This window comes from Acomys russatus, chromosome 1, assembly GCF_903995435.1.
Source record: "Acomys russatus chromosome 1, mAcoRus1.1, whole genome shotgun sequence".
In the NCBI taxonomy this organism is placed as follows: Eukaryota; Metazoa; Chordata; class Mammalia; order Rodentia; family Muridae; genus Acomys; species Acomys russatus.
Genome location: NC_067137.1, coordinates 81675759 through 81747847, shown reverse-complemented (window position 1 = coordinate 81747847; position 72089 = coordinate 81675759). Strand labels below are relative to the sequence as shown.

Below are 72089 nucleotides of genomic sequence, written 5' to 3'. Positions count from 1 at the left end.
CTTGTACAACCACTTTGGATAATCAATCTGGTGCTTTCTCAGAAAATTGGGAATAGTGCTACCTCAAGACCCAGCTATATAACTCCTGGGCATATACCCAGAAGATGCTCCACCATACAAGGACATTTGCTCAACCATGTTCATAGCAGCTTTATTCATAATAGCCAGAATCTGGAAACAGCCTAGATGTCCCTCAACTGAAGAATGGATAAGGAAACTGTGGTCCATTTACACAATGAAATACTCCTCAGCTATTAAAAGCATCAAGCTCTTAGCCTTTAAGGCATCACTCTATCCCCAAGAAATGATGCATGTTCAAGAAAGAAATGCCAGCTTCCCTGAATCTGTCATTATATATGAAATACATATGAACTATCATACAATTTCCTATGAGTATGTAAAATGATCATAAGTTGATTAAAAATGGTTCTCAGCTGCTCATGCTAAAGTCCCAGGAAAGGACAGAGAGTCGGCAGACTTTGGGAATACCTAAAAAGAGTAATTAAAATGAAGAGCCCTGGGATTGCAGTTTGGCATTCAGAAATGAGGTGGACAGCGGAACGAAAGCAGTCAATGTGGACAAGTCTCCAACTGGTTGCAAATGGCGACCATGGGAACCGCGATTTAGGCAGCAAGAGGAAGAGGACGACAGGAAGAAACATGTGTCTGTACATTTGTGGATTAAAAAAACTCTCCCTCCGCCACGCTGTGTGTGTGTGTGTGTGTGTGTGTGGTGTGTGTGTGTGTGTGTGTGTGTGTGTGTGTTCGGGGGGAGGCGGGAGAGAGAGAATATAGAGGTGTGTATGTGTGAGTGTGGGCACACACGTGCCGCAGCTCAAGCGTGGAAGTTGGAAGACAACCTCCAGGGTCAGCTCTCGCCTGTCCCATTGTTTGAGGCAGAGCATCTTGCTCATTGGCTATACTCTGCAGGCTAGCTGGCGTCAGATGCTGGGAGTCTTCACTCTTACCTCCCATCTTGCTGTAGGAGTACCGGGACACAGGTGCATCCAGCTTTATGGAATCTGAATTCAGATCCTCACATCTACCCACCAAGCTCCTCATCTACTAGCATGTCCCCAGCTTAAATGAGCAGCCAGGGCGGCAAGAGACACCTTGTGGGAGTTGACACTCTGAGGCATGAGACTTCCAGTGAACTGCTCCAGTGAGGTGGTGGCAAAGGTTTATGGGAGATAGAGAAACTTTGAACTCAGAGACCTGGTTATTCCTGGAGATCTCTCTGGATATTGAAGTCCATCATGATGAAAGTAGGAGACAGATAAAGAGATGCCAAGGACGTGACCAAGGCTGGCACTGAATAGCAAACAGTCACGGCGTCATCACTGGGTTAGGACTCCAGAGGGAAGTTCTGTCTTGGTTACTATGTCTGTAACTGTGGGCAAGATGCCAATCCCCTTAGAAGGAATCGTGTGATTTAGCCCCTTCTAGGTATGAAGATGCCCCTCTCCCACCATCTGGTTATAGTAATGTGAGGCAGCCTAAGTTAGCCACACTTCTCCCTCCAATTCTTGGCAGGCCGCCAACTGCAAATAGGAACATGAAACCAAAATAACAGCTTTACTACTGATGAAGCTGGGCTGGAGGCTGCAGGCTTGGAGCAGGGTTGGAAAGCACTGTTAGTGCCCTGAGCCCTGGTGCTCTGAGATGCATTGACCAGCCTCATCTTGGCAAAGCAGTTGGGTGAGCGCTGGCCTTTCCCCATATGGCAGGCCTTTACTCAGAAGGCAGACAGGAAAGAAAGAAAGAAAGAAAGAAAGAAAGAAAGAAAGAAAGAAAGAAAGGAAGGAAACACACATGGGCATTGGTTGCTGACACACTGAACCCTCCCCAAGGCAAGTCAAGTCCCCTTATTAGCTGTGACCACTCTCCCTCTCTGGCAGGAAAGGAAGGAAAGACAGACAAAGGTTTCTTTGCAAAACCATCTATTTGGTGGAAGTGTTGCTTTATTGTGAGGCAGGGGCTTGAGGAAAAGGAGAAAGTATCTCTCTCGTTATGACACACAAGCTGACAATCAAAAGGACACAGTTTCACATCATATCTCTGCAGTTGCACATATGTGTAAGACACACGCGGAGTTAACGTGGAGAAAAAGCTCTCTGCGTGATGACAGGATTCCAAGAGCGTTTTCCCAGGCTTTGCCAAATGTTCCATTTGCGACTTGGACCCAAATCAAAATCATAGGGTTTCTAGGCAACATCACCAGAGACAGGAAACAGGCCCCAAGTCCTTGCTAAAATAAGTTAAAACAAACAGATTTCTTTTCTCCCTTGCTCTGCCCTGTTCAGCTGAGGTGTGCATCACATAGCTAGTGGCCCACTTCTGCTAATGTGAGCAACTGCAACAATCATGATAGAAGCCAGGCTGAGAGTGCGTGAGGAAGATGCAAGCGTGATCTGTGTGGTCCCTGATTTCTGGCTCCTGGCTCTTTTTCCAGGGCACTGTGTTAGCTGACATTTTGCTATTCCTCACTCTGAGACTTATTTACGGGACTGACTTGAAAAGCAGCTAGCCAAATGGAACCCGGGACCTAGAACAGCTTTGTTTGAACACTGGAGAATCTTGTATAGATCCCGCGGGGTTGGTGGCCTCTGGCAGGCCTTCGTGGCAGGAGGGTTTTATTTGCATTCGGACTTCTTCCTCCCTGAGGTTATCTGATGGTGTTGAGTCCACTGTCAGGTATTTATGAGGGAGGAGTTAGTGGGAGGCTAAAAAGTAGGGGAGCTTCCAACCGACTTAGTCGTTTAGAAGACTCTGCATCTACAGTGTTAAAAATCTTTAAAAATCTTAGTGTGAATTAACTTCTGTGAGTCACATTCCACTAGCTGATAGCAGACTTACCACAAGAAAGGGGCGAGGTGACACGTATGTCACATGACAATGGTCTGAGGATGGCACGGGGCAGCAGGAAAGTGACTTTAGGAGTGACTGTCTCAAGGAAAAAAAGAGCCATGGGATAACCAGGAGATAGCCAGTCAACCACCATGCTGACTGAAGTGAGGTGCTTGAGGAGGCAGCAGGACCTCAGTGGTCCCTTCTGCTGTACCCACACTCCTCTGTAACAATATTCTGGTGTTTCCTGACACTCAAAATAGCACCGTGCATTCATGCCTGTTGATATCAGAATTCAACAGTTCTGTCCTGGAGAGGTAGCCTTAACCCCCACCCCCCAAACTCAAAGGCCAATTTAAGTACTCTCCTGGGCATTCACTAAACACACACACACACACACACACACACACACACACACACACACACACTCTCTACATACACGCATGCACCAGAAACCACAAGTACAAACACCAGAGAAAATGATGACCTTGATTTAAATCTTAACGTGGCTTAGAAGCTGCCAGAAATGCTGAGCAAGCAGTGGATATGCTAGCAGATGGCGCTGATTGATTTCAGAATCAGCTCGTGACTAATTCTCAGTTACTAAAGCTTGCGGGTGCTCCCTTCCTAGTATTCTCTATTCTGCCCCTCATTTGGGGAAGTTCTTCCTTTTTTTTTTATCTTGTCCTGCAGAGGATCACCACAGGGTGAGATGGGAGCTGCGGACCTGGGACACACTGATGACTTGGAGCTCAAGCAAACAGAACATCCTTGTAAAGAGGAAACCTTTCCCATAGCTTTAAGAAAGGACAAAACAATCGCAAATGGATGTAGATATGCAGACGATATTGCTGGAGCAAGTCAGAAAGCTTGTTGTGCATTAGCGGCTAAGCGTGCCTGATGACTTCTGAGTGCTGGAGTTGGGGAGGGGGACACCCATCTTCTGCCCGCAATCCTCTTCCAAGAACGTTTTTTTGGACTTTGCTGGTAGGTGAGAGATTAGTCCCCTGTGCTATTGAATGCGATCCAGAGACAGCTAATTAGTGAGTCCTGAGGCAGGGAAGTAGCTCGTGACAACGAAATCATTTAATGAAGTGCCCCCAGCCAACCCGGCGATAACATGATGTTCCATTGGCTGAGCACTTCAGCTAATTGCAGTTTTACCGTACAAATCCGACACGGCTTTTCTTTCTTCCACGTTCCACTGTTAAAGCCCATGTAGAATTTATCCATTTGTAGGACCTGATGAAGTCTCAAGAGACTAAACAGCAGGCTGCAGAGAGGAAAAGAGTGGGGTTGAATTTCTGTGTCATCAAGTCCCCTGAGTTATTTCATATTGTTTCTCAAATAGAAAACCATCATGCTATTTAGGCAACTCAGGCAGGAAATCAAATCTTACTCCTCAGTTCCAGTGATGTTTCCTCAATTACCTTATGTGGTCCCATGTAGAGTCACTCCCACACCAGCCCTCCTGGAATGTTAAATTAGCAAAGCACCAGTGTGAAGTGCAGGGCTGAAGCTCCAGGGGTTTTAGCTGGTTTCTAGGTTCACTAGAGGATGTCGTTCAAACCCAGCATTTTGGGTTACTTTGAATTTTTGCTTTTTGCCACATTTGACATCAGTTATGTTTAAAACAAAAAAACAAAAAAGTATTTCTAGAAAAGCAACAAGAAGCCCCATAACCATCAGCAGAAGTTATGGAAGCTTAACTTATTAAAGTATTTCTTGAGGTTTTTCTCCTCACTTCCTCCTTTCTTTCTGTTTCTGATATTACCATGTGGCCCCCCCAGACACCTCGGTCTCAGGGGTCTTTGTGGTGAAGAGAGTGTAAACACCAGATGTTTGTCTTACCATCCCCAAAGTTCAAGCCCTTTAATATGATGCTATGAGCCCAGAGAAAGTGATGAAGCTAAGACCGGACACAAGTTAAAGCGATTCCTAGGAAGTGGAAGAGGGCAAATGGCCAGAGCGCAGCACACTGCTCTTGCAATGCTGCCACAGAACACAATGGCTTCGCATCCCAGCGAGTGAGCCCTAATAGAGTGAGGAAAGAATGTCTGTAGCAGGAAAGCACAGCCCAGGAGAGGTTTCCACAGCAAAGCCTTTTATAAACAAAAAGAGAATGGGGAATTTATTTGGAGAGTCTCTTTACATCCAGGTAGGAGGGCACCCTAGGTCTCGGCATATTCCTGGTGCATGCTCACTCTAAGCTCTTAAGTTAAGAAGGAAAGACAGTAGATGCATTGGGGGCATGCTTAACTCAAGCTCATGAGGCACCTGTTTAAAAGAGTCACACGAACTGCTCATGATGGCGCGAATCTGTTATCCCAGCACCTGGGTAGCGGAGGCAGGAGCATCAGAAGTTTAAAGTCATACTTGATGACATAGAGAGTTTGAGGTCGGTTGGTCTATATGAGACCATGTTTCAAGGAAAAGGGTGAAGGAAGGAGGGGATGCAGGGACCAGCATCTCATCCATGTTCTTTAATGGGGAGTTACATTTAGTCCATGTACTTTAATGAGCGGAGGCTAGTATATCCATCTAACCGTAGGGAGGAGAAGGAATTGACTTACTACAAGGAGAGTCGCAGGACAGTTAGCACGGCTCTCAAGACACTCTTGAAGAAGTGCTACTTCACTAACCCCTTCCTCATAGCACACCAGTGTATACGGGAAGTCTGAGCAGGCCACGCCCTATAAAGCCCCAGTCTCCAGCCCAGCAAGATCTCGTATTTCTTCCATTACATTTTATAGTGTTACTATTGCCATGGAGGCATTGACCTCTGGCATATTTTCTTTGACCCCAGAAGAGTTAACCACCCCCACAGCTTAGTGAGAAGCTGTGGGTGATTCCAGACATGCTCAGATGACCCTCATGTCTTTTCTGCTCAGCTTGAGAAAGTTCAGGTGATCGGTATTTGTTTGGGACCCTCAAGACCATGCTCTCAGCACAAAGGAGATTTATTTGCCCTAGAGGGACGGAGAGGGCAGGAGATAGACGATGAGGGAGAAGGGAAAAGGAACAAGGGAACAAGGGCAGGGATATTTGTTCCAAAGAGGGGGACAAAGGGCTGCCTCTGGATGGAGAGGACAGACTGGGCCCATAGGCAACTGGTGGTTTATAAAGGTAAAAGGGAACCCCATGATAGGACAAGACATTTAATTTTATTGGGCATGTTAATTAGGTGAGCTAAAGGGGACTTTTGATTGCTGGACTTCAATACTTTGATAGCTGGACCTTCTTCGTAATCAGCTTCAGAAAGAGGAGGGAAGCGGGGCAGGGGGCGGAGGGTGGGGGGATGTGCAAAATATGAGTGGGTGGTCTTTTCCCAAATTACTGGCATTTTAATTTTTTCCCACAGTACTGAAAGCCAAATATATCCCCAGAGAGGAGAGTCTTGGATCCAGAGGGAGCAGTAAAGACAGAACACTGAAATTGATGGTTTCAGGAGAAGAGCGGTTCTTCTGCATTTGGCCCGGAATCACTAGGTTCCGAGCATTACTTATGAGCCATTCTTCCTGCTGTTGATGGGCGTTCTGTGAGCCAGAGATCCCAACCATGGAATTAGACAGAGTCTTATTTGTTCTCCTTATCAGGAAGTGTAGTAAGGAGGAGATGTTTACGATCATTAACACGGTAAAGAAATAATTGTGGATCTCAACTAGAGAAAGGACCAGATGCTAGTAGCAGTTGCAGGGAAGCCTGGCTGGGCACAAGTGGGAGTGGAAGTCTACCCTGCCAGTGTGCCTCTTGGCAAAAGAGGCTTCAGGGAAGCAAATTAGGGATTTCAAAGCTCTGCCTGCAAGTGGGCATGTAACACTTTTGTCTAAAAATAAGAGAAAGGAAACTAGTATCAAAGGCTGTTCTTCCTTTGTTCCTGTATTTTATAGTACAGAAAGATACCTACAGAGAATACACAGGTAAGGTTGATTTCCTTTAAACATAAATCAGCTGTCTGAGGCAACGTGAACAATAGGATTTTTGTCCTGACTTGGGATGCTGGCTACAGACAAACGTGTAGTCATAAATCAGATGGAAGACCCTTGCCAGATCAGAACAATGACAAGGGAAATTGTTTTGTGTTGATTTAATCCAACTTCCTTTAATAAATAATGTCTTGTGGCCACATTTAGGTTCCTTGAGCTCTCTTTGGTGATGTGAAGGGTAAGTCACATTAGGTGGGACCCCTCAGTCTTTCTTTTCTTTCCTAGGAATTAAACATAGGACCTTGCACTCATTCTAGAATATTTATATAGTGTGTGTGTGTGTGTGTGTGTGTGTGTGTGTGTGTGTGTGATGTTATACACGTAGAGATCATATACCTTGCAGGAGTCCTTTCTTGAATCATAGAGTTTCTGGAGCTCAGACTCTCAGGTCATGAGCCTTGGCCGTGGGCACTGTTTCCCCTGAGCCATCTCACTGTTTCTACTTCTCAGTTTCATAGAGCATTGTCCATTTTCCCCTGTGAAGTGACTGGTTATGCCACCTGAAGGGGTAGACTTCTCAGAGTGTTCTTATACAAGTTATGTATAGCCTTGAAACTTTGATCTATTTGGGAGGAGCCATTGTGAGTTGCTCTTTAAGTGGTATAAATGATAGGTCTGAAGAAGTGGACACAGTAGAACCCAGGCGTGCTGTGTGCTCTGGGAAGCAGCCTCCCTGCCTCGCCATAATGATGCTGGTTTCTTGGGAGATCTTATGGCTCTTATGGCTCTCGAGTTTTTGCTGAGGGGAAGGATGATTTCATTATCCTTGTGGATTTCCCCAAAGTACTGCTCCTGCCTCAGCCAGAACCATTACTTACGGTCTAATGTAAGTGCTAACGACTGAGGGCCAACTTCCAAAAATGGAGCTAGTCAATAATAAAACAGATGACAGTAACCAAAAGCACCACGAGTCACTCAGCACAGCACACAGAGAAATTCACGTTAGGAGCAGCACTCCCAGACATAGAATACAAAGCACATTTCATCTGCTTGGGGAAAAGAGGAAACTTGGTGTAAGCCTTTGTTACACTGTAACTTCTGATCTCCTTCATTTTAGGACTGCCAGTATCAAGCAAACGAAGTGTATTCCAGGGAAGTCTGGTTAGTAGCAGAACTTACTGTTTTCAAAACACATCCTGGACCATTTCTGTCTATAGAAATGTCTACCTGAAGGTCCACAACCAAAAAGGACACAGGTAACAGCAAGCGAATAGTTGAGATTCTAGGGCACAGTGGAGACTTTGCTCATCTGAAGTGTGTGCCTTTCTGACATCCCCCTCACACAGACCTTCCAGGTCCAAAGAGTGCCTCCCTGTGTCAGAGCGGGTTTTCACCTGTTTAACGTCACTGTCTCTATACAGCCCATGGTCAACTAAGAAAGCACTTTTAACTTTATCAATCCTTCCAGTCAATATGGAGTTGAGAGCCTTCCCTTTAACAATTAGACTGTCTCCCTTCCCCTTTTAAGAAACTCTTGCTTGGAGAGGTTTTAAACAAGCCCAGAGAGGCCAGTGCAGCTCTGTCATTTTATCGCAGGGCACAAGAAGAACTAAAAAGCATGGTTCAGATCGAAGAACAAATGAAGCTGATCACCCCCCAAACTAGTTGGCCAGGCTGTGACGTAAAGAATCTGCATAGTAAGACTTGTACTGTGTTTGACACAATTAGAGGCAGATTGCCTGCGTTCTGTTCTCTAGCACCGAGGCAGGATAGAAAGAGAGGAGAAACAAAGGGGACACAGGTAGGTAAGAACAGGATCTCCTTGTCCCAGAGTTTGGTGGAAGCCTTTGGTAGCCGAGAATCAAGCAGGACTAGCAATATTTTGGGGGTAGGTTGCCTACACAGAGGCAATGTTCCTTTTATACAGAGATGTCTCCCATAAGAATGTTAAAACGGGAAGGAACCATTCCTTTCTTCCTTCCCGGCCTTAAACTTTCAAATTCCTAAGAATCTCAAAAGATACCCTGTGCATAGGAAAAGGCATCTTGACTGCCTTTTGCAGCCTTTGTGGCCTATGCTGTTATCCTTCCTGCTGGTAATCTTCCCTGTGGTGTTCCTGGAGCCACCCCACAGTTACACTTGTCAGAAAAGAGGGAGAAGAAAAACTATGTTTCCCAGTAATCTTTTGAGATGTAATTTGAGAGTCACCAAAACCATCTCAACAGCCCTGCCTAAGATCCTGAATGAAGCAGGACCCGTCTGTGGGTATATTTAATTTTTTTCCCTGAAAACCTCTCTATTAACTCCTACCCTTAAATCTACACAACTGTCTCTTTTTAAACCTCTGCTCTTGCTTCTTATTCATTCATCTTGAATATTCCTTTCTTCAGTGAAGTCAACCTGGCTTGAGTGGAGGTCCCTGAAGGATATAAGAGTGCTTGCCTTGGGCTGTGCTTCCTGCTGCTCCACCACTGACACTATCCTGTGTGGACTCTTGACTTAAACACCCTTTGTTCTGCCTACGTGATCACACAGCAGGACTAGACTCTGCTGGGCCTAAAGCGAGCCTCTGCCAACTGCTAATATGCCTAGTTCCCCGGCAAACATTCAGAAATTGTGCTAGCTGTGTTTACTTGCAGCAAGCCAAGGAAGTAGTTTTCAGAGACATTTTAGGAAGAAAAGTGGCTAAAGTGAGGGTGAGCGGGGAATCACAGAGCTTCCCAGGCAGAAGCCAAGAGAAACTACACATGCCGGTAGAGGCCCTGGTCATTGCTGGCTCTAATCCTACAGAAATCTAGCAAGCAGTGCCTTTGTTGAGAGCAAGTTCTGATGTTTCCTTTGTCCCGTGTCCTCCTCGCCATACTTCTGTGTGCTCTGACATCAAACACTCTACATCAGTGGTTCTCAACCTGTGGGTCACACCCCTTTCACAGAGGTCACCTATAAAATATCTTGGATACCAGATACTTACTTTACCATTCATGACAATAGCAAAATTACAGTTATGAAGTAGTAGTTGGGCCGGGCGTGGTGGGTGGCACACACCATTAATCCCAGCACTCGGAAGGCAGAGGCAGGTGGATCCCTGTGAGTTTGAGGTCAGCCTGGTCTACAAAGTGAGTCCAGGCTATACAGAGAAACTCTGTCTTGAAAAACCATAAAAAGAAAAAGAAAAAATAATTTTATGGTTGGGTGGTCACCACAACATGAGGAACTGGGTCAAAAGGTCACGGTGTTAGGAAGGTTGAGAGCACAGCTTTCCATGCCTTACCTTGGTCTGAGGGAAGCTTTTCTGTTCATCACACAGTTGTGACAACTACCCATTTGTTGTCTTATTTTTAATACCATTCCTTATTTTTATTGAAAATATTTTTTTCATACAATGTAATCAGATCACAGTTTGCTACCACCTCCCCCCATCCTTGATTTGACTTTGGTAGGTAATATGTACCAAGAAATTTATCAATTTCTTCTAGATTTTCAAGTTTGGTAGAGAACAGATTTTTAAAGGACATCTTTGTGAATCTCTGGATTTCCTTAGTGTCTGCTGTGATGATGACTTTCTTTGTGTCTAATTCTATTAATTTGGTTCTTCTCTCTCCATTCTTTGGTTAATTTGGCTAAGGTTTTTATCAATCTTGTTGATTTTCTCAAAGAAACAACTCTGTTTCATCAATTCTTCATATTGTTTTTGTTATTTGTATTTCATCGAATTCAGCATGAGTTTGATTATTTCTTTCTCTTTTTTTCCTTCTTCCAAGAAAGAATTTTTCTGTGTAACCCTGGCTGTCCTGAACTTGATTGGTAGACCAGACTGACGTCGAACTCACAGAGATTCACCTGCCTCTGCCTCCCCAATGTTGGGATTAAAGGTGTGAGCCATTGTGGCTGGCTGAGTTTGGTTATTTCATTCTACTCTTTTGTGTGTTATTTCTTCTTTTTGTTCTAGAGCCTTCAGGTGTGCTGTTTAGTTACTAATATTAGACCACTCCAGTTTTTAGAAAAAGATTTATTTATTACTATGTATACACTGCTCTGCCTGCATGTGCACCCGGAGGCCAGAAGAGGGCACCAGATCACATTATAGATGGTTGTGAGCCACCATGTGGTTGCTGGAAATTGAACTCAGGACCTCTGGAGGAGCAGTCAGTGCTCTTAACCTCTGAGCCATCTCTCCAGCCCCCCAATATTTTTTTATGTAGGCACTTAGTGTGCTATGAACTTATCTCTTAGAACCACTTTCACTGTGTCCCTAAGTTTGGGTGTGTTGTATTTTCATTCTCCTCAATTCTTAAAAATTTAAATTTCTTTCTTGACCCACTTTTCATTCAGTAGTGAGTTGTACAGTTTCCACATAAGCTTTATGTTGTTTCTGTTGTTGTGGCTACTCAGGTTTCATCCACCGTTGTCAGGATGTAGGGTATTATTTCACTTTTGTTGTGTGTGGTCAATTTTGAAGAAAGTTCCATGAGCTGCTGAGAAGATGATTTTGGGATTGGGTGAAACATTCTATAGATATCTGCTAGGCCCTTGACTTAAGGTTTTACTTAACTCCAGCATCTTTGTTTAGTTTTTGACTGTACGACCTCTAGTGGCAAGAGTGGGGTACTGAACTCGCCCACCATCAGTGTGTGAGGGTCAATATGTGATTTCAGTTGTGGGATTGTTAGCTTTTTAAAGAACTTTGGTACATGTAGCTGGACTTGTACTATTTTGTCGTTTTTCCCCCCCACCCTTTATTTTCTTGTCCCCAGAGAAAAAGAAGAAGGAAGAGGAGGAAGAGGAGGAGGAGGGGAGCGGGAGAGAGGGGGGGGGGAGGAGGAGGAAGAGGAGAAGGAGGAGGAGGAGGAAGAGGAGAAGAAGAAGAAAAAAAGAGAAGATCCTTGAGTCTAATTTATTTCTTCTTGTTTTTTCTTTGCTTGTAGTGGTCTTTGCTATTTTGTGGAGTCTTCTTTTCCCACTCTCCCCGCCCCCATACCCCCGCCATCCATTTTACTTCGTCACCAGACAAGAGAGAAAAAAGGATAGAGAGGAGAGAGAAAGATATCCCTAAATCTAATTTCTTTCTTCTTGTTTCTTCTTTGAGCATGATTGCCAACAAACCACAATCAACTCCTTTGAAAACCAACAACTAACTACCGTGCCTATTGAGGCTGTAGCATTTATATACCCTCTAAAAAATTCCCAGATTTTCAAGAATCACACAATAGAAGAAACTATCTGCAGCTGGCAAAACCATGCCTCTGCTAGAGCATGAGGCAAGTCATAGTTATATGCTGTGAAGCAGCCCCTTTCTCCATACCTGGGATTAAAACAAAGCCATATTCTTATAATATTTCTGTTTTTTAAAGAAGCCAAAATTCCAGAATTCTCGCTACAGGTACCCTCATGTTTGGTACATAGATGTTTAGAATTACAATATCCTATTGGTGTATTTTTCCTTTGATGAATATGTAGTGTTTGCCCTCATCTCTTCTCATTAGTTTTGGTTTAAAGTCTATTTTGTCAGGTGTTAAAATAGCTACCCCTGCTTGCTTCTTGAATTCATTTGCTTAGAACATCTTTTTAAAAAATCTGTTAACACTAAAGTGATGTTTATCCTTGATGCTGAGGTGTAGTTCTTGGATTTAGCAGAAGGATGGGTCCTAATCTCTAATCCAATCTGTTAGTCTGTGTCTTTTGATTGGGGAAATTATATCATTACTATGAGTGCTATCAATAAGAACTGTTTGGGGGCTGGAGAGATGGCTCAGTGGTTAAGAGCACTGCCTGCTCTTCTAAAGGTCCTGAGTTCAATTCCCAGCAACCACATGGTGGCTCACAACCATCTATAATGTGATCTGATGCCCTCTTCTGGCCTTCAGGTAAACAAGCAGACAACACTATATAAAATAAATTTTTTTAAAAAAGAAATGTTTGTTGCTATGACGTTATTCTTATTTTTCTTTAGTTTTTGATTTGCTGATCCAGAATTATTCATTTCTTGTTTGGGGGGTGGGGTGGGGTGGGATGGGGAGGGAGAAGTTGACTTCTTCAGATGGAAGTTTCCCTTCAAGTACCTTCTATAGAGCTAGATTGATAAACAGACAGTTCTTAAATTTGTTTTTATCATAGAATGTCTTATTTTTTCCATCTTTTGTGATTCAAGGTTTTTCTGAGTATAATAGTCTTGGCTGGCATCTTTGGTGTCTTAAAGTTTGTAGAACTTCTGTCCAGGTCCTTCTGGCTTTTAGGTCTTTACTGAAAAGTCAGGTGTTATTCTAATAGGCCTGCTTTTCTTTGTTATACTAGGTCTTTTTTCCCCTATAAGCTTTAAATATTATTTCCTTGTTCTGTATATTTAGTGTTTTGATTATTATGTGTTATGAGAAATTTATCTCCTGGTCCTTTTTATTTTGTGTTTCACAAACTTCTTATACCTTGGTATCCACCTTCTTCTTTAGGTTAGACAATTTTTCTTCTATGATTTTGTTGAAAATATTTTGTGTGCCATTGACCTGGGTTTCTTTCTTCTATTCTTATTATTGATAGATCTGGTATTCTCATAGTGTTCCAGATTTCCTGGATTTTTTTTTTGTTGTTGTTGTTTAACATTTTCTTTGGCTGAGGTATTTATTTCTTCTACTTTGACTTTTATGCCTGAGTTTCTGTCTTCCATGTCTTGTACTCTGATGGTGAGGCTTACTTCTAAGGGTTATCTTTTAGTTCCTGAATTTTCCTTTTCCATTTTTATGTCAGTTTAGGTTTAAGTTAGTGATTCTATTTCTTTGTTAAATTCTACTTTCATGCCATTAATCATTTTTATTATTTTATTCCACTGTTTGTGTTTTCACAGACTATATTAAAAGATTTATTCATATCCTCTTTAAGGTCCTTGAACATACTCATAGTTGCTGTTTGGAGTCCTTGTCTTGTGCTTCAGTTATATTATGCTTCTTGAACCCTGCTGTGCCAATGTTACTGGGTTCTGGTGGGGGCTTAGTGTGTCGGTTGTTAATGTTGGTAGTTTCATGCTGGTGTCTAGGCATCTGAAGTTAGGATGATTGAGACCTAGGTGTCGAGAGTGGACCCTGTCATTGTAAGGTGGATGTTCTCTCTCTTGTTGTCTGTTGCCCTCTGTGGATCTAGGAAGGTGTGGTGGCTGTGGGTTGTGTGGCAGAGAGTGCTTCTGCAGGTTGGTGGGTGGCAGAGAGAAATAAGTTCATGGCAGAGAGAAATAGAAATGGACTAAGAGAAAAGGTTGATGGGGAACAGGAAAAGGCTAAGAAGGTTCTGTCTACACCAAGAGGTGGAGTCCCTAGGGAGTTAGAAATGTGGTAGAAAGAGGGTTCCTGAAAGTAGATATCAGTAAGACAAAGAATAATATGGAGCGACAGGAATCAAAGGGCTTGAAGGACAAACAGTTAGGAGCTTCCAGTGAATAGAGGTGAGGTGAGAGGAGGGGCCCTGTGAGCAAGTTGTTGCAGGGCTAGGGGTGTTACAGGCAAGACCCTTAAGAACAGGAAGGAAAGTGAAAATCACCTATCTGAGTTCAGTTCCAGTGTGGCCACTGGGGGTCCCAGGTAGAAATTCACTTTCACATATTTTAACTTTTGAGTAATGCTGGCTTAGCTTGAGTATGTAGCATTTCTTGGAGAAATGGTTTTCAGTCTTTCTGCAAATAGGTCTTTGGGATTCTGAGCTTGAGTTCCCCGAAACCTCCAGATTAGCCTTGCACAAGCTAGCATGAAATTATTTCTCTCTCTTTCTTTGATACTGGTTTCTTCAAGAAGCAAACAGGTGCTCCCATATGTCACTGGGCATTGGGCATGCCAGAAATACCATGTTGCCTTTCAGGATAACTTATCAGTACCTAAATGTTAGTCTGCCACAAATATGTAAATACATGTACATGTAAATACATACGCTTTTGAAGTTTTATCATGGCAAAGAGACCACGCAGGGTTATCACACAGAAAACAGGATGAGTGGTACTGCCAGCACATAGAAAGTGTTCGCTGAAAAGAATGTGCTGAACTGGGTGCAGGCCCATGCAAACTGATGGTGTGTTAGCATTACCAGTGGCTTTAGCTACAAAAGTGGAACAGAGAGAGATGTCTTCAGGCTTTTACAATGACGAATCACTCACTGTGAGTGCATCTGTGAGCATCTGAGTTCCGTGACCATTGTTCTCAGTTCCTTTCTTAGTTAACCAGATTCTGGTTTTGTTATAACCTTGTGGGTTTTAAGCTTAGAGGGTCTCCATGAAGATCCGAAGACCATGGGGCTTGGAATCAGGGATAAGTGAACCATGGAGGAAGAATCTTAACGAGGGCAACTTTGATCTCTCCTCCCCCTCCTTCTTCTCCTCCTCTTCCTCCTGTGCTTTCTTCCCTTCTTTTTTTCTCCTTTGGGAAGAACATAATATTTTTATTACTTTAAAATGTACTTAGAGACAGCATGTAGCCAGTAATGTGCTTTTTAAAAAGCAAAATACATGTTTAAAGTAAAGGTCTTAGAGTTTCTATTGCTGCAATGAAACAGCATGGACCAAAAGCAAGCCGGGGAGGAAAGGGTTTATTTGTCTTATACTTCCATAGTATAGTCCCGTCATTGAAAGAAGTCAGAGCAGGAACTCAAACAGGGCAAGAACCTGGAGGCAGAGCTGATGGTGCAAAGGCCTCGGAGGAGTGCTGCTTACTAGTTTGTTCCCCGTGGCTTACTTAGCCTCCTTTCTTTTAGAACCCAGGACCACCAGCCCAAGCATGGCCCCACCCACAATGGGCCAGGCCCTCCCCATCAATCACTAATTAGGAAAATGCCCTACAGCAGGCTCTTATGAAGGAGTTTCTCAATTGGGTTTCCCTCCTTTCAGAAAACCATAGCTGTGCCAAGCTGACATAAAACTATCCAGCACAGTAAGTCATCATAAGAAAGACTCTCTACCTGAGAGCAAATATTTTCCAAGGCCTATCGTGATGTGCTAAAATTGGCAAACTGTACATCAAGGAGCAACAAGGAGAAGGCTGGAGTGACGAGTCTCATAAGTAGGTGTACATAAGGAAGAATAGAAACCGGACTCTGCTCCTGGTGCTGACACAGGCTTCCCTAATCTCTTGCAAATTTCCTGAGTGATGAGATGCTAAGTCCATCTGGTATTCACGGTTTAGTCTTTGGTACCCGATGTGGAGTTCCTGGTTCTGTGCAATTTCTCCAATAAAAAGAGGAGTTTTAATTCAAACGAAGCCACTCTTGGTGGCTCCAGTTCTGGATCATCAGACAGACTAAGTTGTAGTAAGTGTTTAGCTCCACATCCCTTCCTGTCAACCTGCGAGAAGGTGACAGGGTCTAGAGACGAGGCTTATAATTGTTGGTGACAGTGTGGTGGAGCGTTCAGACACATGTGCGCTATGGGGCTGAGGAAATCTCTGGGTTGCTGAACACGGAGGATGGCATCCGGGGAGAGAAATGGAGGCTCCCCTTCCTGTCCTATAGTCCTTGGTTTATGTGGCTCTGTGCCTGGAGCCCTTTGCAACACCATCTATAGTAAACCAGGAGACACGTTTCCTGAGTTCTGTGAGCCATTCTACAAACAGTTGAAACAGAGGAGAGAGTCACAGGAAACTAATCTATAGTCACGAGGGACAGTTTGTGGGTAACTGACTCACTTTTTAGGCACCTGAAGTGAGAATGGGACCGAGCCCCTTGCTTGTGGGGTCTGCGTTAATGCCAGGCAGCTTTGCGACTGCATCGAGTAACAGCACCGAGTTTCCGCTGGCATTTCAACTGCTTAGTGTGGGGAAGCCTTGACAGGTGTTAGATGCTAAGCAGGAAATTTCTTTTACAGATGTTTTCCCTTTTCTTGTGAAAATACAACGCTGCCACACTCCAGTTTCAGAGTTCGATCATGAGAATCCACATGAGGAGAACTTTGTGAGGGTCAACAGGACCTTAACAGCACATTCTGTTTCATTAGACTTGGTGTTTCAAGAACACAAACAGCATTGCTTCTGTCTCGGTGAAATCTTGTCCAGCCTTTTCTTTCTAGACCATTCTAAGCTGAGAAGCCTATTGAATGTTGTCTACCTAGGAAGAGAAAAATAGCTGAATCTATGGAAACCTGTCACTAAGACCACACTAAGGGAGAATGCTTATATATAAAAGATATATAATAATATACTTATATCCATCTCTATCTATCTCTATATGTATGCTTATACATTCCGGATATCACTATGTAGCTCAGGCTGGCTTTGAACTCATGATCCTTCTGCTTCAGTTTCCTGAGTGCTAGGATTAGGAACAGATGTAAACACACCCACCTGTTTTCATTGTATTCTTATGTTCAAAAACTAAAACTTAAAAAAAAAAATGTCTAGTGGGTAAAAAAGAACATCAAATAGCTGACCTACTCAGCCTTGGGAGAAAGTTAAAGCAAGCCAGGTGGGGGCTACTTCCTGTAGGCTGCTTGCTGTAGGCTACTTCCTGTAGGTTGCTGGCTGTAGGTGAACATCTAGTTTGTTTCTGGCCCTTGTTCTTTCATAAAATTCTAGCCACATTTATTTGATTGCACTTAGGATAATTGCCTTAAAACACAATTGTTGGGGAGGGGAGCAGGAGGGACCTAGTTGGGGGAGGATGGAGGGATAGAGAACTGAATTGGTGGCGGGGGCATCTCTGGAATGAGCTAGAAGCCTAAGACAATGAAAACTCCCAGGAAATCTATGAGGCTGACCCTAGCTAAGACTCCTAACAATAGGCGTATGGAACCTGCAACAGCCACCTTCTGTAACCAGGTAAGACTTCCAATGGAGGGATTGGGACACCAACCCGGCCACAAAACCTTCAACCCAAAATTTGTCCTGCCTACAAGATGTGCAGGGGTAAGAGATGGAGCAGAAATTGAGGGAAAGGCTAACCAATGACTAGCCCAGCTTGAAACCCATTCCATGAGAGAGAGCTCAAAGCTGACACAATTAATGACATTCTGCTATACTGGTAGACAGGCTCCTAGTACCACTGTCATCTGAGAGGCTTCACCCAACAACTGATGGAAACTGATGAAGAGACCCACAGCCAAACATCAAGTGGAGTTTGAGGAATCCTATGAAAGGGGAAAGAAAGATTGAAGGGTCCAGAGGGGTCAAGGACACCATAAGAAAACCTACAGAATATATTAATATGGGCACATAGGGGCCCACAGAGACTGAACCACCAAGCATTGAGCATGCATGGGATGGACCTAGGCTCTCTGCACATGTGTAACAGTTGTGTAGCTCCCCCTTCATGTGGGACTAACAGCAGAGACAGGGGCCGTCTCTGACTCTGTTGCCATTAGATCCCTTTGCTGTAACTGGGCCACCTTGTCTAGCCACAATAGGAGAAGATGAGCCTAGACCTACTGCAAATTGACATGCCAAGGTGGGTTGCTATCCATGGGAGGCCTCCCCTTTTTTGAGGAGAAAAGGAGGACTGAAGAATGGGGGAGGGGTGAGGTGAGAGGGAAGGACTGCTAGGAGAGGAGTGAGAGAAAGCTGTGATCTGGATGTAAAGTACATAAATAAATTAATTTTAAAAATATTCCAAAAAGTTCAGGATTTTAACAAAAAACATGCAATTGTTGAGGATCAGTCCACATAAAACTTTAAGGTTTGGACACATAGTGTTAAATTGACCTTCAAAGTGAAAGGAAGGAAGGAAGGAGGGAAGGAAGGAACGAAGGATATTAGACTAGCTCTGCTTACTTCTTTCTTCATTTCATTTGCTTGGAGTGCTTTTTCCATCCTTTACCCTAAGGTAGTGTCTGTCTGTGGTCGCTGAGTACATTTGGCCCCCATAGACTCCTGTTTCAGTGCTTGGCCCATAGGGAGTAGCACTGTTAGGAAGTGTGGCCTTGTTGGAGGAAGTGTGTTACTGTGAGGGCTCAAGCTAGGCCTAGTGAGCTGCTGCCTGCAGACCAAGGTGCTGAACTCTCAGCTCCTTCTCCAACACCATGTCTGGCTGCACTTTCTTAGACCCAGCTTCCCTTCTAGACCTTGACAGTTCAATTGCTTCAGGCTTCTCCATTTGTCTTTGGCTCCTGTTTTCCAGAAAGAGGCTTTTAAAAAAATGCCTCCCTCATTGGATCTTGACTTCTCTCCAACTCTGGGAAGTTATTGGGTCCAAAGTGTTTGGTCTGTAGGAGTCAGGCCAGCAAGAGCTTCTCAAAGGGATTTAGCTTCCTGCCTTGGCTAGGAAAGTCTGGCTTTGAGGCGTTTGGTTGTGTTAAAGAGCCACTTTTTTTTTCCTTTTTTGCTTTGCCTCTCTGGGGTTTGTACATATCAGAAGCTATGAGCTCCTGACTTAGAAACTCTGGTTGCTCTCTTAATAAACAAAATTAAGAAATTGCTTTGTAGTTTTACTTTCTATGTAAGTTTGGGCTCACTTGGTACACCAAAGTGTTAGTTTTTTTTTTTTTTTTAGTAAAACTGTGTCTCTCAGTTTCTCTATTAACTGGGAAACTGTCTATCACATAAATAATCTAGATTCTTTTATATTTGTTTAATAATAAGCTTCATAGCACAAGAATCGAACAGTTAATACTTTAATTTTAACTTTCTAATTTAACCCAAGCTAATTTGGCTTTCTCCTCGAACACATCCCAGCAACATTTGCACTTTGTAGCTTTCCTGCTCCAGCTCCTTCTCCTGAAGTTTCTTGGACCTCTGCCCATAGCTGAATCTTCTGGCTGAATCCCCTACTTCCTCTTCTAACTCCTCCTTCCCTGGCTGGCAGGAAGTCTAGCTCTATTCTCTCCCCTGTTAGTGATTGGCTGTAACCTGCTTTATTGGCATATCAGGAGAAAATTGGGGAGCAGTGTTTATGCAACACTGAGACAGGAGATTTGCAACCAGATATGGGTGGGCACAGAAATCAGCATTTGAATTACACAATAACAAGGTGTGTATGTGTGTGTATGTATGTGTATATATATATATGTATATGTATATATACTGATCAGTACATATAATATTACTTCTATGTATATGATTTCAGCTCTGATCATTTGGTATTAGATAACCAGTTGATGCTTCCCTGAGGAAGACTGTTTACCCCCATCTCAGCATTCATTAGTTGTCTGTAGTTGAGGCTCCAAGAGAATTCTACACACTTTAAAAAATTTCCCTGCACACTTTGCCTGCATCTATGTTTGTGTACCATGATCAAGCGTAAGCCATTGGCAATCAGAAGAGGATGTTGGCTCCCTAGGGCTGGAGTTATACACGATTGTGAGCCTCTGATGTAGGTGCTAGGAACTGAACTCAGTTTCACTAGAAAATCAGCAAGTGTTCTTACCCACTGAGCCATCTCTTGAGTTTCTAGATTCATGTCTTTTAAGTGCAAGAAGTGTACCTGACTCCACATTTTTCCTACCTAGCTTCAATCGAGGGCGGCATGTTGAGCTGCTATAGACCATGGGAATGAACAAAGTATTTGAAATATGATGCAAAAAGAAGGTTGATGCCTAAATCCTTTCAAACTTTAAGAACCAAGTGTCCTAAACCATGATGCACCACTTATTCCAGACTGACATACAAGGGCAAAATTAACTTCTCCCTTCACTCAAAGTACTGTTACTATGGACAGCTGGAAACCAACTCCAGTTTGCATGTGTAAGATTATATCTTAGTGTAGCTTGGCATGCCATGAGTCTATAAATGCACAGGAATTAAATTATTTTTCCAATACATTTATGGTGAGAAACAATTGTATTAATTTAAACAACTTATTATTGTGTATTCAATGGACTAATTAGGAACTTATTCTCAAACTAAGAAATGTTATATGTATTTATATGGGTTTCAAGGAAACCCTTTATACAGATATTCTTTCCAACAGGAGTTTGAAAAGGAAAAGTTTGTTTCCACTCCTTTATAAAAGCAAGGTTTAAAAAAAATATATAAAAGCAAGGTTTGAATTCTCAAGCACTTTAATTGATTGCTTGGAAGATATTTTTTCCAAGCAGAAACATTTCTTTTTCAAAACATAGAGACCTTCAAATGCCATTTAAAAGGCCAAATGGTTTACATTAAATCTACATATTTGTAGTCCTAAGTTGAGAGTTCTTTTAGAATGCTCAAGAGATGAGTTTGAAAACCAAAACAATGCTAATGCACAAATGCTAAATATAAATCCTTAGAAACAATAGCCTGTAAAAAAAAAAAATAGCATGAAGCTCCCCCACTTAATTCCAAAATTTAAAAATCAACCTTTTCTGTTTTAGTTTGTACAAGTAGACACAGTGCCAACTCCAGCATGGAGCAGCTGCTTGGCTTTAGGTCTGGTCAGTTTCACTTTTTTGCTTAAGAACTTTGGCTGATCTCTCAGCATCCACTGGAACTCCCCACAGCTTCTCAGCTGAGATTTTTAAACGAAGGGCTTTGTTGCTTTTGTCTCATAGTAAGTGTGAGAAACCTACTGAATTCTGCTTACACTGTTGCCTCTAGTCTCAAGTTCACCCACAAAAATGAACAGCCAAAAGTATCATTGGCTCAGCAATTTTTGATTTTGAGGATTCATAACCTTTATAGGATAGCATGTATGCAGGGTATGAATGGGTGTTTTCTAGAATCCTCCACCCCGACATTCACAAAGGGGAAGAAAATGGCTAGAGGGTGATTCAGATTAAGGCTGACGGTCATGGAAGAGGGGAAGGTCATCAGTCAAACAGAAAGAAGGCCATCAAAATGAGGATTCCATTCTATGGAGATCAAATTTCCACTTAAGGCAACTTTTCTAACCTCTGGATCTTCCTGGGAAGCTGAGCTGGCACCGCTGGACAGACACTGGGATTACAGGAGCTCGGAAGCTATGCATTATTTATTATGCAAATATGGCCCCAATTCCTAGCTAGGGTCTTACAGAAGTGTTTGTATCTCATTTCACATGATAAGATAGATTGAAATCTTTACATTTACATTTCATCTTAGCCATCACATTGATCCTTTCTTTCTTTGAAGCCATATCTAGCAGAAGGACTGCAAGAAACAGCCTAAGACCTGGGTTAGACAGATGGCAGGCAGGCAGTCTTCTGACCTGAAGCTATCTTTAAACACCTCTCACCTTGAAGATGAGCAATAAAAGGCACATCAGTGAGAGTTCCGCCTTGCTTTCATTCTATCAAACGCCATCAATGAAAGTCGAAACCAATGCACACTTGCTAGTTCAGGCATTCCCAATGAAAATGCAGTTACATGCATTTCTCTTTTACATAGCCACATAGCTTTCCCAGTCATCTATAGATTGGGCAAATTTCCAATTAATACTTAATTGATTAACACATATTTCTTGGGAACTTGTTTGGAGGTTCTAGCAGGCGAGTGTAACTACTCCGTCTATTCAAGGAAGGGCATCCTCTTCACGCCAGCACGCAGCTCTGGGAGGCCAACACATAGAGAGTGGTGAGGGAGGAGGACAACCACTAGTTATCCAAATCAGCTTAATCGACCATGGAGAGAGATCAATGAGGTGACAGGTGCCACACCCAGATCACCTTCAACATCCTCTTCCCTCCAGATACATTTGGAAAACAATGAACTTGCTCCAGCTCCAAAGAGAATAACAATGTCATCAGAGAGCACCAGACCTGGGCAAGAGCTGTCCTAGCCTTGTAGTCACCTGACTACCTGACATCCTCACCAGTGTGGTACCCTAAGCATGACCTGTTTTCTCTGGGAGAGCCACTCAATGCTAGACACTAGAAAAGGCCCTCTGTGTCTCCTCAGGTGGCTGTTGTGGGCTTCCACAAGATGAAGACTTGAACAAACAAGAGCTTAAACCAGATGCTCTTGTCTACATCAAGGACTCAGCGTTGATGGAAAGGACCTTATGAGTCCATCTTTTTTTTTTTTTTAATCCTAGAAACATGGGGCACAAAACAACACTGGACACATGCACAAATGTCATGGACTTCTTAGTTCCCTTCATAACCATGTACCATCCATCCCTGTGTCTGACCTATCATCCCTTCCACTATTTGGTAGTGTACTAACTTAGCAGGCCGATAGCTTTTACCAAACCAAAAGAAGTGTGTTACCGGATAGTATCTGGAACCTACAGCAGAGATTTTCCTTTTTTGCTTACCCTTACCTCTATGATGTTTGTAAGTGCATCGACGTATGACTTTATTTTGTGATATACAAGTTCGTGTAAATGGTTCCACAGCAAAATACATCATTGAGGACAAACTGAATCCATATTCCCAATTCACTGTCACTCATATTTGGCCCTGAATAAACTCTCCTATTGCACTTGGCAGACAGAGGAAGGGAGAAGTGTGGTTGCAATTTGTTTCTATGTGAGACATTTTTTTTCCTCATTTTCTGTGAAATAGTTCATTATACCATTTCACTCTGGAAAACCTAAATTTTTAATTAAAATAGACACACATCATGGCTCATGTGCAAAGTCACAAAACACATAGTCGCTAATCCTTTACTTCCCAGCCTTCTTCTGATTACATGCCCAAGACGAGTACATGATCATCTTCTTTAAATACCACCTCCCCTTGTGCTCGCTTCGGCAGCACGTATACTAAAATTGGAAAGATACAGAGAAGATTAGCATGGCCACTGCGCAAGGATGACACGCAAATTCGTGAAGCGTTCCATATTAAAAAAAAAAAAAAACCAGCTAGTTTCAAAAAATAAAAAACAAACACAACAACAACAACAAAAATACCACCTCCCCTCTCTCAGATTCATTAATGTAGAGACTTAGTAGCTTTATTCATTTGATTACATTTCAGATAAGGGTGAAAGTAATTAAGAATGGTAGTTTCTCCTCAGAATTTATCATTTCTATGCTGCATTGAAGCAAGCTGTACCCAAAAAGGAAGTAACACTCATATCGCTTTTGGTTGAGTGTTCTACTGACCTGCTGTATAGTGAATTTTATGCAACTGCATTTTCCTGCAACATGAGCTCCATTGCAGATAGAGTAGAACTAGATAGCACCACAAAGAGATCTGAAGAAACTAGTAAATATTTGTTTTGAAAAACCATATAAATCTCTGGCTGTAATCTATTTCTACCCTGGTACATTTTGGTAGTATAAAGCATTTGTAATCTTTGGCATAGTGACTTCAGTATTCCCCATTTTAGGAGTTTCTAGTCATTTGAACGGTAACTAAAATGAGATTCAGTTTCTGATGGAAGAAACTGTTGGGCAGGTAACACTGAACTGATTGGATAGCTAAATAAAAATCAAAGCTCTCCCTCTCCCTGAAGAACTTTCCTGGGACTCTCTTTCCCTTGGGATCCTTGTCTGAATGTCACAGCCAGGTCTCCTCTGAAAGAGAGTTTGATTCACCTATGCTGAGTAGCACAGTGGGACCAGGAAAAGACCCCGAGGTAGAGAATCCTTTGAGCTCATCAAGTTAAGCAAACCAATTAGCCATACAGATTTTCAGACCAAAAGCAAACATTTCTCCAGCAACAAGCTATATGCACTCGAGTCACTCTTACTGCTTCCAATTCTGGAGTGCCCATGAGCATCCTAAGGATCCTCCTCTTTCAGAAACTCAGTCTATGCCTATTCTCTCTGCAAACCCCAATGGTTCAATGGATGATAAAATATGCTTAGAAGGCTATGGTGACTTTGAACCTTTGAATCACAGAGGTTATATATATATATATATATATATATATATATATATATATATGTTCTAATTAAATTCAGAACAAACGTCAACATCTCTAAGAAATAGATCTTAAACGTTGCTCAAAACTCATGCATTCAAAGCTTGGTTTCTAGAAGCAGGGCAGAGCTGGAGGAGGCAAATCATTGGCTTGCCCCCCTGAAGAGTGCACTAGGGTCCCAGCCTCTGCCTCTCAGGCTCTTCATGGGAGACTCTTGAATGGCCCAGGATGCTTCTCACCCTGGACACCGAAGGGGTTAGTGATTGGTTACAGCACGTTTAGATCTGGCTTCTCTCAATCAAAGGGGCTGCACATCTCCAGCGATGGAGGAGAAAAGGGATGTCTACAAACTCTGAGAAAATGTTTCTGTTAGGAAACCACCCTCAACTACATTATTTCAGCAAAAGAGTGAGAAGGATCTTGATTTCAGGGGTCACATGAGGTAAAGTCTTAGCATGCCGCTGTGACCTGTGGTTTCTGCCCTGGAGAAAGTAACATTAGAAACCCGATTTCCATCTCTTTTAGTGAAGTTTGGCAGATGGTGGCAGGCTTCTTGTAATGTGTTCCTCGGCCCAGTGAGCCACTCCAGGGGATGACGGATCCAGCCAGCGTATCTGAAAAACTCTACCTTCAGGCTCTTAGGCCCCATTCAGTGGCCCTGTTAACAAGCGTGTACTGGCTAGTCTATGCCAACTTGACACAAACTAGAGCTATCTAGAAGGAGGGAAGCTCAATGAAGAAAGTGTTTCCATAAGATTCAGCTGCAAGGCATTTTCTTTTCTTTCATTTTCTCTTTCTTTCTTTCTACTTCTTTGTTTCTCTTCCCTTTTTCTTTCCTACCCTCCGAGCTTCCTTGCTTTCTTCTTCCTTCCTCTTCATCTCTTTCTTTGTCTTCCTTTCTTTTCTCTCTCCTTCCTTACTCTGTTCTTTTACATTTACTTTCCATTCTTTATTTCCTTGGGGGGCTGCTACAGTATTTTTGAACTTAGTATCAATGGGCAAAGAACAACGCATTTATTTAAGTCATCAGTTATTTGTTTACACATGTCTATGTCTTTTATGTTTTCACAAAAGAACTCTAAATTCACAACTAGGAGAAATAAAATTTAAAATAAGTTTGTGCTACAGGATAGTAAACATTGTCATGTAGAAATTAAAATAGTATTCAATATTGGGATTGGCTCCTTCGAAAACACAAACAATATCATTCAAGCTTAAGTCTATGCCAAATGGCAAATTTCTTCTTTTCTTTTCCTTTTCCTCATAGACATTGTAGCAAAATCCACAAAAGCTATTTCTTAAACTCTAATACGTGAAGCTTAATTTTCCACATCATGGTACATGTTTCTCCAGTGTCTTGAAGTCTATAGAGAATTTTGTTATGCCACTCTGCCCAGCAATTCTCCTGCAACGTGAGACGGAATATGCTTGACCACTTCTCATTTTTCTGGTCATGTTGTTATTCTCTTGGAGAAAATTCCCAGGTGTAAACTGGTTGGACCATTCATGTTCTCTTACATGGTTTGTGTGCTGCTGGGGTTTTCATAACAAACTAGCAACAACAAAAAACAAACAACAAACAAAAACAAACAAAAAGCAAAAGAAAAGCATCAATAGTGGGGACCACCATGGGGTGGTCATGTGACAGAGATAATAAATTACTGTCTTGTTATCTATCAGGTTATAGGACAATTTTTTTCCCAAACACCTACTGGCCATACAGTCTGTGTCACATAGGCTTAACTAGGGATCTTGCAGATGAGAATATTCTTGAACTTAGCAAATACTGTGTCATCATGTCAACTTCAGGACTTTGGAAACACCTTGCAAATGCAGGGCAGGGAAAGGTGATACTTACTAACTGATTTTGTTCTTACATAGGTACAGGTTTGCCTTGTACAACATAATCACACATCTTTAATAAATTCTTGCCAAACATATGACAAAAGGCATATACGGTGGTGATACATACATTTATATGTATATCTATAGATATGCATATAAGTATATGCACACATGCAAATATAAGTGTAGGTATTACGCATCTGATTCAGTATTATTCTAGATTTAATATGCTATTTACTACTCTGATGTGTACTTTGTTTCTGGTATTTAAGACACGGTCTTGAATATAATAACTTATTTAACCTTATTAAACAAATATAAATTTTGTATGAAAATGGTGTGTTGCAGGTTACCAAGAAGAGACTTGATACCCTATGAGAATATACAGAGGGAGGTAATCCCCCTCAGGAACAGTCATAAAGGAGGAGAATAATGGGAAAATGGGAGGGAGGGAAGAATGGGAGGATACAAGGGATGGGATAACAATTGAGATGTAACAAGAATAAATTAATTTAAAAAATTAAAAAAAAAAAGAAAATGGTGTGTTAAAATATCATGCTGAAGTAATTGTCCATTTTTTAAAAAACTCTTAGCTCAAGAATAAAGTATTCAAACCAAAGTTCTAATGGTGTCATTTTCTTATTCAGAAAACAGCAGTATTGCTTAATAAGAGAGTATTCACAGAATATTATAGTTTAAATGGCAGTTTTATAAGCATTTTACTTGCTTCTCTGAGTCACTCCACAAGGCAAGTTTAAGAAAAATGAGCACCTAGGGCTCCTATGGGTGATGTTTCTGTTGGACTCAAGTGTTTTAATCCTAGCTTCTGTTCTCTTTTACCACACTGTGCTCTTGACACTGGTAAGGGAAAGAAATTAAAGGCTGGAGTAGAAGTTTCTGGTTTCTTTAAAAACTCACTAGTGTCACGTGATGTTTTTCTGAAAACTGCCTTGTGAGAGGGCATGTGATGTTGTGCTGAAAAGAGACACTTGAGAGGGCACGTGAGGTTTAGAAAGAATGTAAATACAACCCCACAGACAGCGAGAATATAAATACAACCCCACAGACAGCGAGAATATAAATACAACCCCACAGACAGCGAGAATATAAATACAACCCCACAGACAGCGAGAATATAAATACAACCCCACAGACAGCGAGAATGTAAATACAACCCCATAGACAGTGAGAATATAAATACAACTGCACAGACAGCGAGAATATAAATACAACCCCACAGACAGCGAGAATATAAATACAACCGCACAGACAGCGAGAATATAAATACAACCCCACAGACAGCGAGAATATAAATACAACCGCACAGACAGCGAGAATGTAAATACAACCCCACAGACAGCGAGAATATAAATACAACCCCACAGACAGCGAGAATATAAATACAACCCCACAGACAGCGAGAATGTAAATACAGCCCCACAGACAGCGAGAATGTAAATACAACCCCACAGACAGCGAGAATATAAATACAACCCCACAGACAGCGAGAATATAAATACAACCCCACAGACAGCGAGAATGTAAATACAACCCCACAGACAGCGAGAATGTAAATACAACCCCACAGACAGCGAGAATATAAATACAACCCCACAGACAGCGAGAATATAAATACAACCCCACAGACAGCGAGAATATAAATACAACCCCACAGACAGCGAGAATGTAAATACAACCCCACAGACAGCGAGAATATAAATACAACCCCACAGACAGTGGAAAGATGCTTTTTGCATTACTACATCAGGCAACGCTTTGCTGGTCTTCGCTGGTCTTCACTGCATAGAGAGAAACCTCAGCTTTTGTCAGAGGTTTGGCTGTTTCAGAAACAAGATCTCAGTAAAGACCATCTCTCAAAGCCTTCACACTATCCACGGTTGTATGTTTTGTCACAGACTTTAGAGACATGCACTATCATGTCTAAACAAATTCCCCACACAAGGTCCTGTCACTGAACTATTTCCCCTTACTCTCAAAGTTTATTAGAAGTTCCAAAACACACACTAAATGTCAACTCTGCATTTCTTCCATTTTTTCCCTATTCTTTCTGCTCTGGCTACAAGTGCATTTGTCAGTAGTTGGTTGGAACCTCTCTCCATGTGGTCATAAGCCTGTTTTCAAAATTCTGGGCCTATAACAAATCCTGGAAGACTTTTTAAAAATTAAAATACTGAGTTTATTTCACATGTATATTTTTGTCTCCATACCATTTCCACATCTGACCACCACTATTGCTATGTCCTGTCATAACATTCCAAACACACTTAAAACCAAGGAAAGGTAGAGAGCTGTCCTTGAAAACTACACAGGCATTTTAGACAACACATTCTTGGCAACTGAACCTAGACAAAATTCACCAAACACAGTAAGGAAAATTCTCACTTTGCATTATAAAAAGGACAGCCAGATATTGTTACAGAAATGAAGTAAGTCAGAATATTTCAAACTGTTTAAACCATTTTCTTAAAGAGACTTCCTCCACTGCCAGAGAGCTTGGACAGCCTCTTGGTTGGTCATCAGGAAGCAATTCTTCACATAATTAATGGGCTTGGCTTCCACTTGGGAAGAGAACCACCCTTTTCTATACTGGCATTTTTGCCTTAATGTCTTCTACAGAGCTGGGTCCTTTTGGTGCTTTAATTTTGTTTTGTTTTGTTTTGTTTTTCCTGTTTGTTAAAGGATTCTTAAATCTTTGTTCTTGGTGTTGATGGTTTCAAGTCTTTTCCATTTTTGTTTGATTTTTTGCTGGTATATCTCATATAGATTTCTTCACTGGAGCTTTTTCCTCCTTGTCAAAATCATCATCTTCTCCTTTATCAAGTTTTACTTTTTTCTACAGAACCCTGTTACCACACCTGCAGGGGTAGATTGCTTTCCAGACAGACTTAAGAGATTTACATCTTCCTCACCTTCATCTTCAGACTCTGCAGCCTCCTCTGCAGCTCCTAGGTGCTGTCCACTAATCTGCACAGGCCCTGAGCCACACTTCAACCTTAAGACCACAGGTGGTGTCATTTCAAAGCTCCCAACCATTGGCTGTACAGACATTTTCAAAGTTGCCAGTGTTACTTTAATTGGACTGCCTTAATAGTCCATTGCTTCTGCCTCTCCAATGTGTAATTTTGTCTTTTGCCCCTGCCCCTAAACTGACCGTTCTTAATGATTACTGGTGCTCATTTTCATCATTATCCACTTTAAAGCGATCATCTATGCCAGTCTGTTACAATTGAGAAGGTAGTTCTGAGGCCTAAGAAGGCTCACAGCCATTGAGTCTTCCGTGAGGTAGAGGCATACACTTCGGTGTAAGAGAAGTCGGAGAAAACTACCTACTGTTCCTCAGAACAGACATGCCAAGGACCCTATAAAACTTTTATACTTGAAGAAATTTTCATGTGTTTTGTTTTGTTTTTTGAGACAAGGTCTCTCTGTGTAGCCTTGGCTGTCCTGGACTTGCTTTGTAGACCAGGCTGGCCTCGAACTCACAGCGATCTGCCTGCCTCTGCCTCCCGAGGGCTGGGATTAAAGGCGTGCACCACCATCACCCGGCTAGCTTTCGATACAGTAAAAGCAAGACAGAAGGGCTCACTTCAAATATGTGATGTGACAAGCCGCATGAAGGGAGACAAATGAAACAACAGGGCAGCCACGGAGTTTCACAAAGAGGTTCTTCAGGTAAAAACACTAGAAAAGGACTGCCAGAGAGTGGAAAGAGCCACCACACACGCTGTGTGTAGAGGGCTTGCATCAAAGGTGAATGGCACGTTAGTGGACAGCATCCTGATAAGAGTATCAGGTGGATATTAACCCTTCCACTTCTTCCCTCCTGACTTGACCCTTTTCTTTAATTTGGTTTTTAGAAAGAAATTAAGATTGAGGGTGGGAATGGGAGGATAAGAGCAAGGGATATAATGTGAATAAATTATAGCAAATAAAAAAATTAAGATTTATATGTTCTTATTCCTCTTGGTAACTGGGCTTCTCATCTTAATTCTTCTTCTAACAATGATCTTCATCTACAGATGGATGGTTGTACAAGGACGGTTGTATTTTGTATTCATCACCGTAAACACCACTGGGCTTGCTGCCTGTGTGAGAGATAAGCCTGCATGTACTACTCACGGCAGAAGCTTAACACCCCAAGCCACAGAATCAGCAATACCTCGTTTCATTAAAAATTATTGTTACATTCATGTATTTCTGTATGTAGGTATGTATTTATTTAACTATTTGTGTGAACACACACTGCTATGGTGTACATGCAGAAATCAGAGGACAACTTGTGGTAGTCAGTTTTTTCCTTCTATTATGTGGGTCCTGGGGCCTGAACTTAGGTCATCAGGCTTGGTGGCTAATGCCTTTACCAAGGATCGTCTCACTAGCCCAGCAATCTTTTAAATAAAAATATAACTATAAATACTGAAATAATTTATTGGAGTAGTATGGAGGCTGAAAATATTTTGAAATTCCCAACAGTAGCTAACTCATGAAAAAATATGAATTAATAATAAATTACAAGCACAATCTTTCCTTTCATTAAATATTCATTTTAGAAGTGCTCCTGTTAATTTTCAGTTGGACTCTAATGGCTGTTGGCAGTGACTGGAATCTAAATGTGGACCTTCTCATGGGTGTACGCAGACACGTTTAGTGTGTAAGCGGAGAGTTCAGAAGCAAAGTCATCCACCACTAACTTACATGTGATTTCATTTTTGCATTTTCATATAATGCCAATTTCTATCCTCCCCTTAACAGCTGGCTGTGTCTTTGGTCTTGCTTGAGATGCTCTTCTGTGCGGTTGCTTGCAAAAGTTAAAACAAATAAACTGAAAGAATGATCCTTTTTTTAATGTTCTATCTTGAAGGAAGTGTTACCTGGGAAAAATTTTCATAGTTTAGTTTATTCTACATGAACCATCTATTGAATAGTAGTGTAAGCTCATTTTATTTTATTTTATCTTATTAATATGGGACACGAGGATGCAAAACAAACACCCCTACATTAGGTTGCCATGGAGTCACAGTCATAGCCACTCCAAAGCTTTGTAATTATAATTTGTTTTGAAATGCAATAAATAATTAAAAAACACAAAAATCTCAAACATCCTCATCAAACTTTTCACTGTTAAAAAGCCTCCCATGTTGCCATATTTTATGTATTAAAAATAATTTATGTGATCACATAAATTAAAGAATAGTCCCTTGAGCCCACGGTGTGGTAGATGAAGTTGGGCTGATGGAGGTGGCTATCCAGCTGCATCCTCTACACAGATACCCGGGGCTGATGGCGGTGGCTATCCAGCTGCATCCTCTACACAGATACCTGGGGCTGATGGAGGTGGCTATCCAGCTGCATCCTCTACACAGATACCCGGGGCTGATGGCGGTGGCTATCCAGCTGCATCCTCTACACAGATACCTGGGGCTGATGGAGGTGGCTATCCAGCTGCATCCTCTACACAGATACCCGGTTCATCCCCCAAACTGCATGCCCTGATTCTGCTAGTAGCAGAGGTGCACGCAAGTTTTCATAACGCCTTACTTTAACCGATTCTGTCTGCTTTAAACACTTTTGTGCATCTACTATGTGTTGCATGACACCGAACTGTAGTTTTTCTCTGTTTGTTTTTGACAGCATTACGGACTGAAATTGTATTTCTGCCCCTCTATTTATTTTTATGCTATATCAATGCATTGCTCAAGCAGTTCACGAGCTCCCGGGCTTAAGAAATTCTCCTGCTTCAACCTTAGTAACTGGGAACATGACTAGAGGCAAATGCCAAGGTACCTGGACCCAGCCCCTGAGTTTTTCTTTTGAGACAGGGTCTCACCTTGTTGCTCTGGCTGGCCACTGCCTCCACCTCCCCTTCAGCCTCCGCCTCCACCTCTGCCTCTGCCTCCTCAATGCTGGGATTAAAGGTATGCATTGTTATGCTCAGCTGCGTCTTTTTCAGTAAATTTGACTGCTAATTTGTTGGATTTATTATAAATATTATTTTCCACCCATGTAGAATTTTCATGGCTGTGGAAAACCCCCAAGAGGGATCATTCCAAAGGGAAAGAATCCACATTTCAGAGATTTTGTTCCATGGTTGATTGGTAGCTCTGTTGCTTTTAGGCCTGTGGCAAGGCAGGATCACTATGGGAACAGTTATTCACCTGAGGGCAACAGGGTAGCAGAAAGGAAAACCAGATGCGGCTAGGGTGAGACGCGCCTTCCCAGGCCATGCTTTAAAGATTTCCTTTCTTCCACCAGTTCTGTCACCTCTAGTTACCACCAGTTACCACACCCCCACTAGTGACTCTGCCCTCCCAATAAAGCATCATATTATGACCCTGTCAAGTAGAGGCCCTGTGGCCTGAGCCCTTCGCGGTGACTGACTCTGCCAGTTGGGGACAAACTTCTCTGTGGTAGACTTCATATCCTGATGCTAGCACCAGCTGTGTCTCATCTTTTCAGTTTTTAATAAACAAAAGCTCACAGTTAAAAATTATATTGAAAAAATATATTTATTTTTATTTATGTTTATGAGCACGCACACACAGATGCCCGTGGAGAACGGAGGGCAGTGTCAGACACCCTGGAGCTGCAATAGCAGGTGGTTGTGAGTTACCCAATGCACATGCTGGGAAATGAACTTTGGTCTTCTACAAGAGCAGCAAGCAAGCACTCTTGAATGCTGAGCCATCACTTCAGCTTTTTGTTTTGTCACTTAAAGAAGTCTATATTAAATATTTTAATGTTTTCTGATCCATATACTTAATTAATTGATAGTATAAGCCACATGACTCTTCCAAACACAGAGTAAAATGAAAGAAATACAGAGTCTCAATGACCGTTAATTACAGCGACAAATGTCAAAGGCAGATTATTGAATGCGTGTTTTATAGTGTTAATCCAGTGCTAATTATTAAGACCTATAAGGAAGACATTTGGAACCACTGCAGAAAGCACAAGCACCTCTGTCATGGGACTTACAGTGCAGGAGGGAGTGCGTCCGACTGCCCAAACTGCATGGCCAAGGAGAGCGTAGAACTAAAGCACATGTGTGCGTGTCAGCGAGTGGGACATTAATAAAGGGGAGCCTGGCTAAATGCCATCTAACACGGTTCTTCCTGAAGAGAGACCAAAATGTTCAGAATCGCCTGGCCCTAGTGGAGAACTAAGGGTGTCTGCCCAGACATTTCACGGGACTTCTTGCTAAACCTGGATTTTTATTTATTTATTTATTATTTGTTATTATTTATTTAATTTATTCAGATTACAACTCAATTGTTATCCCATCACTTGTATCCTCCAGTTCCTCCCTCCCTTCCTCCCTCCCTCCCGCTTTCACCCTAAGGAAATGCAGAGACCAAGGAGAGAAAGGTCAGAAGCCTGGACTAAAGTTTAGTCAAGCAAAAAAACCAAAAACAAAACAAAACAAACAAACAAACAAAAAAACCAACAACAACAAAAAACAAACCTTTGTCAGAGCCTCACTGTAAATATTCTAAACGACAAAAATTCACGATCACATGCTAAGTACTTTACAGGCACCATTTAGTCAACTCTGCACAATAGCTAGGATATGGCCATTGTATAGACAAGCAATAAGATTCTAATAATTTTCTCAAGTCACTTGGCAAATCGGATATTCAACATTCAAACATAGTAAGGTCTCTAAGTCACAAATACTGCTAGAAAATCCACAAGATAATCCAGATGAATTTAGCATCTTTGTTTTTGAAGTTCTGCTAGGCACGGAACACTGACTTGTGTCGTCTGGTGCCCTCACCTCAGTGTGGCTTGAAAAATGAGTGTCTTATTGAAGAGCAGATTGCTATGGAATCAGAGGAAGTGTGGGTGCTGGCTGGAGAGAGCCAGGCTCTGCATCAGTAGAAGATGGCGGTAACTGGGGTCCTGCCAGCTGAAGAAGATGCCGTGGTCGGAGCAGATTGGGAAGGGTGGGACACAATTTAGGAAGCCAGCAGACCAATACGTGAGGTTCAGCCAGTTTAATGGGCACAGAAGGGAGCTGCTCCTTAGGGGGAAGGCCACATGGGAAACAAAGTGCCCACTAGACACGGCTCAGTTGCGAGAGTTCAGGAGAGGGGGGACATTCTAAGAATGTCATGGTGTTTCAGGTCTGTGGACCACAGGATAGACTTCAGGGTAAGCTGATAGGTGTCTGTATTAATATGGACAGGGAGTGTGAGGGCCTGCCCAGGGTCCTCATCGGGACTGTGGACTGAGGGAGAGATCTGTCAGGCCCCCAACAGTTCAGGGTCAGGACAGTGTCTGCCGTGCTTTGGGGCTTTCTCTTCTTGAGAAGGTGACAGTTTTAAAACGGAGACACCAACACTTAAGAAACCTTTGGGAAAGAAAGCTTTGGGGGGAGAAAAAAAAAAAAAAAAGAAAGAAAAATAGTAGGTACATTTAAGGTAAAGCACATGGTGGTGTATGGGGGCTCTACAGAGATAAGAAAAAGGTTACTAGGGTGAGGCAAATTAGCATGTTCATAGATTACACAACTACCCTTTGTTTTGTGATACAAGTGGTGAAAATATATTTGCTTCATATTGATTTCAAACATGGGTCTGCAAGTTGTACATCAGAGGTCGAGGCTTGCTCATCCTATGTGTCTTCTGTTGTGGATCCTATGATTGGTTTGTATTGACCATTTCCTTTGGTCCTCTTCAACCTCCAGTCACCACTGTTTTAGTTTCTAGCTGTGTACTTGGCTCTTTTTTTAAAAAATCGCACATAAATGAGAGCATGAAATATCTTTCTTTTTCTAACTGTATTATTTATTTTTATCCTAATGTCCTCCAGGTTCATCTATGTTATGGCAAGTGGCAATGTCAAATTCTTTTTTTTAGGGCTGAATAACACTACATTGTAAATATGTTTCAAATTTTCTCCATGGGTCTAACAACAGACACATTCTTTCCACACGAAATATACTGTGAAAAACACTGCAGTGAACACGGTGCTGTGCGCACAGCTGGACCGGGTGAAGTGTTTTCATCTGTGTGTGCATGTAGACTAGGGGACTGCTTAATATGTAGGGACTGTATTCTGCTAATTCTTCTGGAGGGGGCGTGGCTCCATGCTGTTTTTTCTAATAGTTGTACCAAGCTACATTTTTAGCAACAGCACACACAGAAGAGTCCCCTTCCCTCCGCCCTCCCCAACATTTGGGGTTTTGTTTTGTTTTTTGAAAATAACCGCCCTACTAGTATACAGTTGTGATCTCACAGTGATTTGGTTCCTATTTCCCAAATGATGTGGAAGGAAATGGTTAGCCTGGTTTGTGTGACACTTTTAGAAAAATACCTCGGTGGGTCTTTTGTCCACTAAAAATTCAGGGTATTTGTTTTTTTTAGTAATGAGTTGTAAGAGTTATTTATAAATAATGAACAACAGACCTTCATCAGGCACATGATTGACAAACATTTTTCTGAATCTGTGGGTTCTGTCTCATTTGTTGACTGTTGCTTTTGTTATGCTTTTGTCATGTCCCATCTATTTATTTTTGCTCTGTGGTCAGAGCTTTGGTGGAGGACCCTAAAGAAGCATTGCCGGGGCCCGTGGCAGAAGCTTTACCTGTTTTCACTTCCTAGGAGTGAGAGTTTCTGCTCTCGCCTTTAGGTTTCAGTCCATTCTGGGTTGTTGTTGGTTGTGAGGCAGGTACAGCACCTTTCCGGTTTCATTTGAGGCCAAAGCCTTGGCAAGCCCATTTTCCCGGCACCACCCACTAAAGACAGCCCATGCTCATTTGGCTTCATAGTTCTCTTATCAAGACGTTTGGTTGTATGTTTGGATTCGTTTATGAGTCTATTAAATTACCCTAGACTGTATGGCCATTTTTATGGCAGTGCCATGACGTTTTGATGACTATAGCTTTGTGAGATACTGACAAAACAGGAAGTGCGATATCTCCAACTCTGTGACAAACAACAAGGTCTCGTTTTGTTTTGTTTTCAGAGCTTAATAACAATTGTACTTTTGCAGAACTGTTGGATCCCTCAGGCTCTTTTATGTTTCCTTATGGATATAAAGATGCTTTTTCTATGAATGCTATTGAGATTTTGCTTGTATTAAACTTAGAGTGGTAGGACAATGCTATGAGCCTGAGGTAGCTTCCCTTTTAACCTTGCTTCTTTCAATTTATTTTAATCAGTGTTTAATGGTTTTCAATTTATAGGTCTTTGGTTTTCTTACTATCTTTGATACTGTCAAAATGAGATTATTTTTCTTAACACACACACACACTCTCTCTCTATCATGGAACCCAGGCTGGCTTCCTACTTGCTGTGATGCCGAAGATCGTCTTGAACTCTTCCTCCTCCTCCTCCTCCTCTAGAACTGGCTTATATGCTACTGGGGACCAAACCCAGGGCTTCATGCATATCAGGCATTTTTGTAGACTTTTCAGACAGAGAGAAAGACAACCTCACAGCAGGAATGTTTAGACGGACCCAAGCTTTAGGTTGGTTGGACTGGAAGGCCTCCCGCAGGCTTTGGGTTGGCTGGACTGGAAGGCTTCCCGCAGGCTTTGGAGAAGTGACATTGCAAGAGGAATCATCTCAGAAGTGGTGCTTCTGGCTCTGGCCCTTTGACCTTGCATTCTACATTCTCTTGTTTTGACTTTTACATTCCCCAGAAGATGTCAATCTCTTTCTTTGTGTCTTTCTTAAGATTTAAAAAATTATGATTTCTTGACTCATTGCCTATTTAGGAGCATGGGTTTAAAATGCACCTATTTGCTAGTTTATAAGAATCTCCTGCTTTTAAGAAAGATTCTTATTTTCATACCAGATATGATTTTGAACTTTTTTGGCTTCTTGAGATTTGTTTTGAGTCTTAACATATGGCTAATTGGGGAGTATTTCATATGGGCCTCTCCAGTTGATGGAATGCTCTAGTCTGTTAGGTCCATTTGGTCAGCATGTAATTCAAGTCCAGTACTTCTTTATTGATTTATTTGGCTGGTTTAACTCTCCACCATCAAAAGAGGGACACACACTCCTTGTTGCTTTTCTCCCTCCCTTCATGTTCCTTACATTGTATCCTCAGGCACGCCACTGTCCAATGTCTGTGCAACTGTTACATCCTCTTGTTGAGTTGACCCTTTTATCATTGAGTAATGGCCTTTGTTTTTATGACCTTTTTTTTTTTTTTTTTTTTTTTTTTTTTTTTTTTACTCCAAGACTATTTTCTTAGGAATAAATATAGCCACCTGATTCTCTTTTGGTTAACATTAGCCTGAAACATCTTTCATGCCCTTCAGCCCAGAACACCTAGTGAGGAGACCTTTAAACGCAGGCACCCCAGTTAGAGCTGAAAACTATACGGAGCATGGCTGGCTCAAGTTGAAAGGATGCTGGGTTTCTTACTGCAATCCCTTTCTGACAATTCACCACTGGGTCCCAGGACCATCGAGGGGGAAGTGGGAAGGTGGGAGTGGGGTGTGATGACTTCCCCTTATGAGGCTGCCAGTCAAAGCCTTATGATTGCTTGCGGTCAGGGCTGAAAGATCACACACAACATTTTAGCCTGGAGCTGGACTCTCAGCTCAGTTCTTCCACTCTACTAACCTTAGGGGTGTCATTGTTTTCTCGCATGCCCTGTCTGTTTTCATCTGTGTCAGGCCCTGTCCTGAGACAGTCATATCTGCACTGGCCTGAGGGTGAGGCACTGTAGAGCTTTGCAGACCGATGAATGGCTCATTCTTCCTGAGCATCCATCCATCGTGTCTTCTATGTCCCATTACAAAGCTCAATGGTGCTGTAGAACATTTCTGTTTGAATACTTTCCCTTTTACCCTTGGTACCACTGCAGGAGCGAAGGCTTTTCACATCCTGAAGAAGGAAGAAGCGCCGCGCATGCGTCGTTCTGCATGAGCGTTGTTCTGCATGAGGGGCGTTGTAGCCCTGGCTGCGGTCTGTTCCAGTTTTGCTGCTCACTGGCCCAGCACGCTGCACTTGGGGAGCTCTCCCACACTTCTGCTTCTGCTCTCTGGCACTGCTGTTGCAGCCTTGCTTTGCTGACTGGGAATCATGGGCAACAGATGGAGGTGAAAGGGGAATTTTACAGTGCTTGGTTCCTCAGCTTCACCTGTGCTGGGCCACCAAGCTCCTGCTGTATTGTCTTATAGAAGTATCTGCCAGTGGTCCGGCTCTTACAACTACAGCTACACAGCCACAACCACACCTACCACAACCACAACCATCACAACGGTAACCACAAGCAGCACCAGACTACAAACGTGACGACTACCACTTTAACCACAACCACAACTCTTAATTACAACTGCTTTCTGTGGGATTAAGAAGCTGCTCTCTCCTTCCTCCCTTGGCCCCTGAAGTGGTAATTACTCCCTCGTCTTCTCAGCATTATGATACTTCCAACTCTTTAAATAGTTCCTTCCTACAAGTCTGTAAATAGTTCCTCTTACTAAACGCGTGCCCCCGCCGCCCACATCATCTTAGCGGAGTGTGGCCTCCCCTTGTGCACGGTCTACTCACCGCTGCCGCCATGTTGTGTGTGTTCAGTGTAATTAGTCTCCTGCTATCACTGATACAGAAGCTGAAGGTAAATAACTTGTCTACATTTATGCAGTTAAGACAGAGTTGTAGTTAACAGTTAGGTCTATTTAACGTAAGAAATATGTCGCCTTAGCCAGGCTCAAGAAGAAAACTGGGACTGTCTAAGCAAAAAAAAAAAAAAAAAAAAAAAAGAAAGAAAGAAAGAAAGAAAAAAAAAAAGCTATGTCAGTGTGTCAGTGAAAGCATGGAGATTTTGTTATGACCTCAGCATTTTGTGACATAACATAGAAGACTAAGTGTGTGTGTGTGCGTGTGTGTGTGTGTGTGTGTGTGTGTGTGTCTGGGTGATATGTACAAGGAATTACAATCCCAGCAGGTAAGAGTGACTAAGGTTTTCACCTTCATGATTTCCATCCCTGCTGCCTCATCACACCTGTGTTGGGGGCTGGGCTGGTGCTGTGTACTCTGATGCTAATTCCTGGCTCCCAAGATGGAGCTGCTGCCCAGATGAGCACATTCTCACATACACTTGTCCTTGCTGTGTAAACCTTGCCAAAGAAATTATTCCTGCTGACCAACAAAAAGCTGATCCCAGGGCAGGGTCTAAGGAAGGTAGAAGTGGTGAAGGTTTGAGGGCTTTGGGAGAGGAGGATCTTGGGAAGGGAAGAGACAGGTATCTATCCGAGGAAGCAGGAAGCAGGGGAGTCGGTGTGGGTTAGTGTGGACAGAAACACATAGCCGATCGGCGTGGATGGAGGAAAGCAATCCATAGTTAGCAACTATTTTGGAATTATGGATGGGAGCTAGCCCAGAAAGAAATTATTAGAACAGATGCCATAGTATGGGGGCTTGGGAGGTAAGAATAGCTCAGGAGGTGATGTATGCCATGCCCCAGGGGAGATAAGGCTATTCTAAAATCAGGTGTCTGTCTTATTTGACTGTGATGGTGGGTTACACAATACTGCAGAACTAGCCACAAAGCTAATAATAAACATTAGCCATATTTTATATTAACCACAACACACCCACTTCTCTTGTAAGTAACAGTGATGCTACGGCATCAGGTTACGTTGCCCAGGATAAAACACACAAAGGCTCAGAGGTAAGTGTGGTACTTGGTTCACAGAAAATGCCTTTTCTGGCTTATCTCCATTGTCAGCTGGGCTGGGTTTAGAATGACCCAGGGAACACACCCCAGGATGTGTCTGTGAAGGTGCTTCCAGAGAGGCTTAATGAGGAAAGGAAGCGTAATCCTGAATGTGGGGAGCAGCACCATGAGCTAGCACCTTACTAAACACAAAGGAAAGGAGAAGGAAAGGGTGGGGTCCAGCATCCCCCCTCCCCTGCACCCCCACCCCCCACCCCAGTCTACTGAGGTGTGAGGAGTCCCAGTCCCGTTCTTGCCATGGTGACTGCATTTAAAGTTGCTTTTGTAGGATTTAAACACACTGGTGAGAAAACAAACAGACGGGTTATCATACAGTGATGGAAAGCAGCCAGTTTTAGTCTTAAGAGCTCGTCCATTCTCTCTCGAGTTGGTAGACAGTGGCTTTCTTAGCTAGCATCCACAGTGAGTTGATGTCCCACTTTGCGTCTCTGTTGCTATGATTAAAAAAAAAAAGAAAAGAAAAAGAAAAGAAAAGAAAAAAAGAGCACTGCCTACTCTTCCAAAGGTCCTGAGTTCAATTCCCAGCAACCACATAATGGCTCACAACCATCTATAATGAGATCTGGTGCCCTCTTCTGGTGTACATGCAGGCAAAACACCGTGTATATATGACAAAATTAAAAAAAAATTTTTTTAAAGCCCAAAACCAAGTTAAGAGGAAAGTGTCCATTTGAGGACTAATAGCCCGTTGTCAAGGGAAACCAAGGCAAAAACTGAACTCCAGAACTGGGAACCAGGAGCTACAGCAAAGATCAGTGGAATGCTGTTTACTGGCTTGCTCCCCTTGGCTTGTTCATGTTGGTTTGTAGACAAGCCAGGAGCATCTTTCCAAGTGCCCATAGTGGACTGGGATTCCCACACTAATTAGCAATCAAGAAAATGGCCCACAGACATGTCCACATGCCAATGTGATGCCCCTCGTCCAAGGTGACTCAAGTTTGTGTCAAGTTGAGAAGAACTAAGCAGCTCAGTTGATGGGATGGGTTTGTAACAGAAGGAAGCAAGGAGACATGAAATATAAGTGGTAATATTTTAACATTTTAATATTAAAAATGTTAATATTTTATTTAGACATGGGACTAGAAACAAGAGAAGAGCACCGTGCCTGCTGATGTTTGCCAGTTCAAATTCAATTTTGATTGAAAAACCCATGATTTTTTCCTCTTTTGAAACCTTAGTTGTGACAACCTTAATTTAACAAAGGGCATTTTCTCCCCACTCTTGCTATAGAGACCATGCCCTTATGGTTGAGAGGATACAATCACAAGAAACACATATAGGGGAATTTATTATTGAAAAATAATGAAATCTTTAGCTACATATAGCAACTACCAGGGCCAAAATGCTCTGGGTGCTTGCTTACACTGTCTTGGCAGAGTTTGGCCATCAACTCTGCCTGAATCTAAGTTTGCTATTTTTTAAAGGCAGAATTCTGTCTGTGGTAGAAATTAGGATCTTTTTCACATAAGGAGGTTCTTTGATACTCATCATCCTCTTTGAGGTAGGCTGGGTGTTGCCAGGAATTAGCCTGTCTCATTGTCAATGAATCTTTAAAATAATAAAAACATTTTAAAATGCTATATTCTGCATGGCTCTGGGGTTTTGAAGACCTTGTCTACCTGTTTTTCTTCAATAGTTCCTGCCTCACAAATATGTCTGTCAGATACATTGGGCCAGAAAGCTGAAGAAGATGCTCCAATGTTATAGAGAGTGTTGGGTGACTATTCAGGTAGAAAATTGTCTCTGTCACCTTTTCATTTGGAAAGCTACTAACCTGCACTCTCAGCATACCTAGGTAATCAAGTTTATTCCTTCTCAAGTAGCTGATAGAGTTGAAGACCAGGTAGCTTAGTTTTACAATGAAGCTTAGTTGTTTAGGGGTTAAGATGTTTTTAGGTCTAGATAGGTGTTTTAAGTTGACAATGACAATATGTGATGGAGATTGATTTACATCCAGAAATTTAGACACACCAAGAAGGGAAAGATGTCTTCTTCAAGGCTGTCAAATACAAATAGCCAAAACACTAAGAATGTAACGTTTATGTAATTCCTGATTGTGTCATGGTTCTTCTTGTTGTAGGTAATCTATTGTATATATGTGTAATAATATAAATGTATATGTAAAAATTATAAAATAAAAATAAAAAATGCTCTGGGTGAGGGTCACTATTTAAGCAGGCACTTTTAAAAAGCCAGCTGTCTTCTCTTGGGGCATTTTCTTTGGCCAAACTTTGACCTTTTGAGGTGGTTTGATTTAAAGAAGCCATACTGAGCTTTTAGAGCAGCTGTTCTCAACCTGTGGGTCACGATCCCTTTAAGGATCAAACAACCCTTTCACAGGGGTTGTCTAAGACCACCAGAAAACATAGATATTTGCATTAGGATTCATAAGAGCAGCGAAATGACAGGAATGAAGCAACAGAAGTAATTTTATGGTTGGGGGTCATCACAACAGGAAGATGTGCATTAAAGGGCCGCAGCATTGGAAGCCTGAGAACCACTGGCTTAAAGAAACCGCTCCTTTAAAAGACCAAAGTAGACCTGAGAAAACAAAAACAAAAACAAAACACCTTCCTGGGCCAACGTTCTAGGAGTAGTTGTGGCATCACAGGCCTGTCCATCTTGAGCTTTTAAAGGGCAGTGGAGCCCTAAGGCCCTTCCATCTTTCTCAGCCCTTGGTTTATTAGAAATGCTTTAATGCACTCTGGGGAGGTGTCTCCTCAGGCAGAATGCCTGCTGTGTGAATGTGACGATCTGTTTGGGTCCCCACACTCATGTATAAGCAAGGTGGTGGTAGTTCAACCTGTCACCCCAGTGGTGGGTAAGCAGAGAAAAGGCCTCTGGCCACCTAGTTTCCTGAGGCATCTAGCCTCAAATTCAGTGGGAGATCTTGTCTCAAAATAAAGTGGGAAGTGGCAGAGGAAGACATCTGACACTAATCTTTGCCTTCTGCACGTATGTGCACATGTGTGTTCATGTGCACACATACACATCCCCCCCGCCCGACAAATTAAATATATGTTTAATCCCAAAATATAGCTATGGTACTTGAAACATAACATGTATATTTAACAAATTAATACTTTCTAATGAAGCAAAACACTGTATAGTTACGCTATTTAAAACACTGTATAGTTATGCTATTGAAGAGATCGTTTAAATACTCACAAAGGTCATTTAGTCATAAAACACAATGGGTCTGAGATGTCAGTTAAAAAGCTAGAAACTATGTCTTAGTAAGGCTCGCTGTTGTTGCAACAAAACTTCATGACTGAAAATCAGGTTGGGAGCAAAGGGTTTATCTGGTTTACACTTCCATGTTGCTGTTAATCATTGAAGAAGTTGGTACAAGAACTGGAACAGGGCAGGAGATGCAGAAGCCATGGAGGGGTGCTCCTTATTGCGTCCCATGGCTGGCTCAGCCTGCTTTCTTCTAGAACCCAAGACCATCTGCCCAAAGATGGCACCACCCACAATGGGCTGGGACCTCCTCCACCAATCACTAACAGAAATTGCCCTGCAGACTTGCCTACAGCCAGCCCTTTCTCAGTCGAGACTCCCCCCTTTCAGATAACTCTTGTGTGTCCAGTTGCCATAAGACTAGGCAGCACACTATACCATGTCAGTCTTTGTTCATTGCCATCTGGGTCCTCACAGTGGAGACCCTTTACAAATGTGCACTGGACAAATAGATCTCTGCTAAGACAGAAGATGGGGTTGAGTCTGACACACTTGGCCCATTGAGATAGTTAAAGAGCAGACCGCAGACTTAACAAAAGATGATACTTCCAATACATTCCTGCCTCTACCACCAGGTCATCTTCCGAGTTCCATTAATTTTTAAAAAAAATTTATTTTCAGTGTCTATAGAGGAAGATATGTGGTTCCTTGCTTCTAGTGGGGATAGCAACAGTGCTAAAATGTCACAAGAATCCTTTCTGGGAACCTCTGTAATGGTGAGAGATAGACCCATCTCTGAGAGCCATGGACCTGGAAAGTTAGGGTCATACAGACTTGGGTTCAAGTTCCACTAGCCCGAGACTAATTAAGCAACTTGAAGACACATGGATAATTATTCTGTGCCTTCTTCTGGGTTGTAACGGGAAGAGTAATCGACCCTTTCTCTTAGACTGAGGACTCAGTGAGTGGACACAAGGCAAGCATTAGTGTTCAACATTTGCTCTTTCTCTTGTTTCTAATCAAATTTCCAGCAGCAGAGATATATGCAGAAGTTATAAAAACATTTAAAACAAATCTTTCAATCTACCTTTTTGATATATTTAAATGTTTCAGTTCTTTTTATTTTAATCACTCTGGCAGGCTCTGAAAGGCACCACCGCCCTTGTGCAGTTCTCACATCTGGCCTCTAGATGGCAGCATGAACTTAGCTGATTGAGACAGTTACTCTGAACAACAGGAGTGGGCAAGGCTTCTTGCTTTCATGTTAAATCCCACTGTGAAACACAATGACCGGTCTTCGATTTTAGAAGGTATTAAGTGCATTTCCGTCTTTCACACTGGAAGATGTTGACTATGGACTTAATATGGAAAACATGAAAACAGACTCTGGATCTCTCCATATGAACATGTTGAATGCCCTTCCCACAGATGAAAAAAAAAAGTGCTAATTTAACAATTGTTCTTGAAATAAAAGTATTACGTATAGTATTACATTTTCTACCATATTGATCCTCAGAAACCACTCAAGAACATTAAGAGGCCGTGTGTATCTACCATTCCTTTTTTACCATGCCTGTGCAACCCATATTTAGACTCCTTTCCATTAGACACACTTCCAGGTCTGTCAAAACTATGAAAGAGTGAATTATTTTAAAAGGTGGTATAGGTGTTTCTATAGAAACAGCATGAGGGATTTTGCTATTGGGGACATTGGTAGTCATTCAACAAATATTTAGTCAGCACCTAGTGCTCGAAGAGTAAAGTAGCGTGTTAGCAGGTAAGAGCGACTGATCGAAAGGAGGAGGAGCAGGAGGAGGAGGAGAGGGAGGAGGAGGAGAGGGAGGAGGAGAGGGAGGAGGAGGAGGAGGAGAGACATTAAACTGCATATGTAACATGTGCTGTATTCAGAGAGGACACTGAGTAAAGGCGTGAAAATGAAGCGGGAACAGTGGTGTGTGCTAGCCTAGAGCACTTCGCGCAGAAGGACCCCCCAAGGCAAAGATGCAGGGCTGCCAAGAAAGCTGTGATTAGACAAGCCTTTTCTTATTCTCTCCCCACTTATAGGGGTATTTTCCTTTTTTTAACAGTGTCTCTTGCGATTTGCAGAACAACTGTAATTTTTAACGCAATATGGAGTATCCTTCTTTCCTGGGTTGCTCCTTGGGTGGTGGGTGGGTGGGTGGATGGGTGTGAGGATTGTGTGCGTGATTGTGAAAAACATGGAGCATTGCACCCGTTGACATGTCATCATTGCCCAAGGGTTGTTAATGCCCGGACCATTCCAGTGCCAGCCTAGTGTCTGTGCTGCTGAAACGAGCACTTCAATCATCTCCTGGGAGTGTTATTGTTTTGCATTTTCCACTGGGGCCTTGTACCCATTTTGAGTTACTTTCCTGATCTCTGTGTAGGTTCACGGTTGTTGTTGTTGTTGGCTGGTTTGTGAGTGCCCAGTTGTCCACGTGTTAAAAATACTCTGTGTCTTCTTCGTTGAATTGTCTTTGCTCTCTTGATGCAGATCAGCTGGCTATAGCTATGAGGGTCTGTTTCTGAGTTCTCCATCCTATCCCTTGATCTAGCTGTCTGTTTCATCAGCTGTCTTAGTGACAACAGCTTTGCAGTAAGTCTTGGAGTGTCAGGTTTATTATTATTATTATTAATTACTATTACTATCATCATCATCATCATCACCATCACCATTAGTTTTTCTGGAACTTTTGTTTTCCCATAAGGATGATATACTAAACCTGTCAACGTCTGCAAAATAGCTAAGTGGGATTTGACTAGAATTGCATTGAATCTGTAAATCTTCTTGTGGTCCCAGAGTTATGATTATTTTTAGCTTTACAATGGTGCAAAAGGGATACATAGTCAATAAAACAATATACATTGATTCTTGTTCTTTCCTAGGCTAGAGATAGGAGGCATAGTGCTTATTCATGAACTGAGATGGCAGGCATCACGGGGTCATCAGAGCAAACCACCCACTCCTCAATGCTGTATGTATGTATGTAAGCTATGTTGTTTGGTTAAGTGTAATTAAATTACTAAATGCATTTTAATTTATGATATGTTCATTGAGATATAATCCCATTGCAAATCAAGTTAACATCAGTAGTTGAAAGAATTCCCTTACTCCGCCCCCCAGTGTTGAAGAGCACACCGAGGTTCTTCCATAGCATATGCAAGCTAACTGTCTACCTCCGAGCTTCATACATCCCAGCCCTTGGTTTTCTTTAGACATCCTCACTATAGACCTGAGGCTGGCCCTGAACCCATGAGGCCCCTGCATGATGTGTTTATAGATGTCTGCCACCATTTCTAGCATTACAATGAAACCTTATCAATATTAAATCTTCCTACTACAGACACATAGAAACAGGGTATTCCTCTGTTTATTGATCTTCTTTGACGTCTTGCACCAGAGTCTGTTTTCCTCATACAGACCTGGCACAACTCAGTATTTCAGTGACTTGTGCCCGTGTGCCCTGTTGTATGCAATACAGTCAATGTTATATTGAAATTCAGCTTCTGTTTTGCTTCTATCACCAAGACTTTCATTCTCATCTCTCAAACGCTGATGGATCAGGGCTCTGTATGTGTTCATCATGAACCATGTGCCATGACTCACTGACAGGCGGGAGAGATGGCAGAAGGGTTCTTAATAAGCCACAGGCACAGTTAAAACAAAACAAAACTATACTTCACTGGTTCCATAAGGTGCAGGATTGACACTTTTTAAAGGTAGGTGTGGCTGAGGCTGATACCATCACACACAACTGGATCATGCTTTGTCAATGTCTGTGTCTCCTTTTGTATTCATATGTAAAAATGTTTGACCTGGCCTTGAATTACTTTGTATGCAGAATTCTTCAACTCTAACCTATGTGCCCTGTGACGGACACTATGAAGTTATCTGTTGAAGAGACCTAGCTAATGTGACTCCATTTTGCCAACAGGCACCATTTGAATCTGTCCCTAAGTTCATCTCTGTTGCTAAAAAACTACAAACTGTTCCAAAAAGCAATCACCCTAGGCTAGAACCAATCAAGTACCTAATGTCTCCTGCTGTTACAGATAGATTGCTTAAGCATTTTGTGGTCAGGCTCCACCAATCACCTACAGCCAACCCAAGCTTGCTGAATGTCAACCAATCTTGTAACTGTCAAACTGGAACCTCCTGTTCCTTGCAGTAACCACAAGAAAATCCTGCCTAAAGACAGTTCTGGCTCTCACTACTGATCTGCGGCATCAGTGAGGTTCCAGGGCTCTTGAGCTTGAGTTTGAATAAGGGCTCCTTGCTTTTGCATATGGCTTCAGACTCCTGGTGGTCTTTGGGGATCTAGCAATCTGGGCTTAACTCTATCTATCTATCTATCTATCTATCTATCTATCTATCTATTATCTATCTATCATCTATCTGCCTATCTATCTATCTGAAGAAGAGAGAAGAAGCTCTTTAAAACCCAGTAGAATCTGGACTGGAGGAGGGCTCAGCCAGCAAAGCACTCACCTCACCAACATGTAGACCTGAGCTTGATCCCCAGCTGTGTCACTGGAGCACTGGTAGGTGAGATGGGAGGGTCCCTGAGGCTCACTGGCCAGCCACTGGAGGCTAGTTGATGAGCTCCATGTCAATGGGTCAGTGCTTCTTAAAGGAGGTGGACAGGATGATAATCCAAGGGTGGCCCGACTCCACAGATATGTCAACACCTGTCCACAGGAACACACACACACACACACACACACACACACACACACACACACACACAAATAGCAGAAACTTTCAAAATAATGGCTGTTAATGTTTGCTGTGTGTAGAGCCTTCCTCGCCATTTTGCAGAGGTGTATTCTTTGGAGAAAATCAAGGAATGTTAGGGTGTTGGCAGCTTCAAGCTGAAAACAAAAGAGAAAGCTGATATGACTTAAGATTGAGAGTTGAGAGTATCTGTGACTTAAAGATTTGCAAAGCAAAATCTTACAAGGCTGGAGGATAATGTCAACAGTCACTGTACAACTAGAGGTGACAGTTATTGCTACACATTAGGTATTAGGCTATACATTACTGTGACATCACATTGAGTTTCCCTGAAGTGCTGCCAATATTCTTATTTTATGAGAGTAAAAAGTGAGGACAAACAGCTCGCCCAAGATCACCTTCTCTAAAGGATGGAGCCACACTTGGAGCTAACACAGTCTTTCAGCAGAGTCTGAATTAATTGCCAGTGTGTTCACCTTAAAGGCAAAGAAGTGAATTTGACTAAATGAACTGGAAATGCCTATGAAAATTCCATGTTTGAACCTGGGTCAAGTTATAGCCAATCATGCAATTAGGATTCCAGGAGTCAGGGAGTTGTACACTGTGAGGAAAGAGAGCAGGGCTAGACTAAGCCCAGAGGAATGAACCACCTGCTTGGGGTGTAGAACCTCACAGAGACACATGCTACACCACCCAATAATCAAGACACATGTTTTGATAATACCCCTAGGAGTAAAAACAAAGTTACTATGAATAAAATGTCAAAACCTTAAATACAGAGTTGGTAAGCGGACCATCCCCATCACTCTAAAGACTGGAACAGAAATAAAAGAACAGGACAGCTCCTCTCCCCTTTATTTTAAAAGTTGAGCCTTTGTTCATTATGACCTTTTGAAGCTATGTTTTGAAAAACTGTGTGTGTCTGTGTGTGTGCATGTATATATGTCTTAAGTGCAGGCATGCATGTGCCAGGACATATATATAGAAATCAGATGACAACTCTTTGATTGACTTCTCTCCTGAAACCTAGAATTTGGGCATCAAACTCAAGTTGTCAGCCTTGTGCAGAAGTGCATCTCTCCACTGAGGCATCTCATCAGCCCTAGTTTTGACTTTCACATCAGATATTATGTCTCTTTATTTCTGAAGATTTTTGTTGCCTCTCCCCTACATTTTGTGCCAAGAGATAGGACAGAAGTCCCAGGCATACAAAGAGTTAATCATTGTAGGAGGTGCACAGGTTCTAGCAGGCTCCCTCCCCCTCATCCCCAACCGAAATTACATAGAAGAATGCCAGGGTATGCATGAGCTGAAACAAAACAATCCAAACCTCAGTCATTATTGGGCACAGGATTCCAAATACTTATCAAGGGAAGCAGCCAGCTGGTGGTCTGGGCACAGCAGGGAGGCCCTTCTGGTTTGTACTGATGCTTTTACATTGCCCTCTGCTGCTGCAGTGAATCTGAAAGCCAGAGATCCTCTTCTGCCTCTGTAAATACCTCTCTGCTGAGACTCTTGAGGAAATGCAGATACTGGCACTCTGCTGCATGCCAGGGGTGAGGCAGTCTCAGGAGCGCTCACGTGCTGCTGATGATATGGCAATCACACTGGAAAGCAAGATTCACCTGGGAGGCTAGTTAAGTATCTGGATTGCTGGGGATGAACTGTCAGTGAACTTGATGTTGTAGTCTAGTCTGGCTTTTTAGACATGTGCATTTCTAGGTACATTTCTAGATACATTTCTAGGTAAATGAATGCATGTACCACATGGGTCACCATTGACAACCTCTCTTCTAGCTCCCTGGACATCTCTTGAACTCTCCATTGCACTGAACAGAAGGTACACTTGACCCTCTGAGAGCCTCTTTCTGTCCCCAGATCTTGCATTCACGCTTAGAACCTCTAAGAACCTTTGCTCAGCTGAAGTGAAGAAAAGGATGAGGGAAGAAAGGAGTGGGTAAGAAAGGATGCAGGGGGAAAGGATCACTCATCTTCCCCCACCCCCGGAGGGCTTTTGCCAATTCACACATTCATTGGTTCTGTGCTGCAGGCAATATTGCCACTTAATAATTCATCCACATTGAAGATTTACTGATAAAGCTTAGTCTTAGTTTTCAAACTATTAATGATTTTTTTTTTCCTGGTGAATGTTGTACAATGGTTTTATCCTTCAAGGAAAAAAAGAGCCAACAAGCTAATAAAATTTGAAAGACCTATCAGGGATAAAATAGTTTCTGTAGAATGTGACAGGAAAGTTGACACAGAAGAGCCAAAAAAGAGAGTCCACCAGAAGAAAAAGACTACCTTTTTCATGTGGCAGACTCAGCAGTCAGGCCAGGATGAGTTATCAGGATAGGTTTCTAGTTTCTTGCTTTGTCAACTCCTAAAACGTTTCTCTCATTTGCAAGTGTAGCAGAGGTTCACAGCCCAGAGGCATGCATTTGTCTATTTGTCTCATTGCCGGCTGTCTCGATTACTTTTTCTATTGCTCTGGTAAAACACCACGACTACGGAACTTATAGAAGAAAGTGTTCAATTGGTCTTACAGTTCTGTGGGGTTAGAGTCCATGATGTCAGAGCAAAGGTGTGGTGTCAGGAACAGCTGAGAGCTCACATCAAACCTCAAGCAGAAGGCAGAATGCACACACACTGGGAATGGCGCTGGGTCCTTGAAAATTCAAAGCCCACAGCCAGTGACACACCACCTCTTCCTCCAGTGAGATCACACACCCTAATCCTTCCCAAACAGTTAGCCTGTTAGCTAAGTTGGGAGGAAGGATGAGAGGAGTCAGAAAAAACACATAGGTACCATACCTGAATCATCTGGAACTGACCAGATAAGCAAGTAAGCATTTAATATCTTCATACCACACCCAAACATGTGTGAATAGGAGTTTTATTTATAATTAATAGAAAATGAGGCATGAGGTAGCTGATTAAAATTGATAATCCAGAAACTTCCTGTAAGTATCTTTTTTTTTTTTTTTTTTTTTTTTTAGGAATTATTGCCTATTCTCTAGGAAAGATGAGTTAAGTTCTGTTGTCTGATTCCTCTGTGTGTCAGCATTTGCTTAGTTCTGTAGGTGTATGTACAGTAGAGGAGAATATACAAAACCCTCATTCAAAACCACAGAAGGAGAGGCTACAGTGACCTGCTTAGTACAAAGGGCCACGCCCTGACGCAGAGCTAATTCAAGAAGCAGAAAGGCAGATTGAGTTATCATTTTATTTGAGAGTATGAAACGAGATCAAGCACAAAGACTAGTTACACATGTCCTTTGTAAGCGTAGCAGGGTTAAAGACTTTATAGAGGAGACGGGTGCTACGGTGAACAGAACTGAAGAGGCAGGTTTGAAAAAAAAAAATACTTAGGGCCTGGAGAGATGGCTCAGAGGTTAAGAGCTCTGTCTGCTTTTCCAGAGGTCCTGAGTTCAATTCCCAGCAACCACATGGTGGCTCACAACCATCTATAATGAGATCTACTGCCTTCTTCTGGCCTGCAGGTGTACATGGAGGCAGAACACTGTATGCTTAATAATAAATAAATAAGAAAGAATACCTGGAACAATTAATCCAGAATATAGACAATAAATACAATTCATATTTTATTTATTAATTACACAAATAAATGGCCTAGAAGTTACATTAAAGAACTAAAATCCCTCTGTTATCTTTCTGGAAAAAAATTATTCTTGCCTGAATCATTGGCTATCATGGACTATCTGCTAAAATCTGTATCTGTTTCTACGAAAACACTCTGTAAGATAGAAAGAGAAGGCCAATTCTTTTGCTTGATTGACACTACCTTTCAGAAATATTTATAGCTAGAGATATTTGCATCTATGTTAGGAGAAAATAAAACAGTCTTTAATTACCACTTATGCACAGTAATGAAGGAACTGGCATAATGAAGTAATGAAGACCTCTCTCAAGTAGGGAACAACTCTGAGAGCTACAGGGCGGTGTGAGAAGAAATATATAAAACCTAAGGCAGAGGCTGGAGAGCTGACTCAGTGCTTACACAAGAAGCACAGGAGTTCAGCTCCCAGAATCTACTTCATGGCTCACAGCTCCCTGTGACTCCAGATCCATGAGATCCATTGCCTTCTTGTGGACTCTGGGAGTACTGATGCTTAGCACCCACCCCCAAAACATACATACATACATACATACATACATACATACATACATAAATACATACATACACGTGTGTGCAAATATATATATGTATATATCCATAATTTGAAAAGTAATATGAAATATCTTTAAAACAAAATTAATTTTTCTCATACCAAAGGTGATTTAAGACATGGCATGAACAGCAGGCTGATTGCATGTATTCATCTCTATTCTGTTGCTTAGCTCCATAAACTAGATCAATGAAGAACAGAGGATGATGGCCAGTGGCAGATAAGAGATGTTGCCACACTGGGAAGGTAGAGAGTGAGAGGACGAGTGACGCCTTAAGGAACAGTGAGGGGAAGTCAATCTGTGTGCGTCATGCAGTCTTGGAATCTTAAGTGTGACTTGCTTACAGTTTCAAAGGTTTAGTTCGTTATTATCATAGTGGGAAGCATGGCAGAGTATAGGTAGACATGTGCTGGAGAAGGGGCTGAGAGTTCTACATCTGCAGGCAGCAGGGAGAGAGAGAGGAGGGGGGCAGAGGGGGCGCACGAGTGAGAGCACTGGGCCTGACTTGAGCATTTGAAACCCTAAAGCCAACCCCCAGTGACGTACTTCCTCCAGCAAGGCCACTCCTACTTCCACAAAGCCACACCTCCTAATCCCTGCCAAGTAGCACCACACCCACAAGCATTCAAATATATGATCCTATGGGGCAATTGCTAGTCCAACAACCACAGTTGGCCTGCAAGGGGTTTTCTTAACTGGGCTAACTGAAGTAAGAAGATCAACCCTGAGCGTAGGCTTGCTTTCTGACAGCATAGATCTCTGAAGGAGGTGAGCATTGCTTTTAGCTTCATGGTCAGCTGTATGAGAACGCAGCTGGAACAGAATTGAAAGGGGACAGTCTCTACCTGAAGGGTCTCAGCGTGTCAGAAGGGCCCCATCTGTAGTGAGTCTCTGCAGTGAAAGCCTGTCACGGGCAAACCACGAAGCAGGAAGTATCGGAAGCCTTGGTATCCAAGGCTCACAAAGAAGTTCTTTTGCTCCTGGGGAGGGGCTAGACCCAGCATTCCCTCCTGTGTTCTTGCGAATGTTTTCCTGTGTGCTTTTAGTGAAAGCTACTATGTTTTACTTGCTCACTTGAAGAGCGCAGTGCGATCAAAGCTCTTGTATCTTTACTATTATGTATTTCTCCTCTGATTTTGTCTTTCTAATTATGTCTATTCATCCCAGTGTGAATAGACCCTTTTAGAATCTGTATTACATTTACTTTGACATTTTCTCTTTATAATACAATTTATATATACTTTGCATGTACAATTGATATGAAAGTGTGATCTGCCAATGCTCGAGCTAGACTATTGAAAGAACCGCCACTGCAGCGCTTAGTGTTTCCTTTCTTTCCAGGAGTCCCCTTATTGGGATAACTCCCAGAATTCTTTGCAGAGCAAAGGACTAACGACAGCACTAGAACTCGGAGATGCCTTCTTAAAGCCATGTGCCTTTACCCACCTCTAAGCGCTAGTCCTTTGTATCTGTGTCAGGATATCTTGCGGAAGCTGAAGCACTCTGCTCCAAGAATATCCAGGATCATACAGGCCGAGGGCCTACTCCAGTCGCTGCCGTAGGCCTTGTGTGCACTCCGCCTGAGCTCCGAGCCTCTGCAGGGACGTAGAGGAAGAAGCCCGCGTTTTCACTTCCTCACACTTAGGACTCTGAGGCCATCTGTGTCACATCTAAGGCTACAGCTCATGGTCATTTATTTACCTCATTTTCCCAGGATGATGGCATCAGGACAAGATCTCCGTCTGTTGCACGTGGAGAGAAAAAACAAAGGAGGGGCCATTTTGCATGGTAGTCATGTCCACTCCTGAAGGGCCCTGAAAACATGCAACAAAGAGCCTTGAACTTAAATTAAAAAATTAGAATGGCCTCATTTACTTCACTGTGGGAAAAAGCAGATGGTTCATTGAGAGAGAGAAAAAAAACTATGGCCAACTCAAACAATTGAACTTTACTTGGGGCAGAAAGATCCTTGTACATTTTAAGAAACAGAACCATATAACACACCCAATAAAATGATTCTATTAAAAAATTACAACAATAAAGAAATTATAGAGATCCATTTGAGCACCAGTGTAGAAAGAATCCAGACTCACCGAAGGGACACAAGGGAAGTGGAAAGGCCCTGGGCAGCCAAATGAAAACAAGATCTATAGTGCTGGAGCCCAGGCTAAAAGGCTTTCTGGTAGGAGACCCTGAACACAATGCTTGATGAGGACCAAGAAGCAGAAACGACTGCCCCACAATTTTCCCCAGTGCTACTAGCTGTCTTTCCTCATTTTCCCAGTAAGGTTTCCTGGCCCCATTGCTTTCAAAAGCCAAGTACTATTCATGGGTAGAGGGCTAATGTCTTTTTCTCAAAGTCCACTTCTTTTCGAAACAAGACAACATCTGGCTACATGAACAAGCCAAGACCAGGTGTTTCCTTGTGTCGCAAGAGGAGCCATGAACAAAGAGCCAGTATCTGTGAAAGGCTGGGGCACATGGGATTATATCTAACAAAGGAGGAACTGGAATAACTAGGTATGTGCAGCAATGGGAATAACAGTATTTGTTCTGTCTAACCCTGACCCTAATATCTAGGTGAGAGATGAGCAGGGATCAAATCTTTACTATATGAAAATAAAACATGCCTGTTGAGAGGGCAAATTGTTTAGTCAAGGGCCAGAGTGAAAACAGCTTCCCAGAATTCTTTTTGGTCCTATTGACGTTCTGGGGTCAACCAACAAACAGCTCTGGCCCCTTGCACCTTATGTTAGAAGAGCCATGACATAGATAAGAGAACACCTGGAGATGCAGCCTGGAGCTTAATAACTTCGGGGACATTAATATATCTAACTTTGTCTTGGGGTTCAACTCCTACATTTACGTTTTTATTCTTTGATGACTTCATATATATACACAATGCATTCTGGTAATTTTCATCTCCTTAATCCCCATCATCTTCCCACCCCTCCCCGACTCCCATCATTTCCCCCTCCTACTTTCAGGTCCAGTTGTTTGTCAGTGGCTGCAATGGCATTTTGTTACCCATTGAGTTTAATTAAGGCTGCTTTGTAAGAGCACCAACCAATAACATCTTTGCTAGTTGAGACAGATCAGAATAGTATACTTTTATTTTATACTTTAATGCCAAAGTCATTTAATGCTGTTCATTCTATAGAAAGTCTTTCAGAGGGTGTGATTATAAGAAAGACCCTGGGACATGGTGGGATTCTCTGTGACCTTCCCAAGCAGCTGAGCAACAAGCCTCAGGAGGCAGGAAAGCAATTTGGTGCAATAGGACTCAGTAGCCAGTGTTGATTCACACCTTGGGAGTCTGATACCAAGTGGTTTATTTTAGGGTTATTTAAAGCACAGCATAATCTGGCAAAAAGTATTCTTGGGATGACTAACTCAACCCTGGGTGCACAACAAAGCATGCCTAAGTCTTTTAGAGGAAGAAAGCAAGCTAAATACAGATCAGATGTAAGGATGTCAACAGTCTGTGTGCAGTACCAGTGACACCTTCCATAAAGATAGAGTCTAGATTGGCTGAGGAAAACAACTTTATGAGAAGGGTCTGGAGGAGAGTCCAGGGCTTGAAAGTCTCCAGCCACACAGATTGCACAAAGGTCTCCTGGGCACAAAATAGCTTTTGCATTCTTTCCCTTGAAGGTCCAACCCTGTGTGCTTAACATTCCAGATTCCCCCTCATACACGACTTTGAGCACAGGAACCTCCACACCCCTATGGGGCAAATGAGAATCTCAGACTGGGAGAGCCCGGACATGGTAGAAGCATGTAAGAATCAAGGCAATTTCCCCTGCACTGTGCAGGACAGGCATACTTACTTATCCATCTTTCCTTGGATACTTTGTTCACTTGAGTCTGTTCAGGAGGCTTTAGCAAACTGCCATAGACTGAACACTATGTGAAGAGGAAGGCACTGTGTGAGGTTTAAGGCATGAGGTTAAGGTTAAGATTTGGAGTCTGCTGAGGGTTTGCTTTCTCATTCCAAGATGGCTGCTTCTAACGACATCTTCTTGTTGTTCTATGGCAGTGTATTCTGTAGCGCATTAATCTGTTAATAAGTGTTAGGTCTTTACTGGCTGCAAGGTGAGGCTGTCCTCTTCCCTGAATTCCCTAGGCCAGGGTTCCCCTCTCCCAGAGGCTCTTCACTATTTAATTCAGACATTTTAGTTCCCCCCTCTCTCTCTCTCTCTCTCTCTCTCTCTCCTCTCTCTTTCCAAATCTCTCCTCTCCTCCTCCTCCTCCTCTTCTCTCTCTCCTCTCTCTGTGCATGCTTTCTTCTCTCCCTCCCCTTCCCCTGCATGGCAGCCGAGAGCCACTTCCAATAACCTGCTTTTATATACTATAACTTCATCTTGCCATTAGCTCATTCTGCCATTTCAGTCAATAAGGCAGAGCCCTTATGAGATAATTATGTTCAACAAGCTCTACCTTTTAACATGATCCCTTTTGTGACAAGGTGTCAACATGTCAGTTTGGGGCAATATGCTATCACTCAGAACAAGGTGACATTTAGTTACATGCCATTTTTATGTCACGAAGTAGTCTTCAGTGAAGTCATTTTTAAGGGTACATTGAGTGGATAAGCCATAAGTCATCCCTTTTTGTTGATTATTTAAAGGGTTGTTAATTTTTTCTAACTTATAACTAAAACTCTAACACAAACTGTCACACACATTTTTTACACAGCTGTGTTTATCATTGAGACTCATTGACATAAAGAAATAACTGCCTTTCTTGTTAAATTTGTATCAGTTATTCAAAGAGTTAACAGGTTTTACAGTAACACACAGTTAGAATTCCCCACCTTGGTTGCTTCGCTGCATTGTGCTATCTTGTGAATTCTGGGATATTTAGCAGTAGTCTTGACATCTCCCTCGTGTATCCGCTAGAACTCCCTAAGAAGGGAAACTTAAAATATCTGCGTGCACTCTTTGTCTTTCTGGGGAGGGAGTGCTATACAGCTCCCTGGGCTATAGTGAGAGAATTTAGGGCAAGAGAGGGCACAGTTTTTTTTATGCTCTAACATCTTCTTTGAACAAATGTGCTAGGACCAGACACTTCTGCATACTCACACATTTGTGACTATTTATAGGCTTGAGGTCTCCTAAGTATAACACACCTTGTTTTACACTCGAGGGGCTCCAAAGTCTGCCAGAGATACTTCCACATCCACGCTTACTGTTGCCCTAGTCTACTCAGAATAGCAGGGGAACAGAATCAGCTTAGACACCCGTCAACAGAGGAATTAATGTGTATGGAATTTTACTCCATTGTAAAGAAAAAGGAATTGTGAAAATTTCAGGAAAATGGATGAATCTGGAATTATGCTACGTGAGGCAACCAAGACTCAGGAAATCAAGTACCACGTGTTCTCTCTTATATACAGATCCTAGATTTTGTGATTTTGTCTTTCCCCTCCCTGACCTTTGGAGCTGGGGATTGAACCCAGGGCCTTGAGCTTGATGGCAATCTCTCTACCACTGAGTTAAACTCCAAACGCCAGATCCCGGCTTTTAGCGTGTGTGTGTGTGTGTGTGTGTGTGTGTGTGTAAATGGGCTACAGTGGAAATATAGGTCATGAAACTAGAAAGGGGACCATAAAAAAGAAAAGGAAGTGCTAAGGAAGAGGACGAAGAGGGTCATGGCCACTTGTAGTATGCAAACAGACAAGAGCTGCTAGAGGCAGAAGGGCGTAAGAAAGGGGAAGGTGGAGAAGAATGGGAAAATGAATCAAAGAGAACAAGTTATGGTTGAAGCTGCTATAATGAAACTAATACACTAAGGAAATAAAAAGTTAAAAAAAAAAAAACCAAACAGGTATGTATCTGGGGCCTCAAGCCCATCACTACTCCTTAGTCTCTGAGGCTGGATATTTAAACAGACAGCGGCAGGATCATATGCATCAAAAGACAATGACCTCCGATCTTTGCAGTAACCAGCTTGGAAAGCCAAGCCTTGAGGCCCTCAGCGGTCTCCCCTGGACCGTCAGCACTCTATCTGTAACTGCCCACATCTCTACTGTCTGTCCAGCTCCTAACTCAGGGCCAACCCGAGAAAGAATCATGGTAGCATCCACTTAGCCTGCCTTCAGGTTTGTGACGCCAAAGCCCTCTGACGAGCATGCATGCAGCTCTCCCTGTTTCCTCGTTGCCAGGCCTTTCTGCGCCCTTTGCCAGCCTTGGTATCTCAGTGGTTAGTGACTTCCTGACTATGCAGCAAGCCCTGACAAAACAGCCTCCATATGTTCTCCTTAGACCGTCTTCATTTATTTCAACTGCTCTTATTGGCTGGGCAAGAGGTTTATTTTGTTAGAGGAAGCAAACAAGAATGTATCATCTGGTGTTCAGGGTTTAGATGCAGCCGTTTGGGGAGCTGTTTGGGAAAGACAGCTGCCTAGTACCTGGAGGTGTCTGGGTCTGTTGGAAAGAGACAGCCCCTCCTGGGATTGAGATGAGGAATAGGAGAGGGGAGCTCTCACAGAAGGGCAGATCACACAGCCCCTGCTGTTTTGGTATCCAGGCAACCTGGAATTAATTCGCAGGGTCACTGCTATCCAAATTTATTTGAAGCACTAAACCTGATGCATATTTTTGTCAGTGTGTGGTGGTGGGGGTGGGGGGAGTGGGGCAGAACAGATTCTAATATCCCCTTCGAAAACATTCCTCCAATGTACTATCTCTCCCCACTAGCACTATCTCTCAATCGTTTTACTACCTCCTTGTATTGCTGAGAACCGAACCAGGCCTGTAGGGGACATTGCTAGCACTAAACACACCACCAGGTATCATACACCACCACTTCTACCCAGGAACCTACTTCTCTGGTAATGAAATGTGGCGATGGGTAGATTCTTATGGGAGATGACTATATTCTCTGTATCCTTTACCCAGAAGCAGCTGGTTTATAAAAGCCAACGGAAGACCAACTAATGATACTTTACAAATTCAGGATGATATTCTATTCATGTAGCATGTGCCACAACTCAAAACCCAACATTGCACTTTCTATCAAAGTCTAAAGACTAGACTAAAGCAATGGTAATGACATTTCTCAAGATGAAAAGGAAGGATCTACCTGTTAAGATTTAAAAATAGTGAGACACCATGTAGGAACCATATGCCTGGGTATTGAAGACACTCCACCTTGCTCCTGCTCAAACCACAAAGCTATATAATTTCCTGGTAGCTGCTACTCACATCTGTGTGAATGTATATACACCTGTTACCAAGTCCTTCTAGCTTGAGATCCTCAATGTTTCAATAAAGCAGTCTCCGTCTTTTGATGTAAAAAAAAAAAAATAGTGAGATCCAACAGATCTGATATGGAGGGATTTATTTGGGGAGAAGGGAAATAGAGAGGAGTTGGGAACTGAGTGGTCCATGAGGGTAGAGAGACAGAGAGAGAGAGAATGAGAGAGAGAGAGAGAGAGAGAGAGAGAGAGAGAGAGAGAGAGAGAGAGAGAGGGAGAGAGAGAGAGAGAGAGAGAGAGAGAGAGAGAGAAGAGAGAGAGAGAGAGAGAGAGAGAGGGCAAAAGGGGCCGCCTTTAGAGAAAGTGCAAGAGTAAGAGACAAAGTAAGAGAAAGACAAGGTGGCATGCTGGCCCTTTACAGTCTGGCACACCTGGTGGCGGGAGGTGATGATGTCATAGATTGCTAAGCAACCTAGAGGCAGGCTGCTTACATGCCAACACTACCCAGGTAGTATTTTTATAATCCAAATGAGGAATGAGTACTCTAGAGGACACAAGGATGGCTCCAGTCAACTGAAAGTGAAGACATTGAGCTGGTAGTTATGGGACCCACATTTCATCAAGATAAAAGGCTGAAATGAGACCATGTTGCAGTTTTATGTGACAGTTCATGACTGCCAGAGAAGTGTGGTTAGGGTTTCATGATGGCGGCACACTAGATTTGTAGAATACTAGCAATGGCCAGTAGTGATCATGAGACACAATTCTCTAGTGGGCTCTGGTTTCATTAACTGAGTCTAGCATGTCCACTTCTCTCAGCCTCTTCCTTCCTTCCTTCCTCTACCATCCGCTGATATCTGGTGGACCAAGTCAGACATTCTGTTTCGCTCTCTGTGTGTGTGTCATGTTTTTGCTTATTTTTCAAAGAGCCACTCCAGTTGGACATTTGTTCTATACCTTGAAGTCTTTTCATTTTTTTGCTTAGCCCCATCACATATAAGCATTATGAAGCCAGCAAGTTCCGTCATGGCTAGTTTTATACTCTTTACAACTTGATTAAATACTCGAAAATTCCAATTCCAGGCATAGACCAGTGCATGTGTGGAATTCTTTGTCATATGGTGTATTTTCTTCCTAGCTACATCCAGGGGGTTCCTGACAGTTTTTCCCCCAAAGATTTAACTCTAGTAATTGGCATGGCAGCTAGAAGAGGAGGTGAGAGTTACTTCTTAGTAGAGTATCTACTTTCTTGTTATGGAGGAAGAAGTTTCTGCAGCATTCTGGCATAACACAAGTATATGTTCTTCCTAGGGAAACTTGGGGTGCTTTCCCAGCCTGAGGAGCACAGTGGTGGAGAAACAATCAAAATCCTCAGGAGTGTGTGTCTAGATACCACATCTCACTCTTTGGGATGCTCTCTCAGGCACTAGCTTTTGCATGATATACCTGCTTAGACCGAGCACTCAAGGTCCTTATAGCTTTGTGCTCCTGAGTGCCCAGTTTTCTGCCCCTTGCTCAACTATTCCTAGCAAGGGTTCTCATGATTGACACAGAGGTTCCTTGGCTCTCATATTTATCCATTAATCATGACACACAAATGTCACTTTGTCTACGTACCTATATGGATTCTGACATCTACACCCACAGCTGTATTTAAGTAGCTATTTAGACAATTCAAACTTCAAATCTTTTAAACAATCACACTGAACAATGCCAAAGGTTAACTTTTCTCATTTTCCCAGAAGGACACTCCTACCAACAAATCCTCTGCCCATTTTAGAGCTAATGTACTTTTTAGTACCAATTTAAAAATACTGAAAAAAAAAATCAGGAAAATAGTCCTACTTACAATAGATTTATGAAAAGCTAGGAATCAGCCTAACCATGGAAGTGAGAGGCACTGACAATGACTATTAGAACACTGAAAGCATAAAGAAGACATTGGAAAACACAATGATTGATCGTGCTGATGGACCAGCAGAATTAATAATGTGAAAGTTATCAAAAATGATCTACAAATTTAACACAATCCCCAACAAAATTCCAGTGACATTTTCCACAAAAATAAGAAAAAGGGCTCCTGAAATTCATAGGAAACAGAAAGGATTTTGAATAGCCAAAGCAGTCCTGAACAAAAAGCACACCTGGATTCAGCATGCCTGGATATGTGCTACACAGCCATAGTAACAAAATAGCATGGCACCAGCATCAAAAAGACCAAGAGAAGACAAACCTTGAGAAAAACGCAAGTCTCTTCAGTAAGTGGTGCTGCAAAAACTGGGTAGTAACTCGAAGATGAAGGAATGCAGAACCCTATCACTTGCCTTGTGCAAAAATCAATTCAAAGTTGATCAAATACCCTAACGTATGACCTGAAACTCTGGATCTGTGTTAGAAAAAGTGAAGGGAAACTGCTCCAAGGTTTGGGCATAGGCAAGGACTTTCTGAATAGGATTCCCATAATCTGGAAATAAAACCAAGAGCTGACATTGGGATAGGTGAAAATTAAAAGGCTTCTGCACAGCAAAGGAAACCATTGAGTAAAAGACACCCTACGGAATGGTAGAAAACCTTGGCTAGCTATACACACAACAGAAGATTACTATCTAGAATACATGAAGAACTCAAAAACAAAACAAAACAAAAACAAAAAACTACATACCAAAAACAGAAAAGGAAAAGAAGAAACAGAAGCCAGTCAAAAAAAGGGCCAATGAGGGGGCTGGATAGATGGCTCAGAGGTTAAGAGCACTTACTGCTCTTTCAGAAGGCTTAGGTTTGGTTCTCACCATTTACATAGTGAGTCACAATAATTCATAGCTCCTGTTCCAAGGGATATGATGCCCTCTCTGGCCACTACAGGCACAAGATACGCAAGTAGGACATAAGCAGCCAAAACACCCATATTCATAAAATAAAAATAAATCATTTCTAAAGATTAAAATAAATGGACATACCATAAGAACAGAGCCCACAGAATCAACTGACCAGGACTTATGGGAACTTGAAAGACCAGGGAACCTGTAGGGGTTTGACCCAGGTCTTCTACATATATGTTATGGCTGAGCAGCTAGGTGTTCTTGTGGAAACCCTAACAGTGGGATCCGGGGCTGTCCCTTACTCTTCTGCCTACTTGTGGGTTGCCTTGTCTAGCCTCGATGTGATGGTGTGTGCCTGATCTTATTGTACCTTGTTATGTTGTGTTTGTGTGATGTCCCTGGATGACTTGCTCTTTTCTGGGGTGGGGCATGTGTAAGGGGGAAGGGAGTGGAGGCTGAGGGGCTGGGGGGGGGTAGAGGAGGGAGGGGAAACTTTGGTTAAGATGTAATGAGAAGAAGAATAAAATAAAAATAAAAATTAAAGAAGAATGAAATAAAAAATAAACAGAAAAAATAAATGGGCTAATAAAATAGACAGCTCTCAAAAGATAAAGTATACATATACATACAAAAATTGCTCAATGTTCTTAGCCATCAGGGAAATGCAAATTAAAACTATGTTGAAATGTCATCGTGCTCCAGTAAGGATGGTTATTGTAATGCCAGCGAGAATGGGGAAGGGGAAGGTCCTTATATTTATACACTTCCAGCAGGATGGTAAATTAGCTCAACCACCATCCTAATTAGTATGGAGAGTCCTCAAAGCCCAACACAAGAACTGCCACATGAGCCGGCTATACTACTCACAGGCATATCCCCAAAAGATTCCAAGTCATATATCAAAGACACACTTGCATATCACGTTTATTTACAATAGACAAATTATATAGTGGGCCAAGGTGTCAGTCGACAGAGGTATGGACAAGGAAGGCAATATACACGTGTGTGTGTGTGCACACATGCACACACACACACACACACACACACACACACACACACACAGGAGTTTTATTTAACTGAAAGAACAATGAAATTATATCAGTGGCTGGAAAATTGATCCAGCTGGAGATCACCTCACTAAAGAAAGTCATCCAGGTTTAGAAAGACAATTATCATGTTTTCTCTCATCCATAGAGTCTAGGATTTTATATAGGTGTATATAATCATAAAATAATGTCCATCTATGCAGATAGGAATGTATCCATAAAACATAAAGACAACAATAAGGCTGGGTGATTTCAACAGATTAGTGGGTGGCAGGAGAGGGGACAAAGGGGATGGGATCAGGGCATCACCATGGCCAAAGTGTGTGACAATAATGAAAAGAACATGCCCTTATGTAACACAGCATATACATCTACACTGATAAAAAATTTAAAACAAAATCAATGACTACATATCCCTTTTGTTTGCTAGATCTAAAAATGCATAAAAAGTGGGAAACAGATGATTAAAAGCAGTATGTACAAAAAAGAGACAGCCCTGAAACAATCCCAGGTATGTATGTACATTTATGTCTGGCTTTACTGAAGTGCATGATGGGGGAAAAATAGAACACAGCTTTCAAAATGTGGTATGCACATGTTAGTATGAATCCAGATAGGGGCCGTCCCAGGGTGGGGAAGGTTGAAAGAGCAAAGCTGAGATTTGCATTAAATGAGTTTTCAAATGGTAATGCAAAATGGAAACCAAGGCATTCCAATCACGCGGAACCCACACAAGAGGCTTATGGAGGAGCAACTGATCAGTTTCCTCATCCTCTCTCCTAATTGGAGACAGTCAGAGGGGCCTGTGGAAAAAAACCCTCTCCAATTTTGATTGACAAGGCTAAACACATGTTGTTTCTTAAGACCTTGCCTATCTTTCTCTTTTGCAGCTTTTGTGGCAGCTGTTAGAAAGTTGGAGAAAGGCAGTCCAGGCAAGGCCGTGGGGATCCAAGCTGACACCATAACTGAGTGACTTAAGTGCTGCTTGCCTCTCACATGATTTGAAACTAAAGATGGGAAGCAAATAACACGCAATAATTCGAAGGTGACTTTTCTATATACCATTTTTTAAAAAGTTTTCTATGACCTAGAAACAAGTCTTCATCTTCCTTTAGAATCAGATTCTACCATCCAAAATTGAATCATTTAGAATGATAGGTTTTTGTGGAAAATATAATTTAAATGCAAATGTCAGGATTATCTTCATGTGTTTAAGAACATGTGGAAATGGAACAATTCCCTTGCTCCCTGAAAAATTACTATCTTGAAAACCACGTAGCTATACTATATATTTTTTTCTTTCAGCGCTGAGGCTTGAACCCAGGGCCTCTCATCAATGAGGTCATTTATTTGTTATCACAAGCGCTGCGAAGACTTTAAAACAAAGGAAGGAAACACATAGAATACAAAACCCCGTAGAGTCGGACTCATATTTTAACAGAAATATAGCCTCTTTGTGCCATTTAAGGTAGTTACATTTCTGAATTTTGAGAATTGTATACTTGCATTGTTTTTGTCCTTAAAACTCTTGGATGAACTCTTGGAAGAGGAAAAACAAAACAAAACAAACAAACACCCACCCACCCACCCAAAACCTTTACAACCCAGTCATCTTAGCCAACTACGCTAACTGCCTCGATTCCCTTCACATCTTGCCATCTACGTTTTTCCGGTTGCATCTGGGTGTGTGAGGATGCGTAACTGAAGTAGCCTGGGCCCCGAAGTAGAAAAGTAGAATCCAGAAATAAGTAACACAACAAACATATTGGAGTGTGCCACTGAATACAATCTGTCTATGTGGTGCGTATTGGCGCATGAAATAAAGAGGAAATGTCAGTTATCAGATGTTAAATTGTTTAATCTCTATCTGCAGGCCCACCTGAGGAAAAAGGCTCCAGACGCAGGAGGAATGCAACTGACTGTGGAAGGTCCTGAGAAGAAGCAGGGGTGGAACTCAAAAGGTAATTAGCGCATTTAAGAGCAATTACGCACATGGAAGACTTAAACGTCTCAGGCTCAGGGAAGGTGTGCATCCAGAAAAGCCAGAGAAGACTTCCCATGCGAAGCTGATTCGTGAAGGTTTAATATATCACTGGAGCTAAATTTAAAGTCGTATAAAATTGTTTTAAATACAGTCCATATTCCCAGAGTCCCAGGCACTTCGCATCAGCGTGCTTCGTGCATATCTACAAAGTACACTCAACACCTGCTCGGTGCGGTTACTCTCACTGTGTAGCCATAAGAGATGTCAAGCTGCTGCTGCCTTTTGAAACCAGCTGACCCGAGTCTCCCCACCTGATGCTGGGCAGCGTTGGTACCTAGACCTAGAAAGGCCTTCTCTGCGGGAAATCTCCCTCTGTTTCTCCTTCTGAGTAGCCATCCCCAGCTCCTGGATGTTTTCTTTCTGGGAGGAGCTACCCTAAAGCCAATGGAAAGGCCCCGAATAAAGCTCCCACCAGCCAGCACGGATGGAGCACCTCCCACCCTGGCCAGCCCGGGGATTCCCACACCCACTCCCAGGAACTGGGTGTAATGGATCGTGGCCTCCTTTTGAGGTAACAAGAGTAGGAATCAAAATGAATGAGGAAGATTTGGTAGACAGATATCTTCAGATAAAGTTTCTTTTTAAAACCCCCCCCCCTTTTTTTTTATTTCTGTGTGCTCCGTGATGGTCCCCACACATCTCTCTCTATACCGCTGTGTAGGAGGAAGAAATACTACCTGGGACAGATATAGTTAAAAAAAAAAAAAAAAAACTTCTAGCACCAAATAACAATTATTAGGCATGTTGAGAAACAGAATCATCTAGTAAGGAATCAAAAGAAAAATTTTAAAAATTATACAAGTAATCCCCAAATGTTTCAGATATTAGCACTAAGAAGCAGGAATCCAAACATTAAATGTGAGATAATGTGGGAACACAGATAAAGAGATGGGAAACATTTAATTGGGGAATTAGAACCTACCAAAAGGAAAGTTAGATAGATAACTTAGAGCTAAAAAATATGACTGGACATACAGTGTTAAAAATTAAGTAAGTAGAACTCATAAGCCGGGTGACAATTTCACTAAAAAATTCCCAAGTGAAATCTGAAGATAGAAATGAAAAGGGTAGAAAAGCACATTAGTCACACTTTAAACCCAATCAGGAAGTCTAAAGTCCTCCTCACTTGTCACTAGAATTCTGGAAGTAGAGCAGAGAGAGGAAGGAAGAAGCAATATTTGAGCAGAGATTAGCTGGAGATGTCTCAGTGTAGCTGGAGATGTCTCAGTGTAGCTGGGGATGTCTCAGTGTAGTTGGGGATGTCTCAGTGTAGTTGGGGATGTCTCAGTGTAGTTGGGGATGTCTCAGTGTAGCCGGGGATGTCTCAGTGTAGCCGGAGATGTCTCAGTGTAGCTGGGGATGTCTCAATGTAGTTGGGGATGTCTCAGTGTAGCTGGGGATGTCTCAGTGTAGCTGGGGATGTCTCAGTGTAGCCGGGGATGTCTCAGTGTAGCTGGGGATGTCTCAATGTAGTTGGGGATGTCTCAGTGTAGTTGGGGATGTCTCAGTGTAGCCGGGGAGGTCTCAGTGTAGCCGGGGAGGTCTCAGTGTAGCTGGAGATGTCTCAGTGTAGCTGGGGATGTCTCAGTGTAGCTGGGGATGTCTCAGTGTAGCCGGGGATGTCTCAGTGTAGCCGGGGATGTCTCAGTGTAGCCGGGGATGTCTCAGTGTAGTTGGGGATGTCTCAGTGTAGCTGGGGATGTCTCAGTGTAGCTGGGGATGTCTCAGTGCAGTTCAGCAGTTCTCAGCCTGTGAAGTGTGAACTCTTTGGGGCTTGCAAAACATATCACACTTGTCAGATAATTACATTACAATTCATAACAGCAGCAAAATTAGTTATGAAGTAGCAACAAATAATTTTACGGTTGGGCCTCATCACAACATGAGGAACTGTGTATTAAAGGGTCGAAGCATTAGGAAAGTAGAGAGGCACTGGTCTAGTGAGAGAATCCAACCCAAGAATCTTCAAGATCTTCAAGAACAACTACAGTGCACACTGCATTAGCGTAGCTGATAGGAAAGTCTGTATAAAAAAGGAGAAAAGGACAAAAGCAGCCAGAGAGGGGGGGGGGGGGGAGGAATCCTTACTTCAAAACATCAACAATAGCACAGACAGCTGACTATGGTCAGAAGTGACAGAAGCCAGGGACAATAGGGTAATGTCTTTAAATTACTGAAGAAAAGAACAACCAATTTAGAAGCCTGGCTTGTGTGTGTGTGTGTGTGTGTGTGTGTGTGTGTGTGTGTGTGTGTGTGTTGCCAGGTATTGAGCTTGGACCTCATTTCTTGGTTCACAGAGAGGAACTGCTAAGGCACCTAGACTTATAAGCTGAGCAACTGCTAGGTTCTTGGCCTCTTAGTATGAGACAGTCATTGTCAAATTGTATTGTGTCAGCCAATGTAACAACACACCCTTTAGCATGGATTCGTTCTATTGGTTCTGTTTCTATAAACAATGCTGACCAATACAGTTAACAAGCAGGGATATTTAGAGTCACTCATTGAATAATGTCTTGGACTGATGGACCACATATGAAGATTATAGTAGAGGTGAGAACTTGCTTCTGCAGCAATGACATCAATGTCACACAAAGCATTACCTGTTCTGAGGCAATACCGGGCAAACAAATAATTGCTTCATTAGTTATAGCAAAGTGTATCACATTATTATATACCATACATAACTGTTGATAATGACAATAAGCAACTATGATATGAGATATGTCTTTACCATAACTTTATCATTACTTTAGAATGCACTTCTACTTACAAAATGTTTATTGCACAGCAGAATGCTATATGCCAGCATCAGCTGCATAGACCCGTGTTTTCAGCATTTCTTCTGTTTTATTTGTTTATGTGGGCATGCCGCAGGACACGTGTGGAAGTCAGAGGACAACTTGTGGGAGTTGGGTTTTCTTTCCATCTTGTGGATTCCATCTTGTGGGTCCTAAGGCTTGGTAGCAGATGCTTTCCCCTCTAAGGCAGAGGTTCTCAGCCTTCCTAATGCTGTGATCCTTTAATACAGTTCCCCATGCTGTGGTGACGTGCCCCCCATTATAAAATTATTTTCATTGCTACTTCATTACTATAACTTTGCTACTGTTATGAATCATAATGTAAACATTTTTGGAGATAGATGGCTGACAAAGGGGTCTCAACCCACAGGTTGAGAAGGTCTGCTCTAAGTCTTGTGAGCCGTGCTTTCTTCTCTTCCTAACTGCACCAAGACAACCTCAAGAGGCTGGCTATAGCATCTAGGGTTGTGCAAATGTATCCCACAATGCTCACATACCAGAGAAATCAACTAAGGACACACGTCTCTTAGCGTAATCCCTGCTCTTAAGCATCCTATGGCTGTAGCTTAGGAAGATTTATACTTTATCCTAAACTTTGATCAGCGATCACTATGGTAGAAGGAAAGAGAGAGACGTGTATAGTGTCTGGATGTGAATACAAAGCAAACAGACTAAAAGGGGTTTTCACCTTTATCTTATCTTTCAAAGAAATCTGTCAACATTTCTACGAATCCTTTACATCTTGTTTCAATCTGTTTCAAGATCACTACAGCTTGTAGTTGTACAGTCTCCAAAAGCAACATTTCATATGGTGTGAATATGTAATACGGTCCTTCCACATAAGCCCAATTTTCTGAGGACATGAAAACAGTGGTGGTCATGGCACACACAAAAGTGTCCCAGTCACAATAAAAAAATAAAGTCTTCCAAAGATAATCTTTTTTCTAAAATACACTTGGGGAAAATAACCCACATAGCAGAAGCCAGGAACATTTGAACAGATCATTGTTTGCCAAAATAGTGGAGTTTTTTTTTTGATTTTGTTTTTTCTGTTCCTTCACTGCTCAAAGATTTAAGCCATCAACGGGATTCTCCCTTGGGATAATCTTGTCTCTGGGAATATGTCCAGGCTTTATCACTTTGTCATCCTGTGTTGTCATTTCTTTCTTTTCTTGTTTTTTTGTTTTCTGTTCCTTTAGTATACCAGGACATGGTAGCAGACATTGTCAGCTACAAAGTGCACTCCTAAGAACCAGGCAATTAAGAAATAGCACAAAAAAAGTCTCATACAGTTTTAAGTTATTTTATGATTTTTATGTTCTGTTGCATTTGTAGCTGTACTGGAGTGCATGTGGCTTGTGAACCATGGGTTGGGCACACTGGAGGGTAGCAGACCCTAGCCACACCCTTTCCCCTGAGTCCGTCCTGCCTAGCGCCTTAACATATTCAAACCTATATAGCAAAGTGCCATTTCAAATATTCTAAACAACAGAAGTTTGTTTCTCACAGTTCTTCAGGAGGAGAAGTCCGAGACCTGGCCACTAGCAGATTCAGTGTCTGGGAAACGCCTGCTTCCTCAGCAACGGTCTCTTCCTCTGTGGTCATGTGGATCTTTGTTTTTCTACTTTTGAAATTATAATTTAGTTATATTTCTCTTTCCTACTTCCAGACCCTCCTTCAAATCATGGCCTCCTTTTTCTCATTAACTGTTATTGCATACATATGCATATATGTTTATTCATTATATTCCTAAATATTACTTATTCCCTCCACACCATGTTATGTGTGTGTATGTTTTCAGGGCTGACCAGTTGGCACTGGACAACCAGTTACTGTGCTCTTCCCTAGGGACAACTACCTCTCTCTCTCCCAGCTTCCTCAGCTGCCTCGGGTTCTTTGTGTGAGGTTGAAACCTTATGGGTTTTCGCATCCAGTTTGCATTTTCACTGGTGTCCTTCTTTTTCAACTCAGGTTAGGCAGTCACGTTGCTGGGACTTTATGAGTGGAGTTTCTGACACTTGTAGGAGACACACTCACAGCAAAGTCCCCAATCCGCTGACCCTTACAGCCTTTCCTCTCTCTCTCGTCCACAATGTTCCCAGATCCTTAGGTGTGGGAGTGTTCTGTAGATGTGTCCATTGGGACTGGGCTCCACAGCAATGCGTTTTGATTGGGTGTGGTTTTCTGTAGTGGTCTCTTGTCTAATGCAAAGACAAGTTTCCTTGATGAGGGCTGAAGACACAATGACTCGTGGGTATGAGGACAAATATTCAGACTGTAGTTAGGGATTTTGCTGGTTTAGGAAATTTGGTAACGTAGATTTCCCCCAGTATCCATGACTTCACTAATAGTGAGTCCTTAGCTAGGTTTCCAGTCCAGGGCACAGTTTCACGCTTGTTCACCTAGAGAGCTGCTGGTTACTGTCGAGGTACACATGTCATTATGGCACTCTTGGTGGCAGTGTGCCATGCTGGCCACTGATGTGGTCCATAGGCATCGTAATTGGGTAGGACTGCCTTCCTCCTTCGAAGTCCAGAGCCGTGCCTTCTGGAACCATGGAAGCTAGTCCTCAGGGAGGAGATATTCATGTCAGCTTAGCTTGAGGGTGTCTTTGGTACATGTTTCTGAAGGACGTGGTGTCTTCAGTAAGAGGGACTTACCCTCCACCTCTGGTGAGTTCCCAAGGATAACCACAATAGGCTGTGTGTTTGTGGAATTCCTTGAACAGCCCTGGCCAACTCAGTGAGCAACACTGAGGTTTTGTTAGGTGGTCTTTGGCTCTTAGAAAGGACCACAGCCAGCCCAGATGAGAGAAGTTCATTCAAACTGTAAATGTATACTTATATTGGACTTACATTTATTATAGAGTTTTAAAAATGTAAATAGTTTATAGTTTAATTCCTCATAGCTTTTTCAAACATCCTTACTGTTATTTTCCTGCTTCCCTCCTTCTCCTGTCCTCTAAGGGGTCCCTTTCCATTTCCCTGATTAGATATTGTACCTTGTTACTCCCCTCTCGATTTCTCTCCAGCCCCCCTATCCTGGCAGTGGTCTCAGTTTATTTTCCTGATGCCTGTACTTATAACAGGCAATGTATCCACATCTGAAGATTTGTCTTTCTAAGCCTAACTGCCTAGAAACCCAGAGATCACTCAATATGATCTTTTCTAGTTCCATCAATTTACCTCCAGAGCTCATGCTTTCATTATTTCTTATAGCTGAATAACATATGCACTGTGCATGTGCCACATTTTCAATATCCATTCATCAATTGCAGGAAATGTAGGTTGATTGCATTTCCTAGCCAGGGTGCATAGAGCAACAATGAACGTGGCTGTGCTGGTACCTACAGAGCAATTGATTACTCCTTTGGGTATATGTCAAGGAGTGGTATAGCTGGGTCATATGATACATTTATTTTTAGCTTTTCGACTTTTCCCCACATTGATTTGCATAGTGGCCACAACAGTTTGCAATCCCACCAACAATGAGTGAGGGGGTCCCCTTTCCCGGCATCCCATCCAGCATTTATTACCGATTGTTTCATTGATCTTTACCGTTCTCACTAGGGTAAGATAAAATCTGAGTCATTTTCATTTGCATTTCTCTAATAACTAGGGATGATGAATATTTTTGATATATTCTTTAGCCATGTTTTTCTTTTTTTGATAACTCTATTCAGGTCCAAGACCCATTTTTTTTTTAATGGGCTATTTGTCTTTTTGACTCTGTTTTTTGTTCTTTGTGTGTTCTGGATATTAATCTTGTGTCAGATGTGTAGCTGGCAAAGATTCTCTCCCATTCTGTGGGCTGCCTCTTCACCTGGATGATTGTTTACTTAGCTGTGCAGAAGCTTTTATGCTTCGTGAGGTCTCACTTGTCAGTTGTTGGCTTTAATTCTTGAGCAAATGGAGCCCTGCTCAGGAAGTCTTCGCCTACACCTATGACATAGGGTGCTGCCTATGCTTTCTTATAGCAGGTTCAGTTCTTGGGGTTTCACATTTAGCTATTTGATCCATTTGGAGTTAGTTTTTGTGCAAGGTGATAGGTACAGGCCTAA

At 42.3% G+C, this 72089-nt stretch overlaps 1 non-coding gene and 1 pseudogene across 1 annotated transcript; one reads left to right on the top strand and one right to left on the bottom strand.

Annotated features, from left to right (window-relative positions):
* Positions 1–23300: 23300 nt before the first annotated feature.
* Positions 23301–23407, top strand: LOC127197835 (U6 spliceosomal RNA). Its single transcript, XR_007831791.1, has one exon. It is a non-coding gene; the product is annotated as a U6 spliceosomal RNA (small nuclear RNA).
* A 5352-nt stretch (positions 23408–28759) lies between these two features.
* LOC127196373 (nucleophosmin-like) lies at positions 28760–29566 on the bottom strand (annotated as a pseudogene).
* Positions 29567–72089: the final 42523 nt, after the last annotated feature.